The sequence below is a fragment of the Leptosomus discolor genome, chromosome 7 (genome assembly GCF_034619465.1).
Source record: "Leptosomus discolor isolate bLepDis1 chromosome 7, bLepDis1.hap2, whole genome shotgun sequence".
Taxonomy (NCBI): domain Eukaryota; kingdom Metazoa; phylum Chordata; class Aves; order Leptosomiformes; family Leptosomidae; genus Leptosomus; species Leptosomus discolor.
In genome coordinates, this window is record NC_141397.1 from 57,268,221 (window position 1) to 57,340,309 (window position 72,089).

Below are 72,089 nucleotides of genomic sequence, written 5' to 3' on the forward strand. Positions count from 1 at the left end.
CATCATGGCACAGTCTGTAACCTCTAAGTATTAAATTAAAAGAGAGAAGGGTTTCCTTTGGCTGATGAGAACAAAGGCAGACTTGTTCAGGTTTTTTCCCTGTGCCCAGGTTATACAACCTTTAAGACAATGACAAAACCTCACATCTTATTCATTAAGGTCTCACTGAGTTTCAGAACACTCTGAAGTTGGAAAATATCTTCAAATGTGTGTTTCTTAAAGAGATTAGAAAGCAGAACTCTAGTTAGCTTTTGTCTGTCTGTTTTGCTGAGGGTGTTATTCTAAGAGCATGCAGGAGATGAATGATCAACACTGAAAACCTTGACGCTTCTTTAAATGCCTTATTTTAAGTTTTTAAGAAATATGACAGCAAGAATTAGTACTGGCTCTTCTATTTCAATAATGGTAGTCATGTTGAAATGACAACAAACATCATTACATTTACATGCACATTTATGTAGACAAAAATTGTCATTACTTATTTTGGTGGAACATTTTATAATTTGCCCTATAAACAAATAAAATCTGTATAAGCTGTTTTTAGCCTTCAGCAGTACGTCAACACAAGCAACTTAGAGATGGACTTACTGACACTTACTGGAAAGTATCTCCTTCCATTTTTAAAACGCTTAAGATTAAAAATATAGTATTTATTTTTCAGTTTTTAATAATACAGTGAAAATACTTTTGATTGCTGGCTGCAAATAGAAAGCAGATGATTGAATGCCCTCAAATGTTGTATATTTAAATGAAAATGGGGGAAAAATAATGACATATCCATGTGCCTGTTTTGACTTTAATGTTCTAATTGAGTAGGAAATAAAATACAACAAAAAATAAGATGCAAACTGAGAAAAAAATACACCTTCTTTTAGTCCATTTGCAACGAAAATTATCCTAATGTTCTTCCACCATATTATCTACTTTCTCTGTTATCACTTCTGTCTTTTGTCTATGCTCTAATGGCTGTTATAATCAAATACTTTGAAGTCTTATGGTTAAGGCCATAAGTGCTAGAGCACTTCGTATACATAATTTGTTAAGCATCAAAGGTAAATCGGGATATTGCACATGAAAAAGAATTTCATAGCACTGAAGGAGCTAAACTGGCTTTCCTAAGAGTTCCGTGTTTGAATGTACAATTGGATAATGCCAGAAGACTCAGGAGGTATCTGGGCAGACTACAGAATAGAAGGACAAAGCTCCAGGTCTGCTGTGCAGGTCTTCCATAACTAACATTTGGTTTAAAACAAAGATAACAAAAGAAGGAGATCAGCTGATTAAGCTATAGAAGACAGCACAGGAACAAGCTTGCTGTTACATTTGGTTTGTCATGAAAATTTTTAATGGAAGCAGGTCTTGGATCAGCTTTCCAATAGAGAATGTGGAGGAAGAGAACGTAACTTGCTTTAAGATGGAATTTCAGACATTTATGATCAGAATTATGGGATACATCTGTGACTGCAAGAAACAGATTCAGCGGTCTGAGATGCTCCAGATAGTCTTGTCCTATGTTTCTATGCTAGGTGTTAGCATCACATAAGAATTAGCACTGGTCAGATCGTTTAATAGAGAGGTAGGTACAAGATGACACAGAATGGAGAAGGGCTGATCTGGAATGAGAACATACATCTGTCCTTATATTTCAGCTCTCCCATGCTAGCAGGAGCCAGATCTCAGCAGATGGTGGCAAAATGTCTGCACCTCCGTACAGAAGTTTCCGATTTTTTATATTTCTTCAGTTATTTCTTCTGTCTCTTTTATCCATTTGCTAACGGTGGCAAGTGATTGCAACAGGGAGTGACCTGATGAACCAGAGTGTGTAAAAAGCCTTGCAATCTGCTTGAATGTTACCATTTGGATTGTAATCATTATCATTTAATAGACTAGCTGAGTCCATGTCATGACAGAACCAAACTCTGTCCCTGTTTGTGCTGAGCAAAGTCTGAATGAAAACTATTGACTTCAGCAGAACTATTTTGCATTTCCCTCATCATGGCCAAGACCTGCATTTTCACTTGAAAAGAGAACTTACAGCTCTCTTTAATATCAAGGCTGTTTCTCTTTAATATTAAGTCTGTTTCTCTTTAATATCAAATCTATTCTCAATATTGGTTACATTGGGCCAAACTCTGCTTTTTAAGTAGAGCATTAGTGACCTGGATTAGCTTCGCTGAAGTAAACATAGTCATTCTGCATTTACACCCATGAATTTACTGGAGGATTTTATTTTCCTATTTCTTAGGGCCTTTAGTTGTCAAGATAGCTCTGTAAAAGTACTGAATATGGAGGACAATATAAACTTTGCTATCTGAGTAAACCAAGAAAAAGTCATGCAATATAAAAAAGTCATGTAAGTGTGACATACCTGAGTGCTGATATAAGAAACTGAATAAGCAGCTGAAGAACAGCTGGACACGGTCACCTCACATGGGTCAGGGCTACAAAGGACTACTATCTCTGTCATATGACTTGGGTCACTGTTATTGGTTCCAACAACACAGTCATATCTTCCCTCTTTTTTGAAATTCAAATGTGAACAAAATACATTGCAAACTACAAAGAATCAGTACAAACTAATACAACCCATTAAAAGAGTAGTTACTGCTAACTCCTGGTAGCTGTTACTATTGCTTCTTGAATTAAAAAAGAAAATAAAAGGGCAAGTTTCACTCTTGAGACACCATGGCTGTTCCCTCATCCTCATTGTAAAACATGATATAATATTATATGAGAGATGGATTTAGCTTAGTCTTTTATTCCTTCTCCTTGCCTCAGTGAAAAATACTGTGTGGCAAATGCCATTTATTGTTAAACAAGACGTAAGAGTGGAAAAAGGCCTTATGCAGGATGTACCTTTGGGTATCATAATTAAAAGAAAAAACTCTTAACAGACTTTTATGAGGTAAGAAAATGAAAGTTCCATTTGGAAATGGATGTAGCATATTTGTTGCTGTTTAAAAATACTTTGACCAATGTGTGCATAGATTCCAAATATATTTCTGTTAATGAATAGTCAAAATACAGCAAGTAGAGAAATATGTGGTTTGCTTCCCTCTCCTCATTTAGATAAGAATAACATTGTCAATACATTTATTTAGTTTTAGTGCTGTTTTCTTCATAAAGATCTAGCCTCTCTCAAGGCGATACAGGGGATTAGGCAGGCATATACATTAGATTTAGTATCAGTGGGTGAAATAACATGAGGAATAATTTAGGCAGAAGCTTTTTGTTTCAATCTTGGGGAAGGGTGAGGGAAACCTAAAACAGAAACATAGTCTCATCAGGAGAAAAAGAAAAATCATTTAAAACCTTGTCATAAATGAAAACAATTTACTTGTGCCAGTGTGCTTAAGTGCCCCAAACTCTTCTGCTTCTGCTGCTACATTCTCTAATGATATTACTGCATATAGCACATCTCATCTAATCTGTTAGTAAAATCCTAAAGTCACTTATGTCAGTCTCTAATGCAAGCCAAATGAGTCTTCCCAGTAATAAGAAGCTTCGCAGAATTAGTTTTCGTTTTGCAGAAAATTGCCATTGGGGCTGGCACTTTTATCTAAAAATTTCACTCGTGCATAAGCAAAAAACTCATATATTATTTGGTTACATTCCATCAGTATGAGAAATAACATTGTGAGAATTCTATGCATGCTAATGATATATAGAAATCCACCTGCTTTCAGATAAAATGAGTTTAATTTTCTGTTGCCCACTGCCTGGTTGGCCTTTCATAAATTACTTATGCACAGCTATTATTAAAATAGAGGGAAAGCAAATTAGAAAGTCCTCATATCTCTCCACTGGATTTAACCAAGGCAGGGCTGTGACAGCTAGAGTCAGCGTTTTTGAAAAAATTCTGCTCTCTTGAAAAATTTTGCATCTCTATACAATTCTATGCCACTGTTGTAAACGTTCTGACCTGCCTTCTTACCAAATTAACCTAAATCCTTTCTATTTTTCAACATTAATGGAATCCTCTAGAGTCCTGCTGATATATATTAAAATATATTTATTGGTTAATTTGAATTCCAGCATTTTGTACCTCATTTCCCAGTAGTTCTGTTATATCTGAACAGCTTGGAGCTTTAGCATTAGAAACTCACAAATTAAGATAAATACATCTGACAATTATCAGATCAAAACAACTTAACTTTCATTGGAATATATGATTGCAAATTTCCCTTCCTGATGAAAGAGAAAATGAGGACTGTCTGCTTGAAACAGTTAATTGGATTTGAAAGTACTGTACGTTTCAGCAATCGGTGCAGCTTTTGGTTGGTCAATGACTACTTGACCTCCTGTTTTTCCAACAGACAATTGGTTTTCATTTCTTGAAGGTCTTTTAAGTCCATAGTTCATGGTGACTTTAAGTTTAATTTCCTGTTAATGATATTATGTTGCTCTTTTAAGATAAAACTTTCTTGTGATGTGTGGAGCAGCAGTGGCAATCCCATTACTGTGTGAGGAAGGACACCTTCTCCAATTGCATTCTTTTAATATTTTCTATATTGTTATGTTATTTCTAAATGCAATTTTAACACTTTGGGTTTGTATTTCTTGTGTATTTAAACTGATAGCTATTCTGCTCCTTGAAAAAAATACAAATATAAAAAAAAAAAAATCAAAAAGCCATTGTGGTCACCTGCCCAGTCAAAGCTCCCTTTTAAATAACTGGGTCCCGATTCTAATCAGGTACTGGTTTAATGCCTTCCACTTCGGTAGATTGACTCCTGATTAGAAGTAGTATGGGTCAGTTTGGGCCAAGGACATGCCCTACAGGTTTCAGGTTCAATCTCTCTCTATTTTCAAGTCCATTAAATTTGCATCTATACCATATAATAGTGCATTAAGCCCATCCACACAGCAGGCAATTTTCTAATGCTAACAACAATTTTGTCCACAGCTGACATCCACAGCGCTTTGCTAAACCCAGCCAATCAATGCTGGCACTGCTAAGAAGAAGTCTCCGCAGTTCTTATACTAAAGCAGCTTTCCTAACGACTTGAAGCAATTATTTTGGAGGAGTTTTTCACTAAATTTACATAAAATGCATATTTATTTGTTATCTGCTATAGGTATGATTTCACATTGCATTCTCAGAGGGGACTAGAGATCTACAGTGCTGGCCAGCTCTCAAGCTGTTGTTTCACATTAGAGCCCTGCAAATCTAACAGCTACCTGCCACCAAGGGAGGCTGTCCTGCTCTTCCTCTACCTCCGTTGCACCAGCTCCCACAGTGAGGCAGTTCACAGAAGTAAACCAGGAGAAAACCATCCACTTTTTTGTAAGGTCAGTTTTCTGACAGTTGAGCTTCCTTCACCGGTTTAGCAGGGCACTGCATAAATGCCAGAGTGGGGTAACAGAAGTAGAGAGAGCATACGTCTGGTGATGGGAAAGGGGAGCAGACAGTTCTGTTAGGCAGCAGGTAGCTATTGGACTGACTTAGGTTTGATGTGAAACCAGTTGCCCTGGCTCTCCTCAGCAAATTTAAATTCCAATGAAGAACAAATGTTCTCTCAATGAGGTATTTCAAATGTCCATCCATGAAAGAAGGCTCTGGATAGATAGGAGAATGAAAAATTTTGAGTAGGTGTAAAACTAGACATAGATTGCAAGGAAACTGTGAAGCTCTGAAAATCTGCTGGAACCAAAGCTAGAAGTCTGGGTTTTTTATAAAGTTAAGAAAAGAAGAAGAGAATCAGTCTTAATTTCATGTGAACACAGAGTGAGCAGGAGGTGCTCAGCATTGAGTCCTCTCCATGGCCAGCGGTACAGAATGTAGTGCCATGGCTTTGGTGGTTTTCTGGACTTGGCAAGCTTGCCCTCTGGTAATGTCATCCCCTGGGCCAACACTCAAGATCTTAAATTAGGTTTTAAGGCACTTCTAGGCACAGCCACCAGAAGTACTGTCTGTGGAGAATGAGAGTGGGTCTACCTTTGTGGGCAGATAAAAAAGAAATGTCACCGTTTAAGCTTTACTCGTATCAGTAACTTCCGCCTAACTCCAGGTAATCATGTGAGAAAAGCCAACCAGCGTGCTTGGGACTGGGGTCTCAGAGAACAACTTCTGATCACAGGAACTCACACGTTTACCATCCCTAAAGTAATCCAGACGTTTTTAACCTTAAGGGTGCTTCCTGATGCTCAGTAGCGGTTGCTAATGTGGAGACTGGTTCTATTCAGTAATTCACATTCCTACATATGTAGCTCTATAAAAATGGCCTAAGTCAAACATACCTTGTGCAAGGTATGTTATGAATCTTAAAAAATTTTTACTTGGGTAGAATATGCAATGCAAATGCAAGCCATTGCACATAATTTTCAATAGATAGCCAGCAAAATGTATTTTTTTAACTGCCTAGAATGTTTCTAGAATTGGTTCATAGATACACATCCAAACATCATTGTATAATGTACAGGTTTAGTAATCTCAGAATGAGTCACATAAAAGTTGAAACCCTTTCTAATATGGAACATCCTCAAACTCCTTTCCCTATTAATTTTACAACATACACATTTTCTCTCATTTCTTACAGTTCTGTTGTCTAATCAAGAGCATAAGCGGCGAACTGATTAAACACCAGTTTTACCGTTATTAAAACCATCTTAAAACTCGTTACTCAGCTTCTCCAAAATAATTAATTGGTTTAGCTATAAATATTATTAATAGCTACAAATACTGTTAAATTTGTCTCTGGTTTTGAGACTTTTAGACTGTACTTCCTTCATAGTCTCCAGAGTTAAATCTTTGCATCTGTCTCCCTCCACCCTTCAATGACAACTTCAATTATTATAAATTCATGTGAATCAAGGAATGATCTTTAATGGAAAGTATACGTTCCAAAATTTGTGATAACATTGTAAAAATTAGCAGGTAGGGTGTAATACTGAGTTTCACACACATAAATGCATATTATATGGTTACATCCTTGAATAAATTCAAAAGCAATGTACTACACATTACAGAACACTGCTGTCCACAGTATCTGATTATTTCCTGCAGTTTCCTATCCCTCCTGACAACTCAGTATCTGTAAATCACACCATACATTTTGACATAACTCTTACCCTACGCAGTTCATCCTGAGGGTTTAATGGAACACACATAATGCAGAGGCTTTAGACACAGTGATAAAAATCACCTGTGACGAATTACTGTAATTTATGTCTTGTATTACGGGTGCACATAGGGATTCTGGTCAGGACCCCACTATGATGGATGTTAGACAAACAGAGAAAAAAAAGGTCATCCTTCCTGCCAAAAGTTTGCAATCTAAATAATGTAAGTTGTAGACATATCCATGAGCATAACGCAACATTCTACATAAATAGCTTGTGAGAAATCCATAGACTGAAATGTATTTTCCTAAAACAAGGACAGATACTTTTGAACAATAATGAGCAATTGCATTTAAAAAAAAAAATTAAAAACTGTTTCCAAATTGTTCTTGAACACAACAGTTAAAGTACCCACAATATATAACTTGGCCGGATGCAGCAGACAACACTGAGCAAAAGCCTGTCATGAATTAAAAAATGTTCTGGACATAAAGAACACCAAAAACTATGACTTTTTTCTATACCCTCTCAAGTACAGAATGTCCTGTGCACTAGTAGAGGACATCCTATACTATAAGACTGTTGAAATGCTATAATTAAAGGTCTGTCAGAGTTTCCATTAAATCCCTGATTTTCAGGGTTTAATTAATAATAACAGTGAAAATTAATGTGAGTAGAATTAAAGGCACTGTCATAGCTCTACTGCATATTAATTCCTGATTTTAAGTCTCTACAACATGTGGGACTGATCCGGCTTCCTCTTTTCGGGCAAAACTCCTATCACAGGGGAAACCTCTTTCAGTGTAAAATCCCTCACTGGAGACAGTGGATATTTGTCTGAACACAGAAAGTGTGATCAGGCACCCACAGCATTTATTGGGTAAGTTAAATGAACATTTCAGAAAGTCAAGAATTACCAAATTGCATGAAGTTTTGGAAAATAAGTGTTAAGTGCAGTTCAAACCCATACACCCTAAACCCAATGAACATTCACAACTCCTCAGTCAATTCCTTCCCCATCCATCGACTCAATGTAAATTTATCCATTTATCTTTGAAATATTAATATTATTAATTGCTTCTAATTTTTTCTAAGTAAGAACTAAGGGGTTGGCCCCATAATGGAAGATGGAGAACATATGTAAGTACTGGGAAATGGGCTTTCCCTGGAAGCATGAGAACAAATCAAATGTTCTGTTACTGAAACAAAGGCTACTGGCATTTTGAATTTGGGTGCAAATAATTTGGAACACAGAATGTTCCATAAGATTATTCCCTGAAAATAAGCACTGGTATCTCACCATACAACACAAGGAAATTTAATCTTTCGCATAAAAGGATCAAATAAAACTACTTCAGTGTGGAAGTCTAGAGAGGGACCTGGCAGAATACTAGAGGATATTCAGTTCTCTTCGAAGTAAATAGTATTACAGCTGAAAAATGTGAAAGCATGAAATTTTCTCAACACTGCTGTGAGAAACAGACCCAGAAATACCAGACGTATGCAAAATACTCTAGTGAAGGGTGGGGACAGTACGTTCAGAAATTGGTAAAAATCTTAAGAATACTTTGTTTCACATAAAAGCACCTATAATAAAATACACATTTTTGTGTGTGTCCAGAATCCAAACTAATAGGTGGCATTATTTTCTCTTACATTAAAAACTTATCTTCTAAACCTGTATCACACACTTCAGAGGTTAATAGAGAAAAAGGGTTCAATACTATTTGCTGTTAGGACTGCTAAGTAGGTCGAGGAAGTTCACAAGTAAAAAAACTTCATGGTATAAAGAAAACTGTGTATTTATATGGTTAATGAAACCTTTGCTCTCTCACTACTCAAAAACAAAGTCCACCTAATTAAAAAATCACATTATTATCATATATGATCATAAATACTAAGCTGAAAGCAAACAGCACAGAATACAATCTGTTTTCAGTAAAGCTGGATGCATTTCCAGCACAACACAGAAAGTGTGACAGAAGGCAGGCAATCAGGAAGAGCATGCTGCTTCTACTGTGACCTTGTACCAGTACTGTCTTGATAGCTACATGTGGTGATCCACTGTGGTTGTCACTATGCAATTCACTAAAAGATGCAGTCTTTGATCTGGAGAGCTTAAGAACTGAACAGATACTGTGGATAAAATGTCGGAAAAGAAAGAATTATCATAGCTTTATCAACCCAGAATCGAGGCTGTAGTTCCAGAGCAACCTAAACCCGAAACGTAACTGCCAGGCCCTGCCTCTGTCCTCCCCTCTCTACGTGCTTCCTAGGGCACTTGCTGAGCTGTTCTAGTTCACTATTCGTGCATAAAACTATCTCTTCAAAACTGAGCCTTCTTTTACCGGACTACGGTGCTGACATAGCTCAGTAAAGGACTTGAAAAACACCTGAGGCAGCAAGGGACACGAATGCGTGGCCAGGTGGGAGAGGATGGAGGGGAAGGACTCCTGCTTTGGGGTAAGTCAAACATAGAGATTAAGTCATTTGTCCAAATTCAAGTAGAAATTCTATGGCATGCACCATATAATATTTCTATTCTAAGTAGGTATAAGCAGATCCTGAATAAGTTTAGGATGGACATTTCAAGAGAGTTTTTAATCCCTAGAGCACCAAAAGTTTGCATCAGCCATCCTGTGAGGTTAATAAGCGCAAAAATCATAAGGAGATTTTAGATGGAGCTTTGCATTATATGAGATAGTTGACAGAGATGATAAAGGGTTACGACTTGAAAACTCAAAAGTGTCCTTTCAATTCCATGCATTTCAAAATGGCTCAACTAATTCATAACTAAGGGAAGCTGAAAAAAGCTCCTTCAAGTACACTGTATTGGAAGAAGTTAAATCAAATGAATACCAATGCTAAAACCAGGAAAAATATACAAATCTAATTCTGTAACCCTTAGGAGCTGAGAATAGTACTCTTGATGATTTGCTAACGTCACTATAAACCAGTACACAAAGAACAGTTAGGCTCTTGATAGAGACAAATTACCAACCAAACCAGAGTAATCTACACTATTAATCTGTAGTGTACCTTGTCCTGCTTCCATAGTCTTTCAAAGTGTAAAGAATTAAGAAACCCACCCAAAACTTCACATGGGGACATAATTTGCTGTAATCCATGTCACAATAAAACAAGGAATCTCTCAAGCAAAATAGATCAAGCCAATAACTATTTGTGTATATCTAATGCTGAGCTATGAGCACTTGTGTTAGATTTAAGCTGAGCACCACGCCACCCACGGTCTCCTCTCTCGTATTCTCTAATAACATGACAAACATCTGGTGATCAAATCGAAATCACAAACTGGGTAATTTCTCTGCGGACGTTACTTTTTGGCTCCACTTATTCCCGCAGCTGGAGCATTTCCTTCCAGTAGCTCTATGCTGCTTTGTGAGCAACACTGGCAAAATGCCACAAATTTATCAGAAACTTCAACAGGGCTTAGTGTTAAAGACTTCTACTTTCAAATCACTACAGCTTGAATCAAGAACACTGCTACTAAATGTAAACAGGCATAATGGAAATTTTACAAAGCAAACCCATTTGTATGTAAGATCAAAACCAGCACAAGGTCCCCTTTCCATAAGAGTGCAAATCACATTTAGAGTAAGGCCAGAGAGAAAAGTAAGATTACTTTGTGGTGATTTGCTGCAAAGTTCACTACGCTATTTGCTCGGTAATGAATTTCAGTCATATTGTCAAGTACTTCAAGCTTCATCAACAGGAGTGCTACACTGCAAAAAAAATGTGATTTTAGGCATTGGAACAAAGGCGAAAAAAGGAAAAAGAGCACACGTTATTTTCTTTTCTGCAAGTAATAATTCATAAAAATATGATTTTACTCTAAACTAAATTCACGTTTCTAATGTATATTAAATATGGAATCAAAACTCCTTGACTTTCATAGTTTCATATTTATTGCAGCAGGTTTCTGGTTTTATTTCACTTCCGTACCAGCAGACAGAATACCGTATGCATTTTTTGGAATAACAACCAGGAAAAGATAAGACTTTTTTAATGCCGTTTGAGAAAACACCTTGCTCTGGCTAACCACAAATTCCAAACAAGAGAAGGAAGGGAGAAAAGATGAAGGGTACTGCTGGAAGAATGAACATGGATTCAAGTATATGAAATATTGGCTAATTCTGTGGTAAGATTTTGCTTCCAACAGAAATAATAAATGGGGAGAGATTGCTAAATACATTTCTACTGCAGAGGGAAGAAAGCAGTTTCTGCTCTGTTGCACTTGTAACAACCTGAATTTTTTTGGCTTGCCGTTATTTACAGTATCTCATCTACATTAGTAATAAATGAAAGACAAACAGCACCTTCAGTTGCGTCTCAAGTGATGCTTCAATGTGCCCTCACAACCAGACATGCTATTTGTATAAGCATGTCTTCAGGCACACCCAGAGAAAGCCTGAAGAGCGAGCCCAGGCAGTGCCTTCACACGCCAGAAGGCCTTCCGAACACGACATGCATGCATGGGCTGTAGGCGCTGCAGATGGCAGTTAGCGTGGACGGGAGGTGAAAAGCTCAGAAAGCACAGCACGCTCATGGCTGCTCCGAGTGTGCTTTTTAAGAGCTGTACATACTAACAGCAACTGGTTGAATAGGTACAAGCCATCTTTCCCTGGCTTTTGTACATGTATAAAAGTATGGCCCCAGTTGTAAGTAATTAAAGGATTTATTGGTCAGGTCAGGTTGCAGAAGCTGTAGCACACAATAGGGGATAGCTAGGTTTTGTGGCTCAGATTCCCATGTGATATAACAGTTACAGTACTACACAGCTCTTGGTCCCTCTCCTCTCCTCTTACATTTAGACTCTGGCTGCTTCTGCTCGTACAGCTGCTCTTCTCAAGATCACGGCTCTGCTTTTGAATTAGCAGGAGTAACTGGACGTGGAGGCAGAGAACAGTTGCTTTTAACACAGGTCTTGTAAAGAACTTGCTGGGAATTCTTCAAGAAAACGGTTCTTCTCAGAATTGAAACTTTTCACAGGAGTTTATCAATTTTAGTGAAAATTTCAGAGGGAAAAGTCTCTCAGGGCAAAGACAGGATTTCTGACAAAGGTAAGAAAGAGAGGCCTGGCCACCATCCCAGGATATAGGTACTAGCCTGGAATGTAAAAGACAAGCATTCAAGTGACCCTGAGGCAGCGTTGGTAAAGTTGTAGATAGACCCTTGTACTTATTAGGATATCTACATTTTCTGGATTGTTACCAATATAGAAGTTGCTTGGGTGCATGAGACTCCTGGATGTTGCCTCAAGTTATGATCTTTACAACACTGACACCATTCATAAAGAGCCATCTTGCCTGAGAAAGTCAGAAGTACAGTGCTGGGTGAATGCCCAGCATGCCTAGGAACCTCAGGGAAGGTGTAAAATAGGAGCTTATCACGAGCGTTGAGAAGCAACAACTGGGAAGCTGCCTAAGGACTGTGAAAGTGTTCTCACCACATCCATTTGATAATGATGCTACTCCAATGAGTTCAGTGAAATTATCCTTACTTTACACAGGGGTCAGACAGAAACGAAGCTGCTTAAACTGTAAAAGCCTACCTTGTACATCTTATCATGCAAATTAAATTAAAAAACCCCATGGAAATAGTCCAAAGAACTTTCTCTGCATGTGGCTGTAAGTCACTTAAGTCACTCAGTGAGACGGGATAATGGTCATTATTTTTCACTTGGCCAGTTCATATTGTGACACTAGGAGAAAGACAGTCTGTCAAGTTTTTGTCTGCAGTGTCTAATTTTTCACCACACTGCTCCTGCCCTCCCTCCATTGTGTCAGGAGTACATTAGGTGTTGGAAGGGTAACGAGGAACTCAACCAGTGGGTGGAGAGGCTGGAGAAGGGGAATTGAATTATAGCCAGCCTGTGGAGTTTGTCTGAAAGGCTGTGCTGTTTCTCTTTGTGGCTGATAGGTATCTATGTTCCCATGCCATATTACATGGAAGGGATTAGAAATAGGATTTCTGATATTTCAGCTGACATGTCAGGAGAGATCATTTCATGCAACTGTCTATGTTGCAACCTAAATACAAATATTCTACCTTTGAAAGGGATTGTATATATTTTCATCTGTACTCCTAGGCTCAGAACCTTATTCTGCAATGCCTGATACTGCAACAAAATGCACTTCCAAGAGCCGAATTCATAGGTAACGTTTTGTAGCTGTAGCTGTACCTTACTCACTCCCCAGTGACATAAGTGACTACCTGAAATGGAAGTAAGTGTTAAAATAGCTCTGAAATCTATGTGTATCACAGTTTGTAAAGGTTTGGGAATTCTTTTGTAAATCAAAAACCAAACAGTGTGTTGGGTGTTTTTAACCAAGGCAAAGAAAATAAAGGAACAAAGTAACAGAAAAATATGTCAACTTAACTGTAAGTGCAAGGTATCAAGGTCACTGACTATAAATATAAATAATGCTGCTGCACATAAATCTTAAACAGCTTACTGCAGCTGCTAATATAACTTTACAGTATTTACAAGATTAATCTTTTTAAAGAAAATTACAGGATCATAATATCAAACAAGATTATGCTCTGTCCTATATAGTATTTTACTGTACATACAGCAGTAACATGACAGCAAATACGCACTTTAGAGATATCAAGTAACTATTGCATGAAGATGGTAACACTGCCTGCTGAATCCTAAGCACAGCAACAAGTCTTAGGACCATTTGATGTCCCCATACAAAATATGTTGTTAAACTCTTGATGGCCTCATTGTATGTCTCATGGGAAATGTTTCATTTTTCACGCCTCCTTAGAAATATGCATTGAGTATTCAGACTATAACATACAGATGTAAGAGTTTCTAACTGTTGGCTGCTGAGGCAGTAGAAATTCCAGAATTACTACAATGCAGAAAGGATCCTTGGATCCTGCCCTTGTGACAGAAAGAAGGTACTTTTGCTAGGTTATATGCATTTCTAGCACTCTTGTAATGGCATTTGCCATGTTGAATTCATGCATTCCACAGTTGGCACCGGATAAAATGTAGTATAGTTCTGTTGGTTCTGATGAGCTATGTGCTTTATACTAGCTAAGGATCTGGTTCACTGTTTTTAAAGTTTGTCCAGCGTGAGAAACTAATCTCCCAGTGAAGGCAAGCAATACCACCATCAGAAACCCATTAGTAGTTTAGGTCAATAGACACCCTTCTTCTGGAGCACTGAATAGTGATAAAAATATTCAGTAGAAATTTTTGCTTGCTAAAAGTTCTAGGTAGTAAAGAAAACCAAGCTCCCTTTCCCTTCCAAAAGTCTAAAAACATTCGATTTATGCCAGTATTTTAACATGGCCATGTAATGACCTTGCGCAACAGAACAATTACGTGGAAGAGAAGCCCAGTTTGGGCCCGCAATTATATACCTGCATATACATTAGGATGGTTTTGTCAGAAGCGTAAGCTCCATCTCATTATGCTGCACCGTGTGTAACTTCTACTTTCACTAACCCGTAAACAGATACTGTTTGCAGCAAAGGGACCACGCACATGTTTATGTGACATACAACAAAAGACCTTGGTTCACTGGAGGACATTCCTGTCACTTCCTCTTCTGCAACTCCCCAAGCAAAAGCTGTTGCCTTGACAACTCTGGGGCATTCTCTGTCTCCACATACGCTGGTACGAGGAAGGCCAATTTTCTTCTACAAAACCCATAACTGCTAAGAAATAAACAATTAACAAGTGTTCTGATTCCCTCAGTACTGCCAAAATGAGGAAGAAAATGAAGAATCTTGTTACAGACACAGGATTTTATAAGCCAGAAGCAGAAGGATTGAAGCGCTGAGGATTCATAGACACAAAGTGGGGAACAGAAGAAATCACAGTTACTCGAGACTTCAGCAAGACACTGGGAATAGCTATGGCGAAGGTCAGGCTAAGGTTCTTCTTTTTGATCAGCTTCCTACAACTATGAGGCCACTGGCCTTCCATGGCATTGCCCTTGCTTTACCATTACACTGTTTATAAAGAAAGTGATAAAAAAAGAGAGAACAATATAAAAAATAAAAATGATCCATTTGCAATTTGCACTACTTTTGCTTGTAACTTTTCATAATATTAAGTAGGACTAACAACCGTATCTTGAATTTCGTGCCTCCATTTTTCTTTTTTGAGTGCAATTCTTCTTCAAGTAAGTGTATTTCTGCTGTAAAAAAGTAGACATGGGAAAACTGATGGTCAGGAAAGAGATCATGGTAGCTGCACTCCACTGGAAAGAATAGTAGAACAGAGGTGCTGTTTATATGTCTCACAGAGAAGACTATAAGCATGCCACCTTGAAGCTCTGGTCTCTTCTGTATCCTGTAACTGAGCTGGGGCCTATTCAGCTACAGAATAGTCAGCTGTTTGGTTGCTCTGCACCAAAAATCTCACCGCATCCATGAGGAAAATGACATTCATTGAAAGTCAATGCTTGTACATTGAAATTCTTTAAATTCTTCATTACCTTAAGCAGTATCATGGCTTTTGGCATTTCTTCCTTGTCAAACCTTCCCCTCCTTTAAGGGTTTATCAAAGCACCGGCTACCTGTATTGCCAGTACATATCTAATGATAACAGGTTATGTGTGTCCCTTACCAAAACAATGATTTTGGAAAGTATGCGTTAGTAATTAAGAGCTGGATTTTCAGAGTCAACAGAAGGTAAAAGTGCAGGAGAAGCTACTCACAATTTCATGATGCCAGTAGAATCTGTAACAAAAAGCAACGTACTCGGCATTCCAAAGAGGCTGCAGTATATCAATAGGCATGTCTTCCAAAAGCGCCTAACACCACTGCAGCACTAGCACGCATTTTATTTGTTTATGGTATTTTATTTGAGGAAAGGATGGACAAAGGCTACTGTAGTAACACTTCTTCTGGCAGTTAAATTTAACATGCGACCATGTATGGCCAGGTTCACAATATACCAACCTGCTAGTCAAACTAATAGCATTTCTATTTTAAGTTAAACGGAAGGGGATTAGGGTAAGCAAACTCCCGCTACTGACCACTGATATTGTTTATTACATAAAAGGTAATTGCTTAGAGAAGATTCCATCTCCTTTTGCTGCAGAAAATGTCTTGGTTTGCTGTTAACCCTTCTCCCATTACAGTGCAGCCACATGTGTACCCTGCTCACAGAAGCATAGAGAGCCTTCTGCATGATTGAGGGCAAGAACTTTGTAATGCACTACCTTTATCTGTCATATTTTGGTCTACAGCAGTAAATTTTGTACGCTCCTACTGACTACTCCCTGGAAATATGGTAAAGATGTGGCCTTTTATACAAAGATAAGGTACACAGAAACGATACCCAGAGAAAATATGGTAATAGAAAAGAACAGGCTCAAACAACAATGAACAGCTCACAGTCAAATCCAAAAGCATTAGGAGATTTCAGGCTGTGTTGGTAGAGTACAAATCCATCTTGGATCAAATTATTCACCCATTTACTGTGGTCCCTAGCTTGGCCTGGCAATTAGTTCAACTGTGGAATGCTACTTATGAGTACATTCACAATCCCTACATGTTCTCTACAGCACAAACAGACCTCAGAAAGGAAGAGCTGGATACAGACTACCCTGAGTAAACAAAATAGCAGGTGTTAAAGTTGTGTCTGAAAATAAAACGCAAGTAACAAATTCTCATCTCCTACTTCTTATTCTGGGCAATGTGAGGCAAGTTGCTTAACCTCTTTGTGTCTCTGTTTCATCATCTTTAAAACAAGGATCATGCTGCTGCCTTTATGGGACTCACTGCCTATTTTTTTTTTTTGACTGAATTTTCCTGTGATGTGTAACATACATGTGAAGCTCGGTAATTCTACGCACCCCTGCAAGACAATGCCATCTTGTTAGGCCATCTTAACATGGAAAAAACCTGATCTGCCAAGCAAAGGGTTACGTTAGCAAAACTCACTTAGGCAAAACAATATCCACGAATAGGGAAAAAACAAATCTGATCTTTAATACATTCTTGAGGAACTCACCTGAGCAGACCAAAGGTAGAAATTAATGTCACTGGATAGGCCTGATCTGCAGAAAGGGATTTTTCCATTCTGTTTAAGAAACAAAGAGAAGGAAAATGCTATTTTTAGAAAAACAATTTGAAATGCCTAAGTTAGAAAAATTATGAAAAGCAAAAGTATATTTTACCCTCTTTTTTCCTACCAGCTCTGGTTCATCATTGTGTCACACAATTTTGACAACAACTTAAGAGTAAAATATTGCAATTAGTTTAATCCCGTAGGGATATAAGCTACTTTGTACATGCGTAAACAAAACTGCTTTATGCTAGGCAGTAAGTCTCAGTCTCTTCCCTAAAACTGTTTAAAGTAATTTTGGTTATAATTAGCAACCCCTCAGAAGGTAATTATTCTATGACTAGCAATTTTGCAGTAAAGACTCCCTTCCTGTCAGATGGGCTTTAAACAGAAGGGTCATTTTGGTTAATAATTTCTATGATTTTCTCTCTCTCTCCCCCACAAAGTTAAAAGCGTGAGCTAACACGTGATGTCTTAAGGGAAAGGAACATGTTTTCTTCTAGTGTTTTAGAAATGTACTATAACCTTGAACTGCACGAGTAACTTCTGGAGGCAAAAGTGAAGTTTGGTTTCTTGGAGCAAGTCCTTGGCTTTACTCCCAAATTCCTCAGAAGGCTGCTAAACACAGCATCAAAGAAAAAGGTGATTTTTGACAAGTTTTGTGCTCGAGTCTGCAGGATTTGCTCATCTAAAGCACAGTGCTGCTTTTTCTTTTGCATTTGCCTGCTTCCACTCAGTGTAACCAGGTCCTTAGTTAGCTTTCAGCTGACTAGTGTCAATGATAATAACAATACATTTTTATTTTTAGACCACTCAAATCTAAAGGCAAGTTAGCTCTGCACACGTATGCATGCACACACAAATGTAAGTAATATCTGAACATTTCCAAAGGACAACAAATCCTTTTGGAATAGTAATGAATAGAGAAATCATCTTGTGCCCTGCATGAGATAGGTGCATTTCAAGATTTCCCTGTATAGCTTCCATGAAAATTGGCCCCTAAGCAAGGGTGTGAGTCATTGATGAATACAGCTCTAAGGCTTCACGCTGTGCAGCAAGAGCTGTAAAAGGCATTAGAGGAACACAGGGGAGGAGGAGGAGAGAGAGAGGGGGTTAGGAGGTTATTAAATAAAACCTAGTAATGGTTTTACATGAACATTTTCTGAGCAGTGTTTTGAAAACCTACATCCTAACCCACTGGGCACCATTCAGGCTGCTGGCGGCAGTGCCCTCTGTTGGCTGCGCCCCAAAGGGGCTGTACAGACCCTTCGCCACTGACATCAAATAAGCTTTTGTCTCTACTTAAAGGGATTTGTTGTTACAGCTACCCCAGCAGTCCCTTCGTGAAAACTCAGGTTGTACAAGTAAAATAAATTACCCTGTGTTGGTATGGCTTATAGGAAATTTTCAAATGACTATTGCAGCAAAAGGATGGGGTTTTTTCTCTTCTGCACCCACGCCCACCATACGACGGCCCATGCCCACAGCACTGTACCAGCAAAGTCACAGCCTTCACCAGCACAACTATGCAAAACACAAATGGGCCAGAGAGAACCTATTGGTGGCAAATTTAAATTTCCTCAAACTTCAGAGGTATTTGATTTTGGCTCGTATATATCTTTTTTTGTTTGTTTGTTTTTCCCCCAAGATGAAGGTATTAAAATTGGTGCCAATTTATGACATTTGCTGATTAGCAGTAGACTATATGTAACTTGACAATGCATCAGACCTGGATCATGAGCAATTTTCGTTTTTACACAACCGTGCCTATCTAAGTCAGGCGATCCAGGTTTCAATAAAGCCATCAGATTTTTAGTCAATACAGAAGTCGTTATCATGCCAGATTCTCCATCCTTCAGACTTCCTGCATGTTCTGATCTCATACTCACCTCTGCAGTCCCCTCAACCTTTCTTCCCATTTTTGCTTCTTCCATTGTGTTAACAGTCTTAGTGGACCCACCTGAAAGAAAAGATTCAATGTGTCCCATTACATCCCATTATCAAACACCCTGTGACTTACAGAGGAAAAGATACACATGGGAAATGTATTATAAACAGTGATTAAATGGCACTAACTGGCTACACTGGGTTAGTTATAAATAATCCAACAACCCTCTAAATAAGTCTTTTTTCAGTAGATGGCTTAAATGTACAGCCAGGAAAAAACATGTATTTTAGATAACAAAAGTGTCACTTGTTAGAAAGCAGATCATAACTGAAATTTTATTTTCACACAGATAACCATTTAAGGAGCTTGGGCATAAAGGAACAAATAAAAAGTGATTTTTTTTTTTTTAACAGGCACAAGAGATACTATAAGTCTTTTAAAGGCCAGAAACAGCGGCTTTACCTTTCTGTAAATTGAACAAACAGGCACAGTGGTCTACATAACTGAAAATTCAATCCAAAAGGAATGTTAACAGAAAGAAACAGTTTGTTAAAATTATTTTTGTTTTTCTAACAGCTTTAAAAAAACCCCACACATAATTAAAAAAAAAACCTTCTCTGTGTATATGTATGTATTTACAAATAGGAATTATAGTTTCCCTTTTAAGTGAGGAGTCGATAACTGCTGTTGTTAAAAAAAAACCCAAACCAAACACACCAAAAAACCCCAACAAAACCCCCTGAAATACACAGACACGCAGCACCATCTGCTGGATTAGCAGGTCTGCCAAACATCCGTGCATTTACAGAATGTATTACCACAGGCAGAAGGGAAAAGCCACATAAACAAAAGCATATTATGGAGATCTGTTTAGGTAAGAGAAATCAAGGAGTGTGGAATTTCCGTGAAAATTGTGAAATAATACTCTTCAGTCATATACCACTTTGTACTTTTCAGGCACTACATTTAAAAACACTGTACTCACAAAAGCATATGAACAGAACACTTACGACTTCAAAAATTCAAAAGTTCACTCTGTGTTTTAAATGAATGCATCAAGGTTGATTTAATTTGTTTTCTTGCACGTACGTGTCATGGTACGTGCTTATAAATTACCATTTTTTCACTGGATGCCTGTCTTGCTTAGTGAATAGGACTGACTGTTCACCTAATAACAAACAGCTGCCCAGAAATTTGTTTTCTTCTTCTCGGGCACTATGTGGTTTTGTATTATCGAACACACAAGCTCTGCTTGGATAACACAACATTATCGGGTGCTCATCACTGCAGTGCCACATTGCGTTGCAGATCTTAATTTAAAATCCCTGCAAGGTGAGTTGCATTTATTTTTCACATACCGTGAGTAAAAGGAGGTTCTCTTTTTGGGTAGGGAAGGAAGGGGCCCCTAATACGTACACAGTGACGTGCCATTGCAGTCTCTGCTGTCTTTCTAGTAGCTTGTAGTGTCTTTGGAATTCAACCTTTTCATTCAGTGAGGTCACCTCACTGCACTCTGCAACACCTAGCCCTTGGCACGCTACCCTCCAGCGGGTCAAAAAGCGCGGTACTTAGCAGGCAGCCCTTTCACCTGACATCTTCCAAACAGCTGGAGCTTCCGCCTTGTTATCGCACCAATGCATCACCTCTGCACCCATCCCTTTTGTGCTCATCCCCATTTCTGATACATTGCTGAGAGCTGCTGGTCCTAAGAATTCATTTTGAAAAGCCAGCTGTCTTCATGCGTCAATCTTCTAGAAATCTCCTTCCCATTTACTAGAATCAAGAATACATACATTATAAGAAGTCTGATTTTTCTGCCTATAGATATTTCCCTTCTTCTTAATGGCCATATATCTCAGCCACCTTCTATCCTCCTGCAGATGACCATCTTTGTCTTGTCCACACTGACAGTGTAGGTCAAATCATTCCACGTTCCTCTGGAAGACACTGACTGTACTCTGCACGTCATTCTCAGCATCGGACGGACATCATCACTGAGCTGCACACTGTGAAAGTGGATGGCAAGGAGAGGACTTTGGCCACCACAACTTCATACATCCCAGTGGGCAAAGAGGAAGGTGACAGGAGGCTTCTTGCTGCCCATTACTGTCTCTAGCTACTGCATTTTCCTGCTGTTTATCAGGACTGCCAAGCTTGCTTCTTCAAAATCATTATTCAGCACATCTTAGAACCATCCATAGCCCACTGTGCCATGTAAGACAACAGAGGCAAGAAAGATCTTCCTCAGCCACTGTATTTGTTTCACAGGTGGCTTGAGACACTGAACCCTGCACCAACCCTTTATTTTTAAGAAACTTGTTGCCTCCTCACACTGTTCTTCTTTTTTCTTTCAATACTTTTAAGAATAACTCGAGACTTTTCTCGGGGTGATGATCAGTGAAATGACCAGCAGTAATCTGCACAATACTGCAAGTTGCCATTTTGGTGTGTCCTCATCAGACCTGACTTTCACTGTTCTTCAGCAATCGTTTCTTCTCTGAAAATATTATTCTATAACATATGCAGATATCTAGCAAAATCAATGTTTCCTGCTATGGTCAGTGTTGCTACTATGCCATAGGCCCATGTTTTATACCAAACCTCATTGCAGACTCCTCACTCCTCCAAACCACCTCCCAACCATTTGTCAGTGCTTATTGCTCTTTTGCTCAGGCCCTTTTTAATCACGCTTTGATGAATTCCTTTAATGTCTTTTCACCTGTCATCCCACTGAGAGTAATATTCATTCAATCTTTTCAGGATGTCTTTTCCTGAGAGTGTGAAGCTATATCCTTCTCCCATGCTGGAATCTTAGCAGATACATCTTCCTCACCTCCTCCTTTCTCCTTTTTGAGAGCAGACTTTGTGCTGATGCAGAGACTTGGCTGCTCAGATGTTTCAGCCAGACAACACACCAAACAGTCACCAACAGAGGGGCTCTGCAGCAAGACTACGCTTCCTGCACAGGCTGGCGTCCATCTTTCCATCTATGAACGATGGAGCTCAATGGCACAGGATGACTTGCGTCCCACAAGTACCTACAGGTTCAAAAAGGTAACAGCCAAATCCATGAAGGATATGGCATTAGTGTTTACGGTCACCTCTGCAATCTCTGGCTCAGGAAACCCACCTGTTGACTGTTGACAGAGGCCTGTTCAGAAACAGGGCATGAACCACGTACCCTCCTAGAAACCTGCTGTCAGGTGTTAGCAGCAGCAGGGAGCTACCCTGCCCGGTCTGACCCCAGATTTGACGCCGCTGTGGCGCAGACTGGTGCTCTGGCAGGGAGGCCATTGAGCGGGGGGCCTCTGAGGTGCTGACAGTGCCACCTTGGCCGGAGGCACTGGGTCCGCCGCCGCCGCCGGGAAGGTCATCGACTCCAGGCAGCTCTGGTAACCCCGCCAACGACAGCCCTACTGACGGGCTGACGTAGGCGCTTAGACCAGAAATTTCCAAATTCAGGGCCCCCCGGCTACACCAGGCCGCGGCCCCTTCCCCGGGTGACGAGCCGCGGGGCAGAGGCCGCCCCCGGCCGGCGGGAGGCGGGAAGGGGCGGCCCGGGGCGGGGCGGGAGGCAGCTCCCGCCTCGGCGGTTTCGCTGAGGGCTCGCCGTTGCTAAGGGACCCGGCGACGCCAGGCCCGGCCCTGCCGCCGTTCTCCTTCGGCTGCCGCCGCCAGCGGAGCCATGGACAGCGTCGGCAGCCGCCCCACCGCCTCCGTGCTGGCCGAGATCCGCTGGGACGATGGCTACGCCGTCCCTCTGGCCAACGCGGAGAACAAGGCGCTGGAGGACGAAGTGAGCGCGGGGCTGCGACCGGGGAGGAAGAGGAATCCGCCCCTGGCCAGCGGCCCTGGAGGGCTCCTCTGGAGGGCTCCCCTGGAGGGCTGCCCGGGGCGGCCGCTCGGCTCTGAGGGGGCCGCCGGCGCCCTGGCCCTCCCCGGAGCCCTCCCCGCCGCGGCCGGGCTGCCGCGGCCGCCAGGGCCCGGGGGGAGAGGGAGGAAAACCCCACGAGTGCCGCGGAGCTGCGGAGGGAAGCGGGGAGCGAGGCCCTCGCCTTAGAGCGTGGGACCCGCGGTGGGCCCCGTCGGGGCCGGAGGCTGGGTGCCGCGGGTGCCCCACAGCGCCCGGGCAGCTCCCGCTCCTCCCAGGGGGGCCTGGGGAGCCAGAGGCTGTGCGTTCCCTTAGCAAGGCTCGGGGTTTGCTTCCGAACGCTCTCGTGTCACTGGGGGAATGTGGTGCCCACGTCTTATATTTTTTGATTAGTAATTGCGACGGCTGTATTTTTAAGTAGCTTGCAGGTATTAAGCGCTTAACTAAAAGTAGTTACTTGACCATTCTAACTCTTAAATAGCTGCAGAAGATGCAAAAAGAAAAAGTAGACCTGCAAAATGAGTTGACTGCCTTCGAAGAGCGTATAGAAGCAATGAAATCTCATTTGAAAAACGTAAGACAAGAGTTCAGCTTCACTCAGGTAAACTGCCACTTCTAGTGGATCCCTTTTATCGGACAGATGACCTGAGTATCTCTGTGTGGCTGGCATCCCTGTATATTTTGCTAGCTTTGTTAGAGATTTGTCAGAACTTTACTCCAGGACTTCCACAGGACACAAAAGTTAAAATATATATCTCAGTGATATTATTTGACAATCATTAAAAAGACCATCCAAGATCAAATGACTGTACCTAGAAGAAAGCCAAGAAGGATGCATTTTAGAATTCTTTATGAATGGGGACTTTTGTAGATGATAAGAAGAAATTGTCAAGGAAAATAAACCATCAGTATAAGGGAAAAACAAATTTATAATCTTTATAATGGTCAAGAGTTAGTTGTGAAATGCTAGTAAAGAGTTAATTGATGGACTTGACAAATGAAGTGAGTGGTTAAGGCGTAAGTCTTCGCTTACACTAGAAGTTAAATGGCCAAAGTGGGTGATTTACATTTCTAGAGTCTTGAGTCAAGCTGCACACCTTCCAGGTAAGATATAGTTGAAAAAGCCTTAAGAAACTTCCCTGCAGCTGAACAACGTTTTAATTTTTTTGTGCTAGATTCAAGTTTTAATCTGTACATAGAGTCAGGCCGTACTATTTTCTGTTTAAGAGAAGCTTCTAGTAAGTAAGAGATTTCTTATTATACAAGGAAAAAAAACCCTGTTGAATAACTCTTGTCAGAAAGATTAGACAATATCGAGATACTGCGATAGGCCAGCCTGGTGGTGGTCTGTCTCAGCACAGAACAATACAATTAGTTCTTTTGCTGTGCCTCCTCAACCTGACGTAAAGCTGCCAGTGACGAAGAGACTACGATTTTGATGCAGAAAGATTAAGATTCTGAATCTTGGGTGAAAAAAATCCTTGAATTGAGTTTTTAGGGCTATAAATGGTTGATCTGTGGATATCTGATACAATGCAACGGGTGTGTAAATATATACATTAGAACACATATATTTGACATACTAAAATCAAAACAAAGTTGCTCTGAAAATTCCTGTATTTACATGACAAAATCATACTATGGCTGACTTGGGATTTGGTTGTATGTAAAAAAAAAGGGGGTTGTTGAGATATGCCTTTTGTTTATTGTAAAATGCTGAACTGTATTATTCTTTAGTCTCTTTACAAAGCCAGAGAGAATGAAATTGAAACTGAACAACACTTTAAAGTCCTTGCCGAGAGAGAACGTGGACGTCTCAAAAGTGAGATTAAACGACTGGAAGACGAGATAGTTTCCTTAAGAGAAAAGAAAAACAGTCAAGAAGTAAGGTTTAAAGTTTTTTGTAAGAGAACACCCATATTGCAATTAGGTTTTATGACTTGTCTTCACTTGCACTTACAGGAGGAATAGTGTAAGTCAAGGACAGCTAATTATAATTAAAACTTATAAACTATAATACATGATCTGGATGTGCTTTTTCCCTGTGTAGGCAAGTAGAATGACACTGAGCATCTCCTTGCATAGACTAATCAAGACTTGGAAAATGTTAACTAGATATTAAAAAATTCAGTTCTCAATGTTCGTAATGCCAGATACACAGCCACATGGCCATATCAGCATCTCATTAATTCTCCCAGGAATTTTCTTTATCGTTTAAAATTAAATTGTTGGTGGCAGATCTTCCTCCCTGCATAAAATAAACTTGGGGCATGATTTAGAGATCAAAATTTTTCTTTATATTAAAAAAAAAAAAAGTAATCTAAGGCTATGTAGTTACAGGTGGTTTTCTGTTTAATGCAACTGTCTCTTTTTCTTTCTTTGAATAATTGAAGTTATGTTTGTTGATTTTTTTTTTTTTTTTTTTTTTTTTTTTTTTAATTTGCTCTTTTCATTAAGTCTGTAATCTCCGGTCTCTTAGAACGGGTAGCAGGATGCAGTTATCCTTGCTATTCAGCTGGATCCTGATTCTCTCATCTTTGTGTCAGGAAGTCTCTTCACAGGCATGTGGGACCATTTGTAAATTGACACATAGGAGAAGGATCTAAGAACTGGGCCTTGGTGTGTGAGGGAGAAACTTTACCCTACAATGCCTCAGATCAGTTTATTGGAATAAATATCCTGCATATGTGTGTATCTTGCCAGAAGCTGACTTTTCTGTTTAAAGTTATTTGCATTTTAGGTTTGTGGTAACTTACTGTCCTGCTTCTTCTTTAAGACCAGGACATGTATTAGCATTCCTCAAGTACAATACACCAATAACAAAAAAGAAAACTAGCAATTCCATTGACAACAAGGTGTGTGTAAACTTGTTACAGTAGCTTGAACTGGTTGTTTCAATTACTATTCAAAGTAAATATTAGACATTGAATATTAACCCTTTAATTTATCTCTAATTTTATTAGAATACTATAAATAAAACCACTAAGAAGTTGGAAAACTTAAAACAACAGATGAAGTGTAATGAGGAAGTTCTGGAGAGCTGGATAAAGGAATCAAATCGCAAAGATAATGATATTATGACAATCCAGAAGTATGCACAACGAGATGAAGGGAAACTCAGAGTAAGTAGACATGACACCAATTTTCAGAAACAAAACAGAGAACCTTTGTAGCACTTGAAGACCTTGTCGTGTTATCAGGTCAGGTAAGACTGAGACAAGATTTGGTACAACTGTGCTTTTAAACTGGTTTCCACTTAGAACCGTGCAATTCCATATGAGGTTCATTTTGGCGGTCAGAGAGAACAAGTTTCACAAAAGGTGAAAGGTATAGTTGAGGACTTTAATTTGTTTGTTCTTCTGGGTAAAACTTAAGTTTGAATTTTTCTGAGAAAGTGCACAAACAGATAATAATGTCTAGAAAACAGTGCCGCTGAAGGAAGAGAGGTGTTTGTTCAAAAATGCATGCTAAGTACAGATGAACAGTGTAGGTTTTCCCATTAGAACTGAATTTATTAATATTACTGAGAAGTATGGCTGCTTCAGTAAAGCTGTCTGGAACAATGAAAGATGGTATGAATCGACACTCCAGTGCCAAGTTCAGACTTGATTATTGTTTTTATATAATATTATATAACTGATTTAGAGGTAGGTAACCCTGGTTAATATTCATTTGAGCCTTTAAATACAGGGAGGAGAAACTTGATTTTGACTCATTAAATACTTAACCCAAAAACGTTGGCTTACATAAACAGTCTCACTGATATTGTTTACTTTAGCAACTCACAGAGCATAGTAGGAAAAGTGAAGTGAAATAGCTGATGCCAAGGACACCACATACGTGTTCATACACGGTGGAGGGTTAATTTGCCCTTGCTGCAGTCTGGTCCTAAGGGCTGACAAGAGGTTATGACCAAAAATTTGGGAGGCTAGATTCTCTGGTTTTTGTTCTCTAAAACACAAGAAATTTAATGCCTCAATAATTCCACCCCTAATTGTGGCAAAGCTTTAAGGATTTATAAGACATTATATATTTGTTTTCATATCCTTTCATTTTAGGCATTAACCCTTCAAATAGAAAAGTTGACCATGCAAGCGAATCAGAAGCGCAGAGCTCTTGATAATGAGCGTACAGAAACCACAACGGCTCAGGTTTGTGCTTAAGGTTCTTGAAGATCTCTTGTTACATGTGACGTTTTTAACATCAGGAATCATGGGGGTGCTTTCTTTTAAACAGATAGAGCTTGACAAGACAGCTGAAGATTTTCGCAGAGTCCATAAAGAAAGGCAGGATGTCATCAGGCAGTGGGAGAATGCGATACAACAGATGCAAAAAAGAGACCAACAGATTGATCATTGTGCTTCGGTAACACTGCCGTAGCTGATCCGTATCAGTGTATCAGCCCACTTTTGTGTCTAGGGTATTGATAAGAATTTTGCCACTCGCACATAGAATGATTGGGTCTTTTAGATGTTCACTGCTCTCTTTGGGTTCTAGAGGTCTATTTTGTAAAGGTGTTTCAAAGTTCAGATATTACCGAAATGTATTTAGAATTTATTTTGAAAGCAGTGTCTCTCAGGGTAAGTAATGGTGCTCTGCTTGATACTATGCAAGGTTTAATTTTCAGTCTCAAGGTTGTTGGAAAATGCAAAGCATGCCAGTTTCAGTATTTTCTTTGACCTAAGAAGCAGCAAGATGGAATGTTCTTTCTTAGAGAGTAAAGGACAGTCACCTGCAAGGAGGGGATGTTGTGTCTGGGCTGCAATATAAAAAAAGAAAATAGAATATTTAGAATTAAGAAATTATCATTTCTGTCTCTGTGAACAAATGCATGACTGACATTTATGTCAGAATTATGATAAACAGTAACTTTAAGGTTAAAAATTGGTTGTTCAATACATTCTGCAAATGGGGAGAAGCAACAGCAGTCTTCTAACCCAAAAAAGGTCCTGCTGGGCATTATGAGTTAGTATGAATTTCTAAAACATACGGTCTTCATTGGCTTTGTCAGTGTCTTATGCACAGACAGTACAAGGGCAAGAAGTACAAATAAAGTGTATTTTATCCTGGCTTTGTCAGGAGAAATGTGAACTCAAAAAGTTCTGCAGGGCAATAGAACAAATGCACCAGAAAAAGCTTGAAGGATCAGTGTAGACAAAGATTTTATAAATGTGGATTCCAAAGTAACAATGGCTTTTTTGAAGGAGGAGAAAGGATAATTGCATGTACAAGAAGGCTCTACCTAAATCCTTTGCTCTGCTAGTATGATATTTTCCTCTGAAAGAATATCAGCTTTCTTAAGTTGCCCATATGGGTATTACGTATACCCTGAGCAGAAACATGGCTTAAAAAGGCTTAAGCTATAACACTAAAAAAATGTAATAATAGAAAATGACAACCCAGAAGAAATACTATCAAATAAATATAATGGTCTAATTTAGCTGAAGTATTTTGGATTTCATAGTATTTTGGGTCAGAAGATTCCTACAAAGAACAAACAACAAACAGATATAAAAAACCAACAACCAAAAAAACCGAGCTCTGGCCAACCTTCCATGTATTAGTAGTCTATAGAATGGTCCTACTGATGTTTTTTAAATAGATTTTTTTTTTTTTTTACATTAGAACTACAGTAGAATTTTCCCAGTAGCTAACCTTAACCTTGCAAAATACACAATTTTCACTGAATAGCTATAAATCTGTCAGCTAATGTAAGCATCACTACTGTTGGTAATTTTCCTTGTGCATTTCCTCCGTTTCAAGTCTATCTGAAGTTTTGTTCGCTATTCAATCAATCAAAAATTATTTTTATTTCATACAAGTATATAGTGGTTTTGTTTGTTTGGTTGGTTTTTTTAATTAGTGGAATATTTTGGAAGTTCCCAAACCAAAACCATTGTAGTATTTGTTGTTGTGATGTAGTAGTGGAATAAAGTAATTTAAGAATGATGTAATAACTGGGCTGTCTCTTGCAAAGAGTAGTCTTAATAGCAATCTACCCTCTGGTCGTACCCTTTATTAATTTAACTAATGCAAGCAAATCTAAAGTGTTTTTATCCTGATAGCTAATAACAGAGATAAAACAGGAGATCAGAAAGAAAGAAATTGTGCTGAAAGAGAAGACTTCCTTTTTGGTAAATGAAACTCTTAATAATGTGGAATGTGAAAAGAAAATTTCTTCTGCTGAACGGGAAGCTACCAGCCTCCGAGATGAGTGTCAGACTCAGGATGCTTACAGGGTTCAGCTGCAGGATGAGGTAAGGATGACCAAAGAGTTCAGAAAAACAGATGGAAACTGTAACTTTTGACTAGATGGAGGAAACACAGGTTTTAGACTGGGCTTTTAATAATCCCACAAGACGCCTGCTCTTCTCAGTCTCCTCGTGATTACTGGGATCTGAACCCTCAGCTTAATCCTTTCATTGATAGTGGTGAAGAGATCAGCTTATATTCTCTGTTGTGTTGGTATAAAATGGATGAATTTTTTTCTTAAGTGGTGTAGCACTATTAGATGCTTCAGAAGGAGGCGTGTCTTGCCTTTAGCATACGTAGACTGCAGTATTGTATAAAGATGAGAGAAATCTTTTCTGGATTCCAAACAATTCCTCTCCTGTGCTTTCAGAAGTGACTGCTGATGGCCCTTGTAGCCAGGTTAAAATTCTTGAAACACCCCCCCCCCACCACTTTCATGTGGCTTTCTAATCAAGAGGCGGTAGGGTAGGGCTGCTCTGTGAACCAGCCATGCTTGGTGCTGCCTGTACTTTGTTACTTATATTTAATCTACACTTAAAGCTAGAAATTAGCTGCACTGCTTAATTACTTAAATGCCTGTAGAAATATTTCTCAGGGCTCTGCTGAGAAGGAATACACTTGTATTACCTGAGTAAGTTTTATCTTAACAAGAAAATGGTAACACTGGGCTGCTTAGCAAGCTTGGTGATTTTTAAAAAAAAACCCACTGCAGCTGCTGTTGCCTTAACTTCGGATAGCTTCTCTGTGGCTGGTGCTTCATAAACTGATACTGTAATTAAACTGTAGGTAGCTCAAACAAGGTGTAGGCTGTTAGATTACCCTGTAGTTTATGCAAACTTGAGGGCTCACAGAACTGGTAGGTTTTCATCTCTAAGCTGTAAGAGTCTTGCTTGAAATTTTTCACGATTAATACTATATAATGTGATAATGAGAACAGTCTCCCGTTATTGGGTGTTAGAACATCTGTGGCACACAAGTGAGAAACAAGGAAACAAACAGACTTACAGTTCAACTGGCAACTTGCAACCTCCCAGTTTCTCATTCTGGTGCAGAGAGAGACCTGCTATATGTACCCTTGATCAGGTTTCTTCATCTGTGAAAGCAAAGACAAATAACACTTATGCTGTTAAGATTGTGAAGACTAATGAGCTACTGATTGTAAAATATTCTTATCCTGTTTAATGAGTGTATGCTGTCCTATGTTTTACCAAATTAAATGTCTGTGTATTTTTGTCAGTGTTCCCTTACCTTAATCAAAATAATTCTGTGTACCCGACACATTTTGAGTTAAAAATATATATTAGATATATAAGGGTATCCATGTTCACAAAAAACCTCATCAACGTCAGCTGTGCTCTATAAAACCATGTTTCCACTTACCAGATGCTGTTGGGCAAGAACTGCAGCCCACAGCACCTTCATAATTCATTCTGTATTCTTTTTTGTCCCAGTATTCAGATTATGTAAATTAGTGTATGGAGTTTACTAGCTGTGCAGATTTACAGCACCTCAGAATTTGCAGCACTTCTCATTTGGAAAATACGTTCCAATAAATAGGTCAATTACAATTTTAAATACCCTAACATGTACCAGCGTAAATATGAGCTCGATTTCTGCTGCATTTTGTAATTTATTAGCTGGATGCTTTGAAATCCACTGTGGACAGAACTGCTTCTGATCTGGAGTCTTTGAGAACACAAGTAACCAACCTGAAGAAAGAAATTCAGACAAAGAAAGCCAGGTAAGAAGCAGACCTTTAAAAATATAATTTGTAAGAATTAGTAATATAATCAAATCCTTGAGCTAGCAAAGAACCTTAAATGTTTATGATTAAAGCCTCCAACTTTCTGGTTCCTCCGTGTCCTGCACAGTTTATGGCATTGGGCAATTCAGGAAAAACTCTTGGTAATCCTTGTATTTAAAGGGCATGAAAAAATCAGTTAGGGCCTTGGTTATCATAGGTTCGAGTTTAGCCTGCTTTATTAGGCAATTGCTCAGCTAGGTAGGCTGCTTGGTTTTGGCAGTGTTGTATATGCAACATACATTTAACTTGTTAAATCATGTGATTTTGTTTAGATTAAGCTTTCTTAATGAAAAAAATGCAAGTCTTTCCAATAAGCTGAAACTTGTGACTGAGGAGACACTCGGCTCAGAAGACAGAGCTTTGAGGATGGAAGAAATACTAAAGGAAGAAGAAAAGATTGTCAAGGTAAAATGTTTTTCATGGTTTCTGCAAATGAGGATTCATTTGAATTTGCAAGCTCTATCTAGAATAAACATTTATGGATTAAATTGAAATGTAAGTATGAATGTGACATGCAGCTATTTCATCAAATGATGACGTAACGTGCATGTAGATACATCAGTATCTGTGTTGGGAGAACTCTGGAGGAAAAATAAGCGGTCCTAGTAATTCAGAAGAGGGTGTTCCCATATCTTAGCATGGGATACTGGCACTGTCATTGTACAGGTCAGATGTAACACCCGTATTCTGACTGCATCACTGTGCTGAACAGGGAATTTACCTCTGACATCAGCTGAAAGCTACTTACAACTTCTTGGCTTGATTGAAATAGAAGTTATTTACTGGAATGTGGCAAGTTTTGTTAGAAAGATACAGTAATGTTTTGCTTCTGCTTTGTAACAATATTGAAAAATTTCAAAATCTTCTATTTTGCTTAGCTTTTCTGGGAGTTTATGTCTCTAAACATTCTGTTTTATGGGCTGCTGAGGAGCAAAGGTCCTTAAACTTCTATCAGTTTCCCATCAATAAGGCTGTTAAAGAGTGAGAATCTTGTCAGGATGACTTTGGTGTAACATTACCACTGAAAACTTCTTGGCCTTAATAAAACACCACCAAAACTTATAAACCTGCAAAGAGCTATGATTTTGGCCAACTGACATTTAAAAAGATTTTGAAGTCTTTTAATCAGATTTGGCTGGCCTAGTCTTCTCTTCGTTATTTTAATTCTACTGCATGATAGTCTGATACATCTAACTCGTTGTGGACTATTAAATAATTACTGGCTCACTTCAGAGTTCATTTTCATGATGAATAAAGGTTTTGATCTGGGAAGTGGCATGTACAAGCTGTAATACGGTGACTATTTATTTTTTAAACGTCTAATAATGATTTTTTAAAAATTCAAAACCTACTTCATATGCTGCAAATTAGGTTTAGGAATAAAAATACCCTAATTAATTCTCATCTGATGAACTGCAAAGGGCTTTTGAATAAATGCAGTGTTGTAATGCAATCATCTGAACTTCCCTGCATTTCAGAAAATGTTTCTACTGTTTTGTCATTTTGCTACTAGTTCCCTTAAAGTATTTTACTACTTTGCTTCTGACTGACCTTGATACAAATACTTTTTCACATTTTGCTGGACAATTGAGTATTGGGTACAATGAAGCTTTCTTTACTGTAAAATGACCAGGTTAAATGAATGTGACGGCAGATGCTCCCACACAAGTGACAACGATGCTGTAGCTGTGCGATTGGCTCTACACTCTTCCCGCCCCCCCCCCCCCCTCGCATTTTGTTTCCTGTAGCATGCCTGTGAAACACTCCCTTGCAGTAGGTTGTTATTTTTCAAACTTTTTAACTCCACAGGCATTAACTATACATTTTACATATATATACAGAAACTTTCCTTTGTAGAGAATTTCTTAAATTACAGGCCTTACTTACCGTTCTGGTATTTCAGATAATTTGAGAACAAGTTGTAATGATACAACATCTCATTAAAATGAAAACCTTACTTGCTTCCCCTCAAGACTATTACCAGGGTGGCTAAACCATTAGCAGGGTTTCTTTCCTTGTGTCTGTGGCGGATAACCTAAGATGACATTGAGCTTGGCAGCTCCAGAGCTTCAGGGTAATATTTTAACTAGGATGAACTGTTCTTGAACAATGTCTGTAATGTATTAGTCAGCAGCACGCTTTCCATCACCATTAGACACACATGGCTATTTGCTGCATCTATTAATGTACTGTGAAGAGATATTTGCAGGAACAAAGTGGATGAAATGTCACCATTTTGCGCTTTAGTTCTGTGATACTTCTCCTTCTTCAATCTCTGGCAAAACACTGTTGCACAGTGAAGCTTACTGAGTATCTTATCTCTATTCACAACCTCACTTAAAGGGAGAGAAAAAATTTCTATTAAATAAATTAATTTAGGTATGCAAGGAAGACTAAGAAATGAAGGTCGAACCGTGATCCAGTTTTAGTGGAGAAAGTAATGTTGTCATTTGCTTAGGAAATACAGCTCAGAATTGGACACATGCATAAAAACAGTTTACTTCGGGAATTAAATTCCTTTGTTCAGGCATGACCCAAAGCCTGCTGACATCAGTGTAAAACGCTACAGGCCGTAACGATTTCATATTAAACTTACACCTGCTTTTTACTTCCCGAGTTTTGGATTTGGAATTGCACTTACAGCAAGTTCAACTACAAAAAAAATCTGTTTGGTAGAAAGTGATTATGAACACTTAGAGAATGAGTCAAGTTATCGTTCTTCATTATTAAAGCCAGCAAGATGGTTCGCAAGCAAATTTCACAACGTCTACCTATAAAATCAAGAATAACACATTTTTAATCAGTGTAGAAAAGTGAATTCTAAGGTGTTTTGCTGTATTAATGTAAAAGTGCATCTTCAAACACTGCACCAGACTTGAGCTGAATGTACACGAGTCTTTCAGAACAGGATTGTGATGGCACATCATTCTTTTTAGAGATGTACCTTACAGGAAACTAGCATGCTGAACAGCCTGGCCTTTAGGAGGTCTTTGGTTATTGGGGTGGAAGGAGGGAGGGAAAGAATAAAGTTGTCTTCCTTGTTAAGGTTATAAAAAGAAAATAATCTCAATTTTGTTTGTTTTGGGTACATTTCAGGTCACCTGAAATGTTCATCATTGTCTTACTGTAACAGACCCTACAAAAACCTCGTTTCCTGCACTGATTTAGGTGTTAATGGCAACTTACCTCTGAGAATAAGGAAGTGGTTTTAAAACGTGTAATTAATTTTTCAAACAAAATTATTCCAACTTATATAAACACACATATGTACATATACGTGCAGACACACAGAGTTACAAGTTTTAGTATTCACATATACTGGAAGCAATGAAGAGGGTTTTTTTAAAGGATGACAGGAATTTAGTTTTCTGAAAGGCTGAAAAGAGTAGCATTCCCATAATGGAAAACAAAGGTCATGTAATAGTAGGCTAGGATCCAAGTTAAAAAAAATAAATTAAAAAAATTAATTTCTCTTTAAGTCAAAGACACTTCTTGCCAACCATTTTGAAGACCTACGAAATTCTGCGTTCATATTAATGGATATAGTATTGAAATTTTTTAATCTTCCTATATATGATTATTACAGGCAAATAATTCCTCAGAAATTACTTCTGATGTGATTAATTACTTCTTACTACTTAATGATTAATTTGTCACCAGGAAAAAGAAACAGAAATGAACCAGTTAAAAGAACTACTTTTCAAGAAGACACAAGAGTTAAAGGTGCAGAAGGATAAGGAGAAGTGTGTTGTAGCGGAAATTGAGGGAAGTCGAACAGCACTTAAAAATCTTAAGAGTCGACTGCACAGACTTGATGCAGATGCGTTAAAGCAACAAGAATTAATGTATAACCAGGTAAAATGTACTTTCATTCTTTCATACCGTGATTGCTTCTTGGGTCTGATGAGAGTAACTTGCCTGAGTTCTGTTATCTTTGTCAACATCTTCCCAATTTGGAAATGCCATGCAGCATAATCTGAAGTCTGCATTTATTTCAGTCTCTAGCTGCATGGATAAAACTGAAACAAGTGACACTTGCTATAGCATCACCTACATTATGCACTTGTGTATTTCATTATTTTTTGGATCTGCTGCTTTTCCCACTAATTTCTCAAATCAGTTCTTTACTTTGATCCCTCTGAACCTCAGACACCTCAGGGTAAATATTTAAAGCAATACAAGAGGTACATGCCAAAATCCTGTTATTTACTAATTGGATTTTGTGCATATTTCCTATGCACCACTTTGAAAATTTGCTCTTTTGTGTCAGCATCCACTGGTAACAGCAAGATGGCAACTCCACTGTAAGCCTCCCTACAGCAGACTCTGCTGAGTTTGCTTTGTTACTCATCTAGAAGATTACTCCTGAACCATCACTGCGCATCAGTCATTTAAGAATATTTTGCTAATGAGGTCTATAAGCCATAAATTATTATAAAAAACAATAGCTTAATTGGGTGACAGTCCTAAAGCCAACATTTAGATCTAAGTTTATATCCAGCGTTGTAGTTTTATAGGAAGGCTGTAATTGCTTATCTCCGACTATTAATTCTCTTTAAAATTATTTTAACAGGATTTTTATATTCAGCAAGTACAGAGACGGCTGTCACGGTTAGAAGGGGAGGTTAATGCAGATGAAAAACAAGTTTTGGAAGCAAAAGTTACTGAACTTAAGAAAACCTTAGAGGAAAAGAAAAATGCATATGATGTTTTATATGCACAGCACAAGAAACTTCAGGTAGGTTCCTTAGAACATCAGGTTGACTGTATAACGTCTAGAAACCTCAGTGAATTAAGGATGGTGTCTTACGAATTAATGACGTGGTATTAGATTAAAAGATATCTGAACTTTGTGTAGCCTGTGTGGGAAAACTTCCTATGTTCCTACACCTTCCAGAAAAACAGGTCATTACTGCATTACTGAGACACCTTAGGCATTTAGTAAACAAGAAGCGCTGAGGTGGTGGAAAGGCAAGCTTAGCTTTCATTTCAGGATGTGACTGCTTGCAAATGTCTGAGTTTATCCTTAGGACCACGCAGAAATAGGAGAACGTTTTTCTGTGATGCTACTACTTACTTTTGTATTTTTCATGAAATCGTACGACATAATGTTACTGAATTGAAGGGACGGTATTTGAGTTAGTTGACCTCATCCCGATATGTAATTCAGAAACACCATTTTTCTGTCTGTATTCCCATGTGAGGGTTTTGCATATGCACACTTGTTCTCTGGTTTTCCACTATCCAGTGACCATCATGAATTCTCTAAAAATGCACTTACTTTTTTTTTTGTAGATATGAACCAGTCACTTATTCTCTAGCCAATTTATAATTTCTTTTTATAAGAAATTTGTTTATTAATCAGCTACATTTTAGCACAGTTAGAAACCTCTTTTCAAAGAGAAACTATACAAAGACAAAAGTCAGGTTTTTAATAAAACATCACGACTGTTTTCTCAAAGTGATAGTTAAGGAAAAATTTGATCAATATAGTAAGGGGAATAAACTGCTTATAGGAGAGCCCTTTAACAGGAGATCCGTGCAACAGCAAGATTTAATGTTGGGTGACTGATGCCCACAGCTCGGTTTTGAGGAGATGCAAAACTTGAGCAGTGAGTGTAATCAAACATTGGAACACACCTCCAGGAATTTATTCATACTCTGGAGTATTATCAAAGACAGACGGTATTATGAAGATGATCTACAGATATCAAAGTCATGGTCAGACATGCCAGGAGATTTTTTTATCTGGCCCCAAACAAATGATTATATTAGAATTGCCTTATTGGCTGAAAGATCTATATTGTATAAATAACAAGTAGGACACTCCAAATCAAACAAGCAATGACGTTAATATTGTAGCAGCACTCTGTATGAGGACTGCAATGCTCTAGGCACTGTTAGCAGAGCAGCATATGGACACAAGATGATGGTTCCTGGTTCCAGGACATTAAAATATCTCATTTAAAATTAACTGGTAGCTTTTGTTGCAACCTACAGTCACTGAAATAAATTAAATCTAACTTATTTGGAAACAGAGTGATGTCCATTTCATCAAGAGAGCAATGGATAAGACAGGAGAAGAAACAAGTGCTATGATGATCAAGATAGATGAACTAAATCTTTTCAATGAGCGATCAGATCAGGAGTTAAAAAAAGCTAAAGCCATTAAGCAGGTACAGTATTACTTTGCAACTTTACTAATACAGGACATATTTGGTTTTTAAAATACATGAACTCATGACTTGATCTGTTGTCCACCTTCTACGGTGCTACATCATTATATCCCTAAGAACCCTCTTTGAGGTTTCTTGACTTACACCTTCCTTCCCAAACTTTGAAGTAACTTTCATCACTGTTGTCTTCGTAGGCAAAGCATTGCTTCTCCTCTGTTTGCAGCATAAAGGTGGTTTGTGTTACCAATTTAACTGCACGTTACTTCTACCGCAATATCCACTGGTCAACGGTTCTTTTCCAGAGAAACCATTGCCTTTAAAACAGAAAATGTATTTACTGTTCAAGTATGTCTTCACCTAGCACTGAATTTTTATTCTCAATCTGTGATGCCAACTAATAAGTTTGACTCAGTTTTGTAATTAAATTGCAAGTTTTTTTTCCAGCAGATGGAAAATTATCTATATTCAAAAATTTATATCTATTATATTCCAGTTTAAGGAATTAGCAATAAAACTGAAGTCTTTCCTCCCATATTTTGATAAGCAGAAAAGACCAATTCCCAGTCCTCTCATTACTGCACATTTTTTCCTGCAATAAGCTCTAGCCTTCCTAAAGGCAGCACTGAGGTAGTAGAACAGCACAGGGCCTACATAGCAGGGGGAAGAATTTTGCTGTCAGCTTAGCTGGTGCACTTGCTCCTCAGTGAAAACTCTCTCTTTCCCCAACCTGGAACTTTGGGGATAAAATTCAGGGCAAAAAAAGACAGAAGCTGATGGCATAAAAGAACTGAGAGGAAAAAATGGTACAGAGTTTGGGACCTGTAAGAGTTTTTTTTAGACAATTCAGAGTGTTTGCATGCTAATGAAGTTCACCCCTTGCTGCTTTTCCTAAGCTTTGCTATATATAAGTTTGCTCGTGTAACAACATGACTGTAGACCTACAGAATCTAGAACATATTCCAAGACAGTTATAATGGTTCAAGTGAGATAGTAACTACTTCAGGAAGTTCCTTGTAAGGAACTTTTTTAATTAAGGAACTTAATTTCTTTGAAACCACCTAAACTGAAGGAAAGTTGTAGATGGAGAAGTCAGTCTGAATTAGGAAGTCTGATGAATTTGTATAAAACTATTCAGGAAACAATCTACCCCTGTCACACTCACCATGTAAACTGTTAGCAACTGAGGAAGTGAGAACGTTCTTAAATGCAGAGCAAAATGAGTCTTACAGTTGTGTATGTATTAAAGACAAAATAATGGATCCTTTATAAAAAACAACCTTAACTATTATGAATTATCTTAATTGAAATCAATGCTTTCTGATTTTGAGATCTTTTTGGCATTTATTAGGACATGATGGTCGAACATAATCTCTTAAAACTAGAATTGAAGCGTCTTCAAGATACTCTGTGTAATAAGACAGAGAAAGTTCTAACACTGGAGAAACAAAAATTGGAGGTAAATAAAGCCATAGCCAAAAGAACTGAGGAAATTAAGATTCGTAAGGCAATGCTGGACTCCCAGATAAGGCTTGTGGATCAGGAACGGCAACACATAAGGTAACTACTGTTATACAAATTAAACTTGTAACTTTTATCAAGTACATTTTATATGGGGACTGACTGAAAGAGAGAAGCATTTAACCTGATTTCACCAATTAGAGAAATTTAAGATGAAATAAATCTTGCTCTAAGTTATACACTGAGACAGCTGAGGCTAGCGAGAGATCCCTTCTCTGAATCCAGGCTATAGCTTTAACCACTCGGTGAACAAGAGATTACTGATTATTCTGTTAGTGATGATCCTCTACAGTACCGAGAGGGAACCTCACTTGCAGACATCTGTTAAAGTAAATGCCATGTGTGTGACCCTGCATTTCTCAAAATAATCAGGAAATGTGAAAGCATGTATCTAGACCCAATTGCTTGATAAAACAAATTTCTTTGACTCACACAGTAAGTCTGTTTGTTATGGGTTTGGTTGTTTTTTTTCCTTTTTCACAAATGAGCTCTCCATTAGGTGTCCTATATAAGAAAATTAAATCTTCTGAATTATGTATGTACCCTCTTATAAAGCAACCACATGTGAAACAACCTTTCCCTTCTCCAATAACCAGTGCAAAGTATCTGGGACAATTTAAGCTCTGAAATCCCAGTATCTATATCCAGCCCAAAATCAATCCTTCAGCACCTGAACTGCTGAAACCTGGCAGGCTTTTTATTCACTCCTCTGCTAACCACACCCCACACAATAGGAAATTAGAATGATTTAGTGTGACTGAAGCTTAACTGCTCACCAAGAGTGCAGACTGTGTGTCTTTTTCCCTTTGATAATTACATAGCTAATTGATACTTGCATGTAATTTGATTTGGGGTTGTTGCCTACTGTTGCTTACACTCATCTAGTAGTGGCAATATTAAGATAGTATCAGCAGGGGGCAGGTTGTGCAGCTGTAGGATTTAAATGCCAAACGTTTAAAGAATTTTTGGGGAGGACTGTGGCACAGCCTCCCAGGATGCAATGATCTGGAATATGAAAATAAATTTGACTCAGTTTAGAACTGCGAGAGAATTGTAGGTGACCACAAAAACCGATGACTGTGGCTGGGAGAACACAGAAAGCAACAAAAAACTGTAGCAGAACAACTGCTGCCCTGCCTGCCTCCTAATACATGTGTAGACTGCCCGAATAACACCTGTAATCTAAACTGCTGTAGCATGAACTGCCCACAAAACACTGCGAGACAAGCACTTTCTCAACCCGTTTATTTTTTCCCCAAATAAATCAGTGCTGAATGTCAAGACCGCCTAAGTAAAATTGACAAACTGAGATGCAGATATGAACTTCTTACTGTTGTCATGATGCCACCTGAAGGAGAAGAGGAGAAAAGTCACGCCTACTATGTAATTAAGGTATTTTTTTAATATAATTAATTATAATTCAAGTATCTAAGCTATAGATTTCCCTGGGCTCTGTTCAAGTAACTAAGACAAGCTCCTTGCCTACTGCTTACTTTCAGTCTAATTGTTTTACATTACCCGCCACCGTTGGCTATTTAAATGATACGGCAATTTCACATAAATCTGTGGTCAGTATTAACATCAGTGGAGCATTAATTTTGAGCAGTCTGGACAATTTCACTTCAGTGCTCGTTAATTTACAAAGACACAAGAAGTACTGGTCACGTGGTAATCAGCTATAAAGTGGAAACAAGTTTATCACAGTCTCACATGATCCTGAATTCTTCTACCCTTCAGAGCTATTTTTAGGTATTTATTTCACCAGATGGCATTTGCACCTCAAAGAATATAAACTCTCCCCTTTTACTTGTCAGTCACCTATGCCTACTTCAGCTATTCATTGGAGGAGAAAAAAAATAAAATCAGTCTTTATCCATAATGCAATACCCTGATTCTGGAAGAAAAATCTGTTATTTTTGATCTCCACAAATTCTCTGATTTCCTCTTAAAGAAAACGCTTCTAGCTGCAGTCTTGGCTCTGAAGTCCATCTTTTTTTCATTCTTAAGTAAGTGTTACATTTCCTTCCTGATGGTGTTTGTGCTGCTGTGAGGTCCAGCACAGCAGAAGACCCTCAGTAAAACCCTTGCGGTCACCGTGGGTGGTGTATGCCCTCTACAACTATGGAGATTTTTCCCTGTATCGGATTTTCCGAGGGCCTGTAGAAAATACTTCCCTTCACCAGCTGGCGGTGTTTCTTAGATCTCACCAATCAGATAAATGAAGACTTTCAAATGAATAATTCCTAGACAAAGAGGAGGATTTTTAACACTTCTTGTTACGGTTTTATACAATGTACAATCTCAACTCTTTCTTGGATTTTGTGGGTAGAGGAAACAGATGTGAAACATGTGCTGCAGTTCACATCAGCAGTGCAAAGCGCGGAAACTGCCTTGTGCGCAGTGAGGACACTGCTCATCAGGACCTTGTGAGCTTACTCGGGGAGGCAGGTACCTGTGATGAAATGCACACGGATGAAATACCTCGCAGAACTTCCAATATTGTAAATAACTACTCCTCCCAGTTACCTAGTAACTCAGTTCAGGCCTAACACCACAGATAGCCCCATATCTACCTAGGATTTTCACCCCTAATTATTACAGATATGTTTTTATGTATAACTGTACTGTCCTAGTATTTTCAGTATGTGTGCAGTCACCTAAAATACCAGTTTTATTTTCAGGCTGCACAGGAAAAGGAAGCCCTTCAACGTGAAGGCGATGACTTAGATGCAAAGATCTGCAAAGCTGAAAAAGACACTGCAGCTCTGGCAAACACTTTGCGGGTACTTAACAACTGCAACAGCAATTACCGCAAGTCTTTCAAGAAAGTCACTGAGACAAGTATGTAAAGTAGAAACTGCTACTTGCTGGGTGAGTTACAGGTGATGGTGGAACTCAGGGATAGAGCGGGGAAACTCCATGGCACAAAGGAATGAATTAGAGAGAGACTAATAATAGCAAAAGGGAGCGTAATTCACATGCTACTGTGACAGTTCAGCAGAAGAAAGTGCAATAAGGTGTAATCAACTAATATTTGCATTCTTCTGCCCAATTTATGTGAAAATCTCTAAGCCCATACACGTTTTGCAAATAGTCATAAGTAGGAACAGTCAGAAACCATAAAGATGATTACTGGGGAAAACCCCAAGGCATTACTGGGAGAAGGGAGTGCCCACTGAAGTACATGGGTCTAGCAGAGAAAGCCTGGCACAGCACAAAAAGCACTGCTTTCTGTGGTGCTGCACCACACCGAGCTGCTAATTCAAATCAGAGCAGCAGGACAAGCTGTGCCACCGCTGGCCCTCGTGGGAGACCGAGCCAGCTGGGGCACAAAACGGTACCCAGAGGAGCTGAGGTACGCGTACCCCAGTGCTGAAGACCGATCCCTTGGCTGCACCATCATTAGCTCCGATTTTCACATGGAAGGGGGAAAAAAAAAATGTAGTTACCTGTCATCTGGGAAAATTATGAGGAAGGGTAAAACTTAACCTGCACTATTTTAGTGTAATGTCAGCAGATTTTAAAATATGGGCTACCTAACTACAAGCTTTTGCATACTGGAAGTTACTTGGAATTCTAGAAAAAAAAAAACCCTGCATCTGTTGTTTCTGTTGCCACTTAAGACTTCATAAGCTTGCTGTCCTTCAGTGGAACTGTCTTAGCTCAGTATGTAAAAAGCATCACCATGCGAAACTCCATAAACTTAATTCTAGAAAGTATTTGATTATTAACTTTTGTGCCCTCTGCTGGCTCTGGAAACAGTAGCTCTTAAATCATTCTCTCTCATGAAGCCAGTTACTTTTTCACAGTGATTTTGAATTAGTAGTAGAGTACTTAAAAAACCCCTCAACGTTGAGGTCTCTGTAATACTGTCAACACTAATACTGTAACACTCTGATACAGTTACTTTAAAGTGAAAATGGAGTTGTCCAGCAATAATGCTGCCTCATTGTTTGGATCACAGGTGAGGAATACGAGGAAAAATTGAAACTAGAGGAGGAGAAGAAGGCTGCTGATGAAAAATACAGATACAAGCAAAGACAGATCAAGGAACTTCAGGAAAATCTCCTGGTAAAATATAAGCAGAAGTTCTGGTCAAACAGCGGAGGCTGCATGTGTAGCTAAATCCATGCAAGCCATCCTGGTGAAAGAAACAGGAAACTCTGGGGTAGACTTTTGCCTGTTCTTTCAAATCCTATGCTTTGTATGTATGTGTGTGATTTTTTTTTAGAAGGCTCTACCTCTCCTTTCAAAAACTGAGTGCTTATTTGAATTTTCTTGAATCACAACAACGTCCCCTAACAGCTACGACTTTCAAAATCCCAGATGCATATTGACAGATGCTCTGTTCTGGCATCCAAGCAAGCAGCTGTATTTTTGTGTAGGATGCACCTCTAGATTGTATCATCCCGTCCCGTACTGCAGAGATTAAAATCCACCCATCTTGTGTCCTCTGGCATCTACAGCCCAGAATTTTTCTAGGAGAACAGATTCTGTTTTATTTAGCACTCAGGATGGCTCAGTTTAAACAGTATTAACTTACCCAAGACAGCTAGCTGACTCCTAGCTTAGCAGGCCGAGCATTAATTAAATGCAGGTAAAGGATAGCTTGTGGTCAGGCTCCACATCAAGGACTCACTTCTGGTTCCCCTGGTTATCAGAAAGCCCACTTGGCCCTTGAGAAAGAACAACACTTAACTCTGATGTGTGACAGTGTAGTTAAAATCTTCTTAGGCAGAAGAAATCAAAGGCAACCTGTTACGTCCCGCATGATTATTCTAAACCCTGAGTCACCAAGGGCTACAGGTCAACAAACATTCCTATTGCTTATTCTACCACCCCAGGAGGTGCACCTCACTTCAGAAATAACATCTCTGCAATTAAGGAGGGACACACATCTTTATCAGCGAGTAAGTCCTAGGATGTAATGACATGTTATGGTATACTCTTTCCTGCTTTTTCATGTATTTTCTAATAAAACCAGAGCCACCCTTACAGAGCTGATTTTATTCATTCCAGTCAAAGCTACCCACCTCTTCCACAGGAAACAGCGCTATTTTTCTTAGGATAGCTCGCACTAGTAAGTTGGTACTGTGCCAGGTAAATTGCTTGTAGACACAGGTCACAGGCACATTTGAAGATACTTATAACTTCATTAATACTTTTAAAGTATTTTTTAAAATATGTAAGTTATGTGGTCTCTCTTTATCCAGGTATTTATCCACTAAACAGTCTGACAGGCAGAGAGTTCGAGTTGCGTTATCAGTACTAATTGCTTGAGCTCCATTTAGAAACCGGTAGCAGCGATAACAGACCCTTCCCCAAAGGAATACAAGAAGTAAAAGGGTATCAGAACTGCTTTATAAACTAAAACTACTGTTCAAATGAATTTGCAGAGCATGGAAAAGAATTTTGATAGCGTACTGAAGCAGGAGGCCCTCTTCCAAGAGCAAAAGAAGGAAAAACAAGCTCTTATTTTGCAGCTGAACAAAGACATAGAAGAGCAGAAGCCAAAACTGGAAAGGGTTATAAAACAGGTTTGTATATTCCTTAATGACAACTTTATAGTGATAGACAGCAGTATGGTTAAACCCACGGAATTTAAACCTCACAGGTTTCTAAAAAAAGTGTCACATTTTCCTAATAGCAATGCTTTCCAAATGTTTGTTAAGTGCTCCAGACTATGCAGAGAAATTCGGTCTCTGAAGAAAACTGAAACAGAAACAGAGGAAGAGAGAGACATTGATCTTCGTGAATTGAAAAGCTTCAGCAGAACCATCGACAAATTGGTAGCTGATGTTCTAGAAGCAAATCCTGACTTAAGTACACCCTTTCAAATGTGCTTTCACCAGGTGAGTTTTGCAGTTAACTACCACCAAAATCTCGATTGATAGCTGTAGTCTAGTGATGAGCATCTTTCAAGGGCAACTCTTAACTTTCGGTACAACAGGAAAAAAGCGTTCATCTGCTTTCAACACCTCTTCAAATACAGAGGGTTATAAACCCTCCTCATACACCCAGTCCCCAGCCCTATTATACAACCATTAGGTCAACGGTTTGTTTCTTTCCCAATTTTCTAGTCCAATTTGGCGCTTCCTACAGTTGCTTCTGCTGGTGGCAGTAAAAGTTCTCGATCACCATCCACACAAAGCTCACTAGCTTCTGCCAGGTAAGTGCTAGCAATGGAGTTTTTGTCACTGTTTGTTTGTTGGTTTTTTTTTTTTGTTTTTGGTTTTTTTTTTTGTTTTTTAAAATTAAAGTTTAAACCAGCAAAATTAGTCCCTAAATGACAGAATTCCTCAACTCCTTATCCCTACTTCCTGAACGTTCTATAAAAACTCTCTCCTTACACTGTGCCACCTTTATTACATTTTTCTAACACACAATTTTCCCTTCGGCGTCCATCGCAGTTTAAAATAAAACAGTAATTACAGAACAATTACTTGTGCTAACTGTGCTCTAATTAAAAGGTGGTTCCACATTATGAAAGCACAAGTTTGAGCTCCAGCCACCTTTTGCACCTGGTAGCATGAGCTCCCTTTTCTAATTACACACGGGGCAGACAGACCTGTACGCTCTTACTGACACCTTTTTCCCCTGTTCAGCTTACGTTCTACTGCCAGTGCACGTAACGTGCTGCAAGTTATGATCTCACATTCCCACAGGTTAAGTGATTGGTGGTCACGTCTACAAAGATCTTTGCAGGGGATCTTACCTAGAATAACCACGGCTGCTGGGTGGCTTTACTGTAAGCCACCATTCGAAGTTCTACTTTAGATACAGGGATTTCTGTATACTGATGAGTCAATTGTCTTTCAGATCCTCCAGAAGCACAAGATCAGGCTTTAGCCAGAAGTCATCACTCAAAATCATAGATCTGAGCTTGCCTATCAACACTCCTGCAGAAGCAGCTGCTGTTGGTTCACAGCCATCCAGGAGAGCTAGCATCTCTGATATTTCTAAGTGCAAAAAAAAGTCCTAACTAATCTTTTGAAGGCCATGGTAAAGGCTTCACACCAGTTAAGGCTTCTTAATCGATTCATCTGTAACTTAGTTATCAAGGTATATTGGCAATCTTAGCATTAATTTCTATGAGAAATAAACGGTTTGGCTTTCTTCTACAGTACGTAATAAATTATCTACGAGAAACATTAAGCATATGTTTTATATAATAAAATAAACCAACCTTTGAATTACTTTCCCATTTCGCTTTTGGAGAACTAAAGATCTGCAAAACCCTTCATAAGCCATTAATTCACTTTTGTTACAATGAAAACGAGAGTTACGTTAAAGCCATTAACTTCCATAAACTGGTATCTTCACTGCTGTCAAAATAGTTTTACATTACTTTGCAACAACCCAGGAAAGAAAACGCATGCTTCGTTTCAAGATCAACCTTGACTATTAATCACAGAGTCATCTCTGATCATAACTTAATTGAAAGATGACAGTATATGATTAAAGTCAATAAAACTGTGCTTTTTCTATTCAAAATTAGCAACTGACCTGTATCTATGGAATTAGTTGGAAAACTTGCAGCTGAAGTACAATTGGCACTGTGCAGTCTGCCAGATATCACCTCCTTAGCGTGTTTTACATGATCTTTGGAGATTTTCATTGTAAATAGAGTAACTTGTTCCACAGCAATGCAACCACTGCCTTCAAGCTACTTGTAAAGCAAACGCCTAACAACAACAAACAACCCAAACAAAAACCAAAGTCCCACACTTGAACTTAGCTAGACAATAAATATTGTTTTAAAACTTTTTCCTACTTCAGGTTTTTTTTTTTTTTAGACATAGACAAGGTGTTCCATGCCTTTAGAGACTGCAGTAGGCTTGCCTTCACAGACACTGGGGGGTTCCATTCACTTGAGCAACGTACCACCAGTGCACCAGTATGAAACATCCCAGCAACATTAACAAAAATCAAGACACAGAATTAGAAAAATGAAGAAAATTTAATGATCAAATGAGTTTTATACATTGATGGCACATGACTTCCATTCAGTTATCCCCTTTCTATAGCTGGAAGTTAAGTTTGATAGAAAAATACCAACAAATAGTAGCCCAGGGGACGAGACGAACCAAACAGAACCCCATCTGTTGTTAAAGTGCGTATTTGATGTGAGTTACAGCTAACTACAGTCCTGGGGAATCAAAGAATTTCAGCCCATCAGACAGAGAATACTGTACAGGAATATCCCAGATTAAGAGCACAGGAAACTTAGATTTTAAATAATAACTGATATTTTAGGTAAGATATCCTTGCATCTTTTTCCAGCATATGATCTTTAAGAATTCTTTGAAACAAAATTCTGCTTTCCTATCACTCTTCGTATGCATTTCCTCAAGAGATACTCAGACAGAAGTTCATTTAGCTACACTCATCAGGATAGCGTTCTCTTGGGTACTTTACTGTTTCTTCTGCTTACTTCCTTTTTCCCTCTCAAACTCAGCTATTTGATTGAATATGTTAACCAAGTTCTCGGGCAGGTTTCTTTTAACGCCACTCTCTGTTTGTGCACTACCATTTAAAGACACGTCCTCATCTGGTTCCTTTGTTTCATGAGTCTCCTCGTAACTTCTTTTCCTGTTCTGATACTCGCTTTCGTTTTTATGCTGACTTAACTCCTGCCTATCACCATCATAACTCCTGTCACCTTCCCGGAAGCAGGTGCTAGAATACGACCTGTACTTCCCCACTGACTTGCCGGAATAGTCAGACCCTGCTGGAGACATGCAATACCTGTCTTGACCTGAGCCGTATTTCCTGAACGGCTCTTTTCTCCCCTCTACATCCCTTTCAAATTTCCTAAAATAATGCATCCTGGGTTTATCATCTGACTTATGATATGAACCTGAAGAACCCCTCCAACTGGAGAAATACCTATCTGTTTTACCATATTTTTCAGTTTTGCTACTACTTGGCAGATTTCTGGAGCTACTGTAAGAATCTCTTGAATCTTCAGACCTACCTCCAAAAGTGTCTTCATCATCACCTGGAGTCCTCGAAAAAGAACAGTGTCTGTCTTTCTCTTTTACCTCTGCCTTTGGACACACTAAGCTGTCTTGCCTTTCCAGCAGTTTTTCCACTTCAAAATTTTGGTTAAGAAAGGAAGCAGAGGTATCGGCCGGAGGCGAATACCACTCCTCTTTCCTAATCTGATCTTTATAATGGGAAGAAGCTCTAGATGAGCGTTTTTTGGAGCTGTGGGCAGACTCTGATCTATTCCGACGCTTTTTCCTACGTTTCTTGTGATCAGAGGAAGAGGAGGAAGAAGAAACTGATACATCTGATGAAGAATCACTTGATGATGATGAGGAGGAGGAAGAGGAGGAGGAGGAAGAGGAGGAAGTCGATACTTTCCTTTTCTTCTTCAACCTAAAAAATTTAATTGACCTGTGAGATAATCTTCAGTATCAGGCAAACATTATACACAGAAAGCAAATCTGTACTCCCCAGTCCTTGGCTGCGGTGAGACTGTAAGGCATGAATGGAAACTGAGCCTGACTTGGCAAGACAATTTGAAATATCATTTCTCTATCAAAAAATTAAGATTAAATCCACCAAACAGTTTGTTATAAAAGGCATCTTTCCCAGTTTAATACGGTATCACACTTTGCAAACACTTCATGTTGCAAAGTATTTTTTAAACAACTCTTCCATGTATTACCATTAAAGGTTATATGTACTAAAGGATACTACCCACAAAAAATTGTGGGGGAAAAAGCAGCTTACCAAGGTAGAAGTTCTACCTAGCGCAGTGCTGCACAGTCTGTTTGGAACGGACTGGTCACAGCCTTAGTTGCCCTTATTGCCACATAATCAGTACACTGAATATAACAAAGTTACCTTTTTTCTTCTTTTAAGAGCTTACGCAATTTTTCTGCACTTGTTTCTACTTTCTTTTCTTTCTGTCTCTCTTCTTTGGCAGCTTGTTTCTCCCTCATTTCCAAAGATTTCTTTTTTGAACCCAAGCATCATAAAAAAAATTACATTAAAAGCGTTAACACGGGTATTTTTCCCCATGTCCCCAACCCCATTCAAAGGTATAATTACACCAGGGATGTTTTACCAGGGTTCCCAGACCAAGAATTAATATTGTTCAGGAGTTTAGCATTGGCCATTGTGATAATCAGGTTTACATTAAGGACCATATTGCATGTTTTATTCCATTAAAAAATACATTTGACCAGCCATTGCAGTGGTACCCGTGATCCAGCACACCATGAAGCATGAAGCCCAAAAGGTATAGATAGAATATGCAAGAAAAACACAGTATTACCAACATGGAGAAAAGAAGGGGGGGGTGGGGAAGAGAAAGGTTTGAGGGGAAGTATCATTATTGCAGTTTAGAAGTGAAACGTGGCAGAACCCATTTCAAAACGTATTCGAGTTGGCCGTGTTTGAATACAAACCGTTTTGTAACAATTTCACAGACCAGTTTGATGCATGGTTTACGTAAGAAATCATGTTCCAAGGGTTTGTGGGCGATGAGCAGCACCAGATGTCAGATACGGCAACAACGGTCCAATTCAGAAGAAAATGCATTGGAGAAAAACACATAATCAGTATTACAGGAAAACACACTTCAGTGGCGTTTCCGCCATTCTAGCACAGCAGTGACAGTATCAGACTTGGGTATTAAAATAGAGGTAAATTCCAAAGAGCACCTCACCAGCTTATTAATCCTTTAACTACTGAAGGCTGTGAGAGATCAGACTTCTGCCACTTACAGCCCTAAAAAGTAGCTCTGTTCATATTCAGAGTGAGCAAAAAGTCTGATTATTGTTTTCAGAACTGAGCAACTGTCTTAACAGATCCCACACAGGAGCCCCTGAATCGCAGTTAGGGCTATGCAAAGCAACAAGCAACAGCTGGCATCGTGGGTTTGCTCTGCTGCAGCAATGACCCATTATACCAGAAAATGCTAAAGGAGAGTAAAACTGATCTCCTCCTTGCTGAGCACATTCTTCATCATCTTAACTGAGACTGACCCCTCTTTCTAAAGCAGCCAGATGTGGCTAGTGCTCAAATACCACACAGTGGTTCATCTAGGATGTAGTTCAGTTTTATTAACGAGATTGTCATATCTCCTCTTCCCCCTTCTTTCAACACAACCTGTCAGCATTATGGCTCCACCAACTGAAGAAGTGTCAAGGAGGGCCATCTACCCCAGACTATGTACTTCCTTACATGCAGAAGCATAGAACAAAACAAGCCTGTTCCTCAGTTTTTTACTCTTTGATCCTCTCTGGAAAACAAGTAAAGGAGGTAAATGAAAGAAAAAACGAAGAAAACTCAGATTAGCACAGAGACCCACCAGGGCTCACCTGAGGAACATGCTGCATGCAAGACAGGAGAGGAAAAAAACCAGACAGCAAAGCAAGCTAAGGTATTCAAAACTACCTGCCCACCCACCCTCTGCCTCCTGATGTTTTCCTTTAAGTCACCTCTCAACTTCCCCTCTCCTGCGACTGCCTGCGAGTTCGCTGTGACTGGCGTTAGTCTCTCTTTTCACAATTACTCCAGACGTAAGGATCTGGCACTACGATGGTGTGCAGTGCTTATTTGGCTTGCCCAAGCGTTTTACACTTTGCATGTCTGTGTGCGCAGAATGTTTTAACGGAACACCGTTAATCCTGCTTGTACGACGGAAAGCTCTTATCCCTGCTTTGGCAGCCAGGGTTAACAGGCTTTGCTCTTTCCCCGTCTCCACTGTTTGGCATTTCTTTACTACCCTGTTCAAACCAGTGGAGTCATCGAGAGGTACCTTTCTTCTGGTAGGTACAGCCATAATGCTCACTATAAAAGATTTACTGTGGAGAAGGGAAGCAGAGAATAAGACAAACCACCAACTTAAACTCTCCCTGTTCAAAAGATTTAATTTGATTTTTGATGTTCATTTATTGTCATCGAGAGCACGATACAAAGAGAAAGTAAAGAATCACCTGCATATGCTTACGGAGTTTCGTTAAGGCCTCTTCTGCTTCCTGAAAAGTCTCATCCAAACTTAAGGCTTTTTTATAGTAGTTCTCAGCATTTAGTAGTTTGTCTTCCTCTTCCAATCTAAAAGTCAAGTGATAATTCACATACAGTAAAGGCACAGATTTTCACAGGGGTTTTTTTTCCTCTTATTTTTAGGACTACCTTTCTTATTTGCACTATGCTATTACCACTGCATCCCTCCAAGACCCTATCTAACATCCTAGCCCATCTCAGTAAAGAAGTAAAATAGTATTTCTGACACGTTATTATCTCCTGATCATCAGCAGCAATACTGTTCTTTGAAATTTCAATTCCAGTTTCAAAAAACAGTCTCTCTTCTTAACACAGGGCTTAAAAGAAAATTTTGTATTACAGTTGTTAACCAGTACTTCAGTAGAGTAACAGAACGTCATTTTGTTACAAATACTTTCTTTTAAAAAACACCCCAATAACCTTACTAGAACACATTCAAACATTTCACAAGACGCTATGCAAGCCTGGTATCCTACCAGTAAAAGGACATCAAGGATTAAACCTCAAATATTTTGCCAGAATTTTAACCAGGACAGAGGAGAAAATGTAAACCAACTGCACAAGCAGAAATGTTTCCAAAAAAGACTTTTTTTAAGCACACAGCCAAGAAGGAAAGACGCCATTCTCTGTCCTACCCGGAACGGTATTAAAAACGTATTATGACAAAAATCGTTAACAACCAAAAAACCCACAACCCTAATACTTACTGCCCGCCTCTTTCCACAAGTGTCTGACAGAGGTATTTTCTTGCATTTCTATGAGTAGGACAGTTTTCTAAAGCAGTTTCAAAATCACCTATGGCTTTGTTCAGACTCCCTTTTGTTGCATACCTAGAACAACAGGCAAGTAGCACAGGTTTTAGTGATGCTTCTCTTTCACCAAGAGAAAGACCAATGAAACAAGCAGACTTACAGAGCTCCACGGGCTACTAAAGCTTCAACGTTTTGCGGATCAATTTCCAAAGCCTTGTTGTACTCATTCATGGCTTCCACATGGCGCCCAACCTTAAAATAATCAACCCCAGCCTTCACACTGAGGAAAAATATTTAGAAAATATGATGTACAGTTAGCCTATGCACATTTTATACTGGTAATTATTTCACAAATTACGGTTCCAAACAAGTGACAGTAGTAAAACTTGACCTGGTTATCACGTACTTAACACTGGCGTCTCAGATTAATGGGATACTGACATGATTCCACAACAATATATCGTCTTTCATCCAAAATCTTAAGGCACTAGAGAGCATTTCTGCAGATGGTGCTACTACGTGACACTTTTCTTCATTTAGGGAATGAATATTTAAGTACTTTTCTGCACAACACTATGTGTGACCTACCACCCTTAAACTGGAACAGGCTGGATTATATCCAAAGCTAAAAATCACCATAGATCAACCACACGAGGCAAGATGGGTAGATAGTACATGCTGAGACCAGTTCATCTCAAACTCAGTATTTGGAGGTTTTATATTTCGTATTACCTGAACCTTTCTTCTACATTTGACAAGAGATTAAGTTATTGGAAGAGAACTGATGAGTTGAATTTCAGAACTTCTCATTACAGACTTCTTTTAAAAAATAAAATATATATTTAATAGTATAAGCAAATTTTTCTACAATTAATCAAAGTTGCAAAACACTATTGTTTTAAGAAAAACACTTTGTTAGCATACCAGTCAGAAATTCTAAGGCTTCACTCAATATATTTTTTTTTTTTTTTTTGAGCTGGTAGATTTAAGAGAAGTCTTTCCACGAAAAAAATTTACATTTTAAAGGAAAAGTCTCTCTCTTACTTCTGCCTCCTCCACCCTGTAGCATGCCCAAATACACTGCATAGCATAAAAGTGAGGGCACCGCTCCCGAGCTGCTGTTCCAAAGGCAGCTGGGACATTTCACTTCTCAAAGGCAGCAAGCACCCTTGTTAAATGGACACTTTGGGGCTTCAATGGCACAACAAGCAGCAGGAGGCCATTCAACACCCCGTTACAAAATGGAAAACTGTGACTTGGTATCTTCATAAATCTCACGCTCGCCTCATCAACGGACCAGCATATCATAAATACTCTAAGCAGTTCCCCTTCAACGTGACACGCGTTTGAGATCTGAATCTCGAGACACTATCACGTGCCCACTTGGCAGCTTGGGTCACTTTCAAGAAGATCTTCCTGGTTGCATCACTGCACATGCAGTGGAAAAACTGGTTCAATGTGTGTTTTCTTTCAAGAAATATAACCTATAACCTAATCCTACCCAACAACAAGCTCTGACAAGAAAAAGCATTGCGTACCATTTCAAGGCCCAAGATGCAGATTGCTTTTTCCTCAATGCAGGGGCAAAGTCTTCTTCGTTGAAATTTTTACTTTAAGGAAAAAAAACAAGCAAAACCATCAAGCTGGCTTTCTGACTCTACAAAATTAAACTGGTAACATGTAACGCAGTTGCAACAAACCAAAATGTTTTTTATACAGTGCCTTACTGCTCTCCCGTAGTCAGGAACGTTCTTCCATATTTGTGAAACCAGTTTTTCCCAACCCTTTCTAGAAGGGCTGAATTGAACCAGTTCAGCTGCAGTACATTTAACACATATATACCACATGCACACCTGCTTTGGGGCCTAACATACATATCCAGGGCTCACAAATTCGATCATTGCATATGTTTGAGCCTATTTTACTGAAGGGGACAGATCTATGACTAAAATAAACATCTGCCAGAAAATATTAAGACTTACAACATCCTGCATTTCAACCCCAAGATGTTGACGATCTAAGCAATAACTTCCTAAAGTATTTGGTATGAAACATTTTGTGCGGCAACGTGTCTCACTTATTCAGAGCAACAGAATTTCAAATGTAAATTTCCTCCTCTAGGAGTTTGCCTTTAAATATTTAAGGACACGTAAGCTGCAGTCATGCAAATCAAAATGAAAAAGGTTTAAGTACAAGTGGTCTAGGACTTCCACTCACCAGTCTATTTCAATGGATTAGAATAATCTCCACAAAGCTACATAGGATAGGAACAATGTAAAAATCACTTACATTTGAAGACTTCTCATCAAAGACGGTGGATTTGATTCACTTATTCCTAGTTTTTCTGCTAAATATTCAACTAACGATGGATTAGCAAATCCTGGGGAACGATGCAAAACCTCTTCGAATGTCTCTGCTGTATTAGCAACTTCCATGCTTCGCCTTAAAAAAAGCACCAACGTACACAAATGCAACCTCAGACGCTATACTCAATGTTATGATGATTATATTCAGGAAAAAAAAAACCCTATATTGATATTTATCATGGGTGACAAGCTACGTTTTATAGGCATAGATCTTCCTAAGGGTGTTGAGGCACCCTTAAATCCTTTAGCCTAAGCAAGCTTTTGAAACCTATTTCAGCACCCACCTAGGTATCTCCAGGATATACAAAAACATTACAAAAACTGCAGAGACAGCTCTGTTCTTCTGTCTTCTAAGGGTAATTGTGAAATTTTAAGAATTTCATATTCCAGTCTCCCAAGGTTTTTCTTTCCTGTTTTCTTCTGTTGTTGTTGTCTGGGTTTTTTTTTTGTTTGCGGTTTGCTTGTTCATTTGGGGGGCGGTGGGGGGGGGGGGGTGTTAACATAATCTCTCAGCGACAGATACCTCGCTCTGCTTTTTGCATTCCTTACATTTTGGGAAAGATGTTGAAAGACCAACCAGACCTGACATACCCAGAAACACAGGAAGTGCTGAACAACAGGAAGTCTGCAATCACCCAATTTAATCAGGAACACCACCACAAGCTTAAAGCGCAGCCTGTCGAGGACGCGTTTCAGACACACCGAATACCCGCAGCGAGTACAGCTGAACAGCATTTTCTTACCTATAATGTAACGGGAAGTCATCAGAAGTGATTACCCCCAGTTTTGTACTGGAAAGGTTGGGTGGAAGAGCTGAGCTGTAAAGCGACACTGTGAGCTTCTCATGGTAACGATCAATGTCCTTGATCGCAGCTATAGAAACAACAGAAGTTAAGATAAAACCACAGAAATGTCTCAAAACTGAAACAAACACATTCCTGACAACTTTTGCAGCTACTTCCCTCGAATAAGGTCTCCAGTTTGATAATAAGACAAAGGATCTCCATGATTGCTTTGAGAAGGCACATCTCTCAAAGGACAAAGAGCCTGCAACAGAAGAAAGTAAGAACGGCGTAAACAAAGCCAAAAGTTTGGTGGTTTTTTCCTCCCCGAGATTAAGCCAGAAAACAATGAGTTTAAATCTTAATGCCCATCAGATCTGTGAGAGTTAAAAGCATGGCTTGCTTCCAAGAAAAATTTACACATCCATAAACGATGACTTTTCAACTCAGAATTAATAAATCTTGAGTACGGGTCCTAAAAAGAAGCATTTGCTGACTCAGCAAAGCATCATAAGCTGTCCACAAATTCAGACACCACCCCCCATCCCAAAGCCCGGCTTCACCTTTACACACACCATTCCATTAAGAGATGCAAGAGGCAATAAATACACGAAAACATTACTGCTTATTGAGAGCAAAATACTCATCAAAGCTAGATCTTACACTGATGTCTAAATCCGAAATCTCCCGTATGACACCACTTCCCAGACAAATCAACACCATGAAAAAACCAAATTCCCGAATAGAAGTAATCCTCCCAATCACGATATCGCCACGTTCGATGTCTCGAAAAAACAATTCTCTCCTTTCTTCCCTGGGAACCTCCATGAACCGTTCCAGGGGAGGCATAACGGCATAACACTCTGCAACACAAAAACGCTCACAGTTACAAAACGCCCCCCCTACGGCCTGAAAACACGGAACACTTCACAACAGCAAAACGCCTTAGAACCTGACTGGCACTAGCAGGACGTTTGGGTACAGCCCACAGAAAGCAACAGCGAAGCTTTTTGGGAATGCTGCTAACTGAAGGGCAGGGCCCTCACACCGACCCGCGGACGCTAGAGCAGCCCCACGCCCGGGAAGCCGCCGTTCACCCCCGGGCAGACTCACCTTCGTTCTCCTCAATCGTGTCGCAGAGCGGCCCATTGGGCTTCCACGAGTGAGCGAACAGCAGATCCGCCTTTTTGGCGATGAAGCGCTTTATCTCGGTGTCAATGCTCGCGCTCTCTTTCCTAGGGGAAACAGTACCCGGTGAGAAACACCCCGCGGCCCCTCACGGCCCGGGCCCCCCCTCACGGCCCGGGCCCCCCCCCCGCGGCCCGGCCGTCCCTCACCAGGCGCCCGGCGGCTGCGGGGCCCCGCGGGGCGGCTCGAAGGCAGTCCCCGGCGGCGGCAGCAGCCCGCGGAAGTCGGGGTTGTCGTGCTGCTCGGCGCGGAGCAGCGAGAGCAGCGCGGGGCCGTGGTAGCCCAGCGCCTGACGCAGCAGCTCCCGGTCCATCCCGCCGCCGCCTCGCCCGGAACAGGAACCGGCGCCGGAACCGCCACCGCCCCCCCCCCCCCCCCCCCCCGGACTCGACAACACGTAGCAATGCGCATGCGCCGTGCCGAGGGGAGCGGGGTCCGGGGGGGGGGGGGGGGGGGGGTGCCCAGGCGGCCGCAGCGCCCCCTGGGGAGCGGGAGGACCGTGGGGTTCGGGGGGGCCGCGCTGCAGGGTTCCCCCTGCCTGTCCTGAAAACGTACCGCGACAATAACGGAAAATAAACGGTAAAGATTAGACAGAGGGGCGGCGGCTCCGTAAATTCCCGGCAGCGCCAGGGGAGCGGCGGCCGGCAGCGGCCGCGGGCGGCCCCTCACGGCTGTTCCCGCGGCGGCCGTGTCGGGAGAGGGCGCTGCGCCCCCGCGGGGCCGCGGGCGGCGGGCGGGCGCTGCCAGGGCGGGCTGCGGTGGAAGGGCAGCGCTCCCTCCGCGGGGCGTCCCGTCCCGAGGCGGCGCAGCCCGGCACTTCCCGCCAAATGCGTTTGTCCAGACGTTGGCTGAGGCGCGTTTGTGTCAGAAGGTTGAGATGCCTCAGGTCTGAGGAAGCGCCGGACGCAAGAGGTTGAGTTCTCAGTCAGTTCTTACACGTGTGCACCGGAGTAGGGCGACGAGAAGGAACGACAGAGCGACACAGGCCCCGGGGCCGTGCGGGGCTGCAGCTTGCGTGGCGGGGGTCGCGTCGTCGAAGGGAAGGCCCGCCGTGGTGGCCACCACGTCCGCAGCGCTGTTGCCTCACGTTGTCCCTCTGACAGGCTTCCCTTTGGGAACCCCTACAAGTGAGACGACAGCGTGTGGGCGAGAGTCGCTCTGGCTCTGTTCGTCAGAATGGCTGTGCTGGAACAAAGGGAAAAATGGGCAATTATCTTGGGAAGAGATCATGCACTGAGGTTAGAGTTGAGCCATTAAAATAGGCCTAATGCGGGACTCGGTGGTTCAGCTTACCAGCTATAACTTCAAATGCTAAAAAGATGCTTAACTCAGGAGGCTCTTCATGCTAATCACCTCTTCAGCTAATGGAGAAAGGTGCTTAAAACCAGCTGGAATTAATCCAAGTCTGTTAGAAGGATCACAGTTCTTCAGTCCCCAAGAATAATTTGTCCCTGGCATCGTATTTAATAATTAATTTTTTTTGGGGGGGGGGGAGGGGGAGGAAAAGAAAACCCACTGCAAACGGCATAATGTCACTTCTACCCTCAATACAATGTGGAAGAAAAAATAGCAATCTGGCTGTCAGCAGATCAGTGACACAAACTCCTCTAGGAAGCAGTATGACTGAGAGGGCAAGGATCATATCAAAGACACTGGTCTCAGAAGCTCAGTTCAAAGCCAGCAGGGATATCACTGGTATAGCAGACTTGGGGAAGACACTAGAAGGACAAATTTATATTTTATTTTCATTTCATGGCCCTCTGTTTTAATATAACAAAAGATAAAGGAGGCATAACACTTACTATGTACCGAACAGCTGTCAGGATTTTGATTTAAAGTCTTCCTGATCTCTATAAGACCAGGTATACACTTGGATTTCTGGTTACCATGGTGGAAAAAAACCATGAATGCTAGATGGAAATTTCTGGACATTAAGACTGATTAGAGACAGGCTGACATGGAAAGGTTAATGCACCTGCAAAGATCCGGTGCAGAAAGGGAGCCTTTCCTGGATGAATCACACTGCAAGTGCAATGTCCTGAACTGTCTTACACAATTGCAAATAATGGCAGTTTTATTTGAGGGAATGGTATTTTGGGGAAGAGTTAATTTGTGTTGCTTAGCAAATACAGAGAGCTAGCAATAAAAAAAAGTTGTTGGGAGCACAAACTCTGCTTGTGTAAGCATTTCTCAAGTCTAATATGCAGATACACACACACAATGTACAAGAAGTAAGACATTGTGAATAAATACTTTAAATGTGTTACAGCTTCCGGACTTAACATACCAGCAAAAAATCATGGCGAAAAAGCTGAGCCACCTATAATTATGGACTCTTCTTAGAAACATTTTCTTCTATGAGTAGAAATCAATTGCATTTCAGGAAATTCGGTAATTTATATCATACTGATACACAGAATGTAGATTAGTTGGCCCTGAACAGGAAGGTTAACTTCATATTTAAAGTGATCCTTTGGTTAACTGGGCCCAGCAGATTCTGAAATTATCTTAATCAAACAAACTAAAATACTGCAAAGAATTCCGTCTTCAGAAATAGCTTTGCCAGAGCAGGTTATATGAGCTTGAACTTGTAATTTTCTTTCCTATTTTTCAGGTTATAGTAACGATCTCAGAAGCAAAGCAAGGCTACAGCATGTTGTGTGTTGTTCCACCTTACTCAGGGCACACACAAGCCTTTGCCATCCTTTTCTTTCATGGGATACTGCCTGGATATCCACTGTGCTTTTAAAAATACCTCTGCATGTTTTCAGTGGTGGATTATTTTTTTTCTTTCCAATTTTTCCCTGTTTTATTTCAGTTACCCAATAGGAAATATTTTTAGCATCCAGCAGAGTTCAGGCAGGGACAATGCTAAATGGAACAGTACGGAGTAAACCCGAAGGTATATATACAGCTTGAGACCCCAGGCCTGAGGAGGGGGCATGCTCCATACGCTGCAGTGTCATTAACCCTCTGTTCCATTGACTTAGGAACTGCCTGGATGAGTAGTGCTTCGTCCCGTATGCTAAATAAACCAAGAGGGTAGGCACGAAGTGTCCTGATTCTGCAGCAGAAAGTGATACGAGTCAACACACTGTCCTACTCAAGGAGGAGCATTCCAGACACTCTGAAACCAGACGTGCCTGAAGTAGTTTGATGTAAATTTTGTGACAGTTTAGGTCAATGCATGATAAAAGGCAGCTCCCAAAATCCATCGTGCAGCCTGTGACTCCCACAACACAAAGCCTATGAATTTACACCAATCTGGCTTTGAACCCAGTGCCACACTCATAGTGATAGGGTGCGTGAACAACCCAAAAACTGATAGGTGCAATAGAATTTCAGAGCTGGTACGTGAAACACCGAGCAGATTTTCATTGAACTCGACTAAGCACAGTTTGAATGCAGCAAGGTCAAGCTGCTTTTCAAACGTTCCCAAGTATACAATATCTGTGGTAAAGCTTACAAGAAAATCGCATGGAGGAAAGGATCTGATGTCAAGAGCCACATTTCATCACTGACAAAAAGGTTAGATCCTCCAAGATCATGCTTGTCAAAGTACTATTCTCTGCAAAGTTTGGGCAGATTCGAGATAAATTTTAGCCTACTGCAAATGGGAGTGAAATGTTCAACTAAATATATTCTTTGGGTAAAGGAAGATGAAGGTAATAGTACTAACGAGAATTAACATGAAGAGCTATACTTCCAGCTGTGTTGTCAGATTTTTGGCACACTCTGCCAAAAGCAGTCCTGCTGCCCAGGCTCTCTGTTAATTTATGAAGCAGCAAAGGGATTGTTCAAAGATGACATGATATCCAAGATATTATTTTAGTTCAGGAGTGATGAAGAGAAGTTCAGCACAAATAACTGCTAGCCAGTTGGTAGCTCTACTTTGAGGAAAACGTAATGTCTGCAGGCATAATCACCAAATATGATGGAGGAGGTGTGAAAACACCACCAAACTCAGAGGGATAGAACAACCCAAGCTGTGCCCATTCGAGCATTTCCCTTTTTAATGAGTTCATCATTGATTCCAACTTTGGCATGATCTGTGAGAGAGAGCACGGTTTCAGTGACCTGTAGACTCACCCGGAGATACGCTGAGCGCCTGCTTATGGTGTCATAGACATTTGCAATTCTCAGATTTTGGAGGTGTGTAGACAAGAATGGTCAGTCATGTGTAATAAGCATGCAAAGACGGACTGTAGAAGCTGCCTGGGCTCCGAATCAACAATTAGGCCCTGTTGGAATACAAAAGAAATAATAGTTAAGAAATGTCAGCTGAGAACCCCCTCTGACTGCCGGCGATTTCTGTCAAACTGCAGGCAGTGGCACTGCTGAGCCTTTGTGTGGCTGTAAGGATTAGGGCTTGTGCACTTAGTGCCGCATTTTGTGCCTGCAGATTAGTGACAAGTATTTGAAGGTTTCAGGTGAGACTGAAAATGTTACTGAAGGAAACATTGGCATTGACATTTTTTTACCTACATATGAAAAAACGGGCTGTTGTGAATGAAGGTTTGCTTATTTGGCAGGAACACCAGTCAGGCAACTTAGTGGTAGTCATGACACAAACAATATGTAACACCCACCTGTACAGCTTGCAACTTATCTAGAAGTACTGCGTGCAGAGCAATTCCTATGGTACATGAGGGACTCAGCAGAAGGTATGCCAAGCAGACAGGTTTTTGCTGTTTTTTTTTAATGAATTTTCCAGCTTCTAACACTCCACAGACTGATAGTATTTACTGCTTTATAGCAAGGGAGAGTCATCCTGGTTTCTGAGCTTTAGAAGTGAGTCGTTGCAACTTACAGTCGGCAATCGCAACTTTACAGTTAGCAGAGTAGAGCACTACTTACGACCCAAAATTACATTTCCAGCATATAGCAAAATACAGTGAGGATATTTCATCTGGAGTCTGCAAGCACTACAAGGAGATGTGCTGTAAGTGTGCAACTGCTCTCTATTAAGTCTCTCATCCATAGTAGAAGAGAATTCATGCCTTCATTGTAAAGTCCTTTCTCTAGTAATTCTGACCTTTCTAAATTGTCGTGTCACATACATGAACTTTCCAAAGGTGTTCAAAGAAGTCTCTAAAGTATTTTGAAGATCTAAACCGGTTGGAGTTCTTCTATTCCTAGTTAAACAACTTTCTGCTCCTCGTATCTCATGGTCAGTTGCTCTAATATGCCATTTGTGCAGCATCGTAATAAATACTGGCTAAAGAGCAATTATCAAATATCCGAAGTTGATTTCTTAATTGCTCACAATGAACCAGGCATGTAACCACTGTCACAAACTAATTAGCAGCCTCTTGACTTCTTTAAAATTTGCTCCTATTTAAACTACACTAAAATTAAAAAGTTGAAACTGTTTACTTGAAACAGTTGGCAGCTTCACAATACAGCTCAATTATCTCCATGTTTGCTCCCATTTAATGCATGAGCATACCTTTATTTAAAACAATTAAAATTTATCAAAAAGTGAATTTTGTCCCTAAGCAGGTGGAACTTCCATTAAAGTTAAGCTTAGTTGGTATGATATGATTTCCAGTTAACTTCTAGCTCAGTAAGAATTGTCTGGAAATACAGTGATTAACAAGTACTTTTGCAAACAGAAAGACAAGTGAATTCCAGTATTATCTGAATGGTATAATTCCAGTAACTAACGGCCATAAGCAGCAACCCTCACGTGTAGACAGTCATTATTAGTCTCCCAGCAGATCCAGGTTGTTTCTCAAATCAGCAAGCGAATCAGAGGCCAAATGGAATAGTGAAATGCCAAACTGGTGTATGTATATGATATTTGTTTGTTTAAATATTTGGTGAATTCCTCACAATGTTAAATCCAGGAAGGTGGACTGATTTGCAAGTAAATTAACAAGCCATGAAAAAAAAAAAAAATCTGCTCTGAACTTCGTAATTATCCTTAGGTTTATTATGTGTTATTAGAGGTTTCCAATTTGTACCATAAAACCTCTAAAATCTGTAAGTAAAATCTGTTGCCTGGTGTTGCAGTCTGCCTTTTGGCTCGATGAACAACTTGCAAAGGCTGAGACAGAAACAACTGCCGGTTTATAATGGGAAGTTCAGTGCCTCTGATGGCTTTGGGATGAAGACTGAGAGCTCCCATTGACTTCAGCGAGTTTCAGGTGAAGCATGAAAATCAGAACTCGGTCATTAAACTTCCTGTGCTTGCACTGCTGTTGACAATTAGGAAAGCATTAATCACAACACGTCAGTGCCATCAAGTGTCAAGGTCCAGACAGGGTTTGGCCGGGGCTGTTGAAATGTAAATAATACACATCTGTTGATGTTCTCTAGATGCTTGTCTTATTAAGGCAGCTGCACTCAAATACATAACCACATGGAACAGAAGCTCTGGAACAAATGGAAATCTAAAGTAGAAGCAAGAAAAGAGGAAGTAGTTTGGAATGTGAAAAAATAATGCTTCTGTGAAAGAAAGATTTGTGTGCGTGCAGGCAACAGTCATGGACCTGGAGCAGAGAAGTAAGGGACCCGTGTCAAAAGTACAGCAAGAGACAGAATTTGTCTTAAAAAAACCCAACAAAACAACAGCCTGTAGTAGTATTGTGTCCCAAATCAAATGCAGAGACAAACTGGAGTGAAAATTATGTGTTCCATTCATCTCTCTTTTGTAGCATATTCTTTGACACTGATAGCAAATTCTGTTTTTAAAGGTATTGGCAGTGAAAGTCACAGAATGGTGCCTAAGAAGGTTTCAAAAACCATAAAAGTAGGTTAGGCCTGTAAATACCTTTGCAAATTCTGCCCTAAGAAATGATGATAATTATGAAGCTCTTACATATGCAAATGGAATTGTTTGCTGTCACAACTGATTACACATGTAACTCTGTGCTGTGTTGGTTGTGAGGAATAAACATATAAATTTAAAACACTGGTGTTTAAAACTCCCCTCTTGTAATTGTGATGATCTGATCCTCCTAAAACTGGCAAATATATACATGAGGGACTGTGTGTACATGTGTAGGAGAACAGTAAGTGGGAGAAAGAAATCCAAATTTTTCCATCTGTACAAAATGTCAACATACTGTCTATAAAAAGCTGTCAACAAAATCCTCATAAGCACATTTCAGTCTGGCCAAGTTCTAATCTGTATCGTCACTGACAGTGAGAGTTAATCAAAGCCCCAATACAATGGTTCCTTACATTGGGAAGTTGGAAGGGAATGATGTAGCCCTTTCAAAAATGCTGTAAGGCTTGGTTAATGCTAGATAGCATACATACAATCAAAAGTTTAAACAGAAGGTTAATAATCCAGGAGAAGGTTGGTCCTGAAAAGTAACACTTCAAGCAGATGTGGTTGAACTGTCTTGTTGGCTCCCACTGCAGAATGTGCCTCAGAGAGATTTAAGTGACAGCTAGGGAAATAGATTATTGTCAAGCCCTTCAACGCAGTGTTCCATTATTTTTTATCTTTCACTTCTCTAGCTTGGTTTTTAATCTCATAATGCAAATTTAGTGCTTTGCTTCTCTAAAACTGAAAAGGTCTGCCTTGGGTTTTAGGAGTGATCACAAAGTACATCTGAAAAATACAAGGAACAGTTTTCCTTCAAAATCAGTGAATTCAAATAACCTACGGCATCCAAACAGCGTTTTGGGTCCCGCAATCCGGAAGAAGTTTGGAAATTTCAAAAAGTGAGAAGTCTTTCTCCCTAGACTGCACAGGTCATTTTGACATTGAGTGACAACATAAAGGAAAAGTCTTCCCTAACCAGAGCCAACAGCACCTTCTTGTAAGGGGTGGGCAGCAGAGAAACAATTCACAGTATCAGGTGGTTAGAAACTACCTAGAGTCTTTGACAAATCGTTTACTGCAAATTGCTGTCCAAAAAACCCAATCCAACAACAAGTAAAGGGAGGTTATAGGACAGGGAAATTATAGAGAAAAAGTACATTAAGATACATGGTATCTTCAGTAGGGGCAGATGGAGGTATCAAAATATAACAAGGGCTATAATGAGAAGTCTAAGATACTGTAATTGCAGACTCTGAGCAGCAGTAAGTTCCTGTTCATACCTAAAATGGGCCATAATCCTCTGTATTCTGTTTCAGAAATTGCATCTCTCACAGCTGGGAGGTGAAACTGTCATTTGGTCTCTTTAAGAGCTACACTGGAAGCCAGAAAGTGCAGGAGAAAGCAGCAGCTTGGCTAGTGTGATATACAAATCTTTTTTTTTCCACAGGGAAAACATATTATTGCCTTCATGCTTTAAAATAAGGATCATAGAGAAGAAAAATATGTTGTAAGGTAAGATAAGAGCATAAGAGCTGTTTAGCTTCACTGTTGCCAGAATGGAAATGCAGACACTTTTTTGTAATTTAGCTGGAAAAAAGGGAAAGCCATTACTAGCAAAAATCTGTGGATTCCTTAGGTAGAAAAATATACAGCACAAATAGTTTACATTTTCAGTGGGGAGCGTCCTTTGGTGCATCAAGCTGTCGTACAGCTTAGCAGCATGACACATCTTAGTGATTAAGTGCCGGCTCGCTGGCAAGACCCAAAAAAACAAAACAAATTAATTTTTCAGTGGAGAAAGCTACTGTTCTCTTATCTTGTACAGTGCCTCTCACAGCTGAAAAGACACAGCAGCAGGATGGTAGAAATTAAAGTCTATCAGCAGGTGAACTGTAGTTTGAACATACCACTTTGCAGGGTGTCTCTGTTTACATTCAGTCTCACTCATCTGTTCAGGCAAAATACACCATTACTTCAAAATTTTACTTCAGTGGTTGACTATGCAACATGCTGAACCTTGGAAAGCAATTATTATGGAAGCCCACATATTTTATTTTGAACCCCCAAAACAAGCAGAGTTAACTCAGTTATTCAGGTACGTGAAATCCGTAAAGTGACAGACTGTCAGAAAGCAGCAAGGGCCGCCTGCGTGTGGGAGGGAAGGTGAGCTGGGTGGTGAGCACAACAAGGAGGCTGGTGGGAGCCGCGACCCCACCAAGGAGCTGGGATGTCGAGCAGCAGGTCAGGGTCAGCATCGGGGCTGGGGACAGCGATCAGGGTCAGATACGGCCCAGTGATCGCCCAGTGAGTCCTCAGTGACGGGGCAGCTCCGGTGGGTCTGGACCCAGGTCCAGGTTGGAGGTCAGAGCCTGGCACAGACACAGCTGCCACGTGGCTGCAGAGTAACACGGGGGAACCACAGTAAACATCCAGCTTAAAAGTAACTGCCAAGGGAAAGGAGGGGCAGGCCCTCACTTCTAGTTTTCTTCACAGTAGTTCTCGTCAGTGAAGGAGCTGGTCTTGAGCTCAGCGCACTAAAGTCCTCAACTCAGCCAGCTAAGCTCCAGAAGGGCGTGTACTCAAGGTCCTGGCAAAGACTCAGGCTTTGCGCTTTGACCGGTGCGAAGGCAGTTGTAGCATATGGTACAGGTCCGGTCCATCATGCAGCTGCCTCGTACGTGGCCCAGCCAGTCTGAAAAGCGGAATTATCTGTATTTCTTGAGAAGCTCACGCTTTGTTATGCCTCAGCCTGTTCACTATTACCAGTCCCACCAGTATGTTGCCATCTGAAAAGTCAGCTTAGGCTTACTTCAAATGATACAAGAAAGTATTGGGTTTTTTGGGTGACTTAGTAGTGTTTATCCACCGTTGTTTTCTTTATGCTGTTTGCAGTTCCGAAGGGGTCACATTCAGCAGCTGACCATGAAAAATACTCTCCTTAGATCAAAGCTACTGGGAGTTCAGTGCAGGAGCCGCAGTCACATGGGGGCTGATGAAATGCACGCACTGACACTTGACAGGATAGCGATTATCCCGTAGTTTAATAATAACATGTTAATCATCTTAGAGTCATTATTCGCTCCCAGGCACAGACTGTACTCCCATATTGACATTAAAAAAACCAAACCACACAAACACAAAACACACCAGAGGACATTTCTACAGGGCAAAACACGCTAGAAAACTAAAAAGATCCTGTTAGTGAAAACGGTCTCTTCATCTGTCCTAGAACGCAAACCAACAGAAAGACTTTTGTGCTACTTCATGCTAGTCATCTCTAACGATTTGGGATATAATTGCGTAGACCTTATTCGCTAACTTTAATAATGATGTGAATGTAAAGGTATAACTTAGTCTTGGCATCATATGAACACACTGTGGTAGCATCAACAAAAACTTCCCCCACACTGGTATCTTACTGGTTTGCAAAGGTTCTTGTGGGAAATCTGTCTTCGATTCACCTTTAGGTGACACACCTGACTGTGACTTCCAGCAGACTTGTCAGTGCCAGATGCAGCAGTAGCTTTTAGGTTTTTTTCTCTGGATCATCTGCAATTGGAGGTCACAACTACTTTCACATATGCTACCAAACAGTCCAGAGGCTTTTAATTTTGTCTGAACTCCAGGTGGGATATGAGAACTATGGGAGGTTGCCGTGGACAGTTAGTGTTTGATCTGGGCGTTCTCAGTCTGCAAATATTCCTTAAAAGTGTGTCTGAGTTCGATGGACCCATCTGGCCCATGGTGAGACTGCTCCTTCCCAGGGAAGCAACCAAGCCTGTTCGGCAAAGGTGGTCCTACTGGCACAATATGGCAAAAGAAGAATGAGAAAATCAGAGTAAGGAGCTTTGCCTGTAGCCCAAGCAAAGGCAGTGAGATGCTTAGTGCTCCCATGAAGAAAATTCCTGAGGACCAGAGCAGAAAGTCATTGAGCTGTCAAAAAGTACATCTGGAAGGAAAGACACAAGCTGCAAACTCACAAACAGCAGGGACATTATTTTTTAAATTTGTGTTCACTTTAGAGTTGGTTATAGACAAAGTAGTTTATATTCTAATACAACCTGACTCTTGCAGTGAAAGAGGCACTGAAGTTAATGGGAGTTTGTGAGAAGGTCATGTCCTGATGGTAATGGAAATAAATTATTCGCTGAAATATATTTAGTCAAGGCTTTGTTCAAGTTTCTGAGCAATGACGTTTAAATAGTTCCCTGGGAGAATTTTACACTGGATAGTTCATTTCTTTATCAGGGTTTTTATCTTAGCAGTCAGCCTAAATTTTCATTTCTTCCTTCCTTCTGCCTCAGAACATCCTAAGTAATTCCTTCTTGCTGCTTATCCCACATGTAGATTGTTGGCAAGTTCTTTGATTCTCAAGCACTTAACCTTCCTTTCACCAGCCTATAGATACTGGAAAAACATATCCACTCCAATCTTCCCTCATGTCTATTCAAAAATCCCTCAGTAGTTATTTCTACTGTACACTGGATGACCTTCTGTTTGGTTGTTGTCATGAGCTTCCTAGAAACGCATGTATTCTTCTCTCAGAGTTGTATGGACATGAACAATCACCTCCTTATTTAAGTTGCATGAGCCCAGGTACTCCAATGATTTCTCAGTCCTTCACATTACTGCTTTCCATATTTGTCCATCACAGTAAGTGTGTACAACTTGAGTTATTTTTCTTGCAATAGATTAACTGGCATTTTTCCAGGTTGAATCCCACTTTTGCTGCATTCCAACAAGTTTTTAGGCCCTCCAAGGAACAGACTATTTGTTTCCCAGTTGCTTTCTATCTTTTTTTTTTTTTCATAACTCATCCAGAGCACACCCAAAGCACAGCTGGGAGGTTTCATTAACATATTACTTGCTTCTTTGCTCGGTTATTAGTGACTGTAATTTCCCAGGAGCTACCAGTGATCTCTACTGTACAGGTAGTTACCTTATTCTCACCCAGCATTCGCCCATTTACCAAACTGGATCTTGATGTTACTCTTGACTCACCATTAGCCTTAGGAAACAAACAACTGTTTGTCTGGCATTAAAAGGTATCTTATCAATTTAATCATAGTCCAGGAATGGAGACAACTGCAACTTTAGTGTATATATGCACAGATGTATTTATGAAAATTAGTGTGATTCACTGCACAGTTTCTAATTTTATATTTCATACTCAAAATTATTTCAATCAGTTTCTGGTAATACAGTAGGTACTGCAGCAACTGCTGCCTGCAGCAATAGCTCAGACAAGCTTGCAGCTGGAGATGTTATTATAATACACTACGCAACTGTAGTATAAACTGCCCTGGATGCTGAAGTGAAATTGTCAAGTACTTTCTGCAGATTCCTCACAACAAAATTTGTCTCAGTAGTCAGAATTACTTCTGTTCAGTATCTGTGTACAAAAGAAGCCTGAAAGTCTGTTTGAGGGAGTTATTCTTAGATCCGTTGTCTGTGGAGAAGAAATTTTCCTTCTGCATTCCAGCCAGAGCGCATGAGATGCCATTGAGCTTCTGGAAGCAGAGCCCATAGCCACCTGCATTGTTCTGGCCTTAGTCTAAGTCCTTTTTTGGATTTAGACAAATAAGACCTTGTGTGGCAAAATCCCACTGTTCAGGGCTTACAGCACCTGCTAAAAACATCTGGTTATTGCAATTTAGCTAAAGCTTAGAATATTTTCTGTCTCGTGTGTTTACTTAAGCTTGTCCTCACAAAAGGTCACAGAAGAAAGTCCTCCCTTTTTGTGACCCTTGTATAATCCTATTGATTTGCCCGGTGTTCAACCCAGTTAATTTCAATTTTCCCTTTTATGATTTGTTTCCCTCAAAGTTAATAAACCTATGCTAACCATTTTAGTTCCAGCTATTATTTGTTCATGCCAAACCACAGGGGAGAAAAATGAACGGTGATCTCCTGTGCTGTGCCCCTAAGCGATGCAGCAGAGAAAGAACAGCTCATGGCATGGCGAGCCCTGATGGCTCACACAGAGCTGGAGGCAGCGGCAACGATGCTGGTGGACTGTGCAGGTGCTCCCGGTACACAACCACCCGGGTGATACCATCATGTCACCCAGCCCCTCGGGAACACCTGCCCCATGGCTCGATAGGGGCTGTGACGTAATTCCAGATCTACCCATCAATATACAGTCTGATCTATGATATATCTTTCAACGTTGTTACGCCTTTGACACAAAAAGTCCCGCAGGCAGCTTTCTTTGGCAGTAGGTGCACTGTGGGGAGAACCCACCACTGCTGCTGGCCAGCATGAGGACATTCAGACAGCGCGCACAGCACCAAGGTCTTGACAGCAACGTGGCCGCTCTGGTGTGGTGTCAAAGCTGAGGCAGTAACACCGGCTTCGCAGGCTGCTCATTCATTAGTTCAGGAACGTTGTGTTAAAGAAGTTACACTGCCCTCAGTTTCATTGTGTGGTGTAGTTGTGCCCTTCGTGACGCCTGAGCATGGAAGTCCTCTTCTAGCTGGCACCCTCTTCTGCTGTTGTGCCTTTTTCGGTCAGGTGTAACAAGAGGACCTACAGGTTGCACCGCATACTACACGCAAAAGAAATCAGGGTATATGACAATGTAAACTGTAAGCCTCTGGACCAAGCGTATGTTTAAGTGATATGTTGCACAGGGATGTATTGTTAAGGAACGGCCTCTGCATTCTCTTGTGGCCATCCCCTGAATGTATTTTGTAATGTTCTCCTCAAAACATGCTGGAATCTCTGCAAATTCTGAAATCTATCCCATTCTCCACAAGTTTTCTGATAATATTGATACAGGAAGGTCAGAATTTCATGAAGTCACAGCACTTAGGGCGGCAGTGAATTTAGCTCAAATGCAGTAGTCCACAATTACACTTTTCAAACCATTTACAGGAGACTGTACCCATGCCTCACGGCATAGGATTTGGTGTTCTTTCCTGTAAAACCCGAATGTTCTCTCTAAAATCCAGTTCAGTGGATATGTGTTATCGTCTGTAACTTTTTCAGCCAGCAGTTATTTCAGCTTATCCCTGAATTTGAGGCCTGTGGCTTAGAGCAAAAGAGGAAAGATAATCTCAGAAGTGTGGTATTAGATGGCAAAGTAGGGCTGAAGTTTATCACACTGTGGCCTCCATGTTACCCCTGCTTCAGCCAAGGGAAACATTCTTCCAAGAAAAACAAATATGTAACTATAGATCCCGTACAAGTATTATTTTAATTAGATTAGTAGCAAAGAGAAAGCATAATATATAATTGCTGACTGAGTCAAAAATAGCTTCAACTACAAATAATAAGAAGCAGGTTAGAGCAGGACATAGTGCCTGGAGATTTTACCAGGCAGCAGATCAAACAGCTTCACTCTTGACAGACTCTGCAGCTTTCCTTTGCCTGCTGTTTCCTGGAACAGCAAATTCGGGAGCCATTTGTGAGTCACTGGCCAGTTCATCTTCACAAACCATTAGTGTCACATCTGAACTTTCAAACGTCACGATGGAAACAGCTACCATTTAAAAAAAAAAAAAAAATCCAACTCAGAAGATTCCTGTTTCTCAAAGAATAGTTTCACTGTACTTTTCGGAAAGGTTTTTGGAATGTGCGTTTCAGGTGATAGACAGACCTATGTCTGACATGTTTGGGTGGAAAAAAATCTATATAAAAGCCCTTAAGGTGTTCTCTTACAGCTATTCTTCCATTGAATAAATATTTTTGTCATCATCAAGAATCAAATGCAAAGTGCCATTTCCCAAGTGCTCACTGAGGGCTTTTAGATTTTCTTATATTGAGAAAATTAGTGCAATTTCCCACAGTTCCCCAGGCAACTAATGCATTTTACTCCAGAGAGAAGCACAAGGACCTAAAGCTCTATAGACTCGTATTTTTTTAAACAAGTTCATTGATTTTGTGCGTTAAGGAGTCCAGAGTTCAGAGCAGCCTTTTGTGTGCCACGACAATGAAGATACCAGCCAGTGACGTTTATAAATCTACTATTAATTGTGCATGCCTCTGTGCGTGGACTCTAATGCGTAATGCTTTGAGTCACATATCTAACAAGGTCCAAACGTGCCAAAGATGATGAGGAGGAAAAATCATCATACAGAGATAAAGAGCGAGACACTCTCCTGGCTGTTGGCTCTCCAAGGCTCTGCTGATTGATCAGTGAAACCTAAGGCTGGGAAGGGTTACCTGTGACACTACTGCTGCCATTCCTGTTCCCTCTCGTGTCACCAGGGCTCTATTTATCTCCAGAACAGGCTTGTTAATGCTGGCTCCCCAGCTGTGAAAAGCAGGCAAAGATGCGAACAACAAGAGCTCACCTCCCTCTTTCTCGTGAGCAAACTCTTAGCGGGAGCCCAGCTCCTCAGACCTAATTATAGTCAAAAATTCCCTCTCCGCTGTCTGTGAAGAGGGATGGAGTAAATCTTACCTGACTCAGAGCTAGAATTTGACTGAGATTATTGCCTGCTGGAGACACAGAATATAATTTCTCTTTAGGTAGTTTAATCTCTGGATTTTTTGGATAGTCTGCATCTTTAAAAATATTTAAAATATTATCAGTGCTCTGAAATGATTAAAACCAGGCTTCTAATTATATCATTAGATGTTCTCAGGGCAGCACACAGTCTGACCTGTTGCACAGATCATAATTTACAGTTAAGGGAGGTGAGAGCTCTGAACTTTTCAGGAAGACTCTGAATATAATAAATCCCTGAAGAAATGTGTGCATTCATATGGAAAATAATTATACATGAAAAAAAAATCTCGTATATCCGCAAACTGCCCTGTTCCATTTAAGTCTTTTCGTATCACTCTGAATTAAAACCAACCTGTTCTGATTGTCAAGATGGAGGCATTGCACAAAACAGATTCTTAGAAAAATAGCACTGTTCTCATTCAGCACTTGCAATCGGTAGGTCTCAAAGTAATATACAGAAATATGATTATCCTCAATTTCTAGATGAGGAAATGGAGGTACATAGAGGGGAAGTCACTTGCCTAAAATCTTCCAGTGGGTCAGAAATCTCAGTGAAAAGAGCAGATTCCAAAGCCTTTGCCACATGAAGAATTCCAAAGAGAAATTACTGATATTCTGGTCCATTCATAATCTGAACATCAAATTCAGGTTCTTGAAGTACCCAAACAGTCACAGCAAGCATTTGGTATTGCCACTGAAATTATGTGCTAAGTATGATATATAAAATTAGTAAATATTAGTGTTTGCCTTAAAGAGATAAAATTATAGTCCTTTTTGTTATAAAAAATTCTTTCTTACGTCTTAAGAGTTTCACAGTTTTGGCTCCCTTGCTATTAATTACATATCTATTTCTTAAAGTTTTCAACTAACAGCTGCCACAGAGATCAAAGCCAATCAGAATAACAGGGGGTGCGCGGAAAGAGCTGTATTCTCTTTAGTACATTCCTGTGGTTTTGATCAAAGTATGAAGAGAATCACATTAAGCAGAGACTGAATTTCATGGGGTGCAGCTATATTCAGCTGAGAAACAGAAAAATAGTCTCCTCTAGTTTATTGGATACATAAGTCTGTGTTTATCCTCTTTCTGTCTCTCATCTCCATTTTTTCCTACGAAGT

The 72,089-nt window shown here is 40.1% G+C and overlaps 2 protein-coding genes across 2 annotated transcripts; one reads left to right on the forward strand and one right to left on the reverse strand.

Moving 5' to 3' along the window:
* Positions 1-22,692: 22,692 nt before the first annotated feature.
* CCDC39 (coiled-coil domain 39 molecular ruler complex subunit) lies at positions 22,693-45,610 on the forward strand. The gene is made up of 20 exons (XM_086468081.1): positions 22,693-22,803; positions 23,360-23,479; positions 24,616-24,762; positions 25,842-26,000; positions 26,937-27,029; positions 27,115-27,243; positions 28,944-29,135; positions 30,768-30,871; positions 31,207-31,339; positions 34,595-34,789; positions 35,508-35,672; positions 36,973-37,110; positions 38,459-38,667; positions 39,897-40,020; positions 41,310-41,469; positions 42,593-42,699; positions 44,025-44,165; positions 44,301-44,480; positions 44,709-44,797; positions 45,448-45,610. Exons 1-20 carry the CDS (start codon positions 22,693-22,695, stop codon positions 45,608-45,610), a joined length of 2,859 nt encoding a protein of 952 aa, XP_086324207.1.
* Positions 45,611-46,569: 959 nt separating this feature from the next.
* On the reverse strand, positions 46,570-56,053 carry TTC14 (tetratricopeptide repeat domain 14). The gene is made up of 12 exons (XM_086468008.1): positions 55,890-56,053; positions 55,666-55,787; positions 55,216-55,415; positions 54,735-54,817; positions 54,514-54,645; positions 53,694-53,846; positions 52,943-53,014; positions 51,565-51,684; positions 51,360-51,482; positions 50,583-50,700; positions 48,484-48,593; positions 46,570-48,012 (listed from the first exon to the last, which is right to left on the reverse strand). The coding sequence occupies exons 1-12, from the start codon at positions 56,051-56,053 to the stop codon at positions 47,043-47,045; spliced, it is 2,367 nt and encodes a 788-aa protein (XP_086324134.1). The 3' UTR covers positions 46,570-47,042.
* Positions 56,054-72,089: the final 16,036 nt, after the last annotated feature.

Bases quoted from the DNA above. Each gene is read 5' to 3' on its own strand.
- CCDC39 (XM_086468081.1), top strand. From the start codon at position 22,693: ATGGACAGCGTCGGCAGCCGCCCCACCGCCTCCGTGCTGGCCGAGATC. The intron at 34,790-35,507 runs GTAAAATGTACT...TTATTTTAACAG, and splicing joins AAGAATTAATGTATAACCAG to GATTTTTATATTCAGCAAGT. The intron at 38,668-39,896 runs GTAACTACTGTT...CAAATAAATCAG, and splicing joins CAGGAACGGCAACACATAAG to TGCTGAATGTCAAGACCGCC.
- TTC14 (XM_086468008.1), bottom strand. From the start codon at position 56,053: ATGGACCGGGAGCTGCTGCGTCAGGCGCTGGGCTACCACGGCCCCGCG. The intron at 55,416-55,665 runs GTGAGTCTGCCC...TTTGTGTTGCAG, and splicing joins CACGATTGAGGAGAACGAAG to AGTGTTATGCCGTTATGCCT. The intron at 50,701-51,359 runs GTAAGTATTAGG...CTTGACTTTTAG, and splicing joins CTTGTGGAAAGAGGCGGGCA to ATTGGAAGAGGAAGACAAAC.